The sequence below is a fragment of the Lactuca sativa genome, chromosome 8, assembly GCF_002870075.4.
Source record: "Lactuca sativa cultivar Salinas chromosome 8, Lsat_Salinas_v11, whole genome shotgun sequence".
In the NCBI taxonomy this organism is placed as follows: Eukaryota; Viridiplantae; Streptophyta; class Magnoliopsida; order Asterales; family Asteraceae; genus Lactuca; species Lactuca sativa.
The window spans coordinates 68,211,663-68,283,751 of NC_056630.2; the positions used below are offsets into that span (position 1 = coordinate 68,211,663).

Sequence of the window (72,089 nt, forward strand, 5' to 3'; positions counted from 1 at the left end):
TGCTACCATTACACCTTCATGAAACCTACCACCTTGTTTCGTAGAGTCTTCGTCTTTGTAAGGCTCCAAATTTAGGATCTTAATCAGTGATCAAACAATATTGTAACCAATTCAGAGTGTAAAATGAGTAGAAGAATAATTAAACCAAGCATGCACACATTTATATCACATAAACGTCAAATACACCTTTGGAAACACACACATACGTCACCTACCACTGACACAGACTCCTACAATTTATATCACCCCAGCAGCACACGGGTGTACAGCCACACATGCATAAGCGGCCACACACAGGGTGTACAGCCGCACGCACGAGTACGACTGCACACAGGAATACAACAACCATTACTAACACCAAAACTCTAACAAGACCAATTATAAGATAGATGCCTAGGCCAAACCACTATATTATGACCTATCAGTTTTCCTATCGAGGATCGCAACCGATCTCTCTATATAGTTCAGGCGTTCGTCCACCTTAATATCCTCCAAAGGTACCACTGCAGAGTCATCAACCAAAAAATTTCGTAGCTGAGAGATGTGAAAAGTGTTGTGAATCCGGTTGAGCTCCATGGGTAGATCCAAAAGATGTGCAACCCTTCCCACCCAAGCAATAAACCTGAAAGGACCAATATATCTGAGGCCCAGATTGCCCCGCTTCCTGAACCATATGACACCTTTCGGAGGTGACACCTTCAGGAGTAAAATATACCCAACCTGGAACTCCAAATCCGATCAGTGTCTATCAGTATAACTTTTCTATGGGCTATGTGAGGTCTGAATCCTACCACGTACCAATTGTATTAACTATGTAGTCATAAGGACAACCTTTGTACTCCATATGAATCATTGACCGACTTCACCCCAAAAATCAGGCTTAACACTTCCTCTTATAGAGCATCTTAAAGGGAGGTCGATCAATATTGTTATGGTAGATGTTGTTGTATGAGAACTCATCCAATGGGAGATACGTATCCCAGCTCCCACCAAAATCCAACACACATGCCAGAAGCATATCCCCTAGTGTCTAGATAGTCCGCTCACTCTATCAATTAGTATGTGGGTGAAAGTTCGTGTTGAAGTGTAGTTGAGTACCCAACTCCTCGTGGAATCTCTTCCAGAATCTGGAAATAAAGCATACATCCTCGAGACCACGGATACCGGAATGCCATTTCGTTCCACAACCTCACAGATATAAACATCTGCCAATTTCTATGTAAAGATGCTCTCCTGAATGGGCATAAAATGCACACTCTTTGTTAATCGATCCACGATGATCCAAATCGAATCCATCCCTCGCGCTGTCCGTGGTAACTTTGTGATGAAATCCATAGTGATCCATTCCCATTTCCAAACAGGACCCCCAATGGCTCCAACTTGTCGTGCGGTCGCTGATGCTCTCTATTGACTTCCTGCAAGTCAAGCACATTTCCACATAACAAGCCACATCCCGCTTCATGTAGGGCCACCAATAATCGAATCGGAGGTCTCTGTACATTTTTATCGTACCCAAATAAATAGAGAACTTCGAATTGTGCGTCTCCACCATCAGAATCTGATGAATACCTCCCAAATATGGAACCTAAACTCTCCGGTGTAGGGTCAAATATCCCCGGTTATCATAATCAAAAGAGGACACCTAACCCACTCTGCGCTCACTCTTCCCGTGCTCTTTTTTCATAGCCTCAATCTGATCCTCGCAAATCTGCTCCAAGAGTGGGGTAATCATTTTCATCCTCAAACACAAATCTCTAATAGGAGTACTAGCCGTATTGTGGCTAAGAGTATCAACCATTACATTGGCCTTTCCAAGGTGATAAAGGATCTCACAATCGTAACCCTTCACCACATCGATTCACTTGTGCTGCCACATGTTCAAATTTGGATGATCCATCAGATATCTCAAACTCTTATGGTCCGTGTAAATGATACAATGAACCTCATACAAGTAGTGACGTCAAATATTTAGGGAAAAAACCACAGCCCCAGCTCCAAATCATGAGTAGCATAATTCATCTCATGAGGCTTCAACTGCCTCGAAACATAAGCAATCACATGGCCCCTCTGCATAAGCACTGCACCCAACCCGATTATTTGAATAGTATACTGTTTAAACTGGTACTGTGTAACAACCCGAAGTTGTTCATCACCGATAACCCGTTCTACCCATAAAGATTTGCCGTTTGTCAATCGTTCCGTTTTCGTTTTGGGTTGAATAATTTAAATTTATATGTTATTATAAATCCAATGAGTGCCCAAATCCTTTAGAAACTCATGAATCTAGCCCAAAAATGTTTATTTCAAAAAGTTAGAAACGTCACCGCCGGGTGACGGAAACTTAATCGGGTGCGACCTAAAGCCCCGTTTAAAGCCGGTATCGGGTAGAATTCCACCGTGTTCAAGTTTTAGGACCTATATAAACGTGTTTAAACATTCATTTGAAGCTTTTTCTTCCTCTCTTTACTCTCTCTCTAACCTCCCTCCTAAAATCCAAGTTTAAGGGTCCAAAACTCAATTTTAAGGCCTCAAATCTCTAAGGTACCTTTCTAAACTCATTGTATAGCATATTTGGCCTTCAAATTAGAGATTAAAACATGAATTAAGACCTTGTAGATGAGTTTACGGCCCTGAAAGGAGCTTGGGCCGTAAACACATAATTAGTGGGTTTTTATGCCTTTAAACCCCTCCTAAACTATTTTGGGACTTAGATATGGCTAGATGGATTTATGGAATGGACCTAGAATTCCTTAAACTATAATTTGGAGACTTGTATAGGAGTTTACAGCCAAGGATGGTGTTTAGGCCGTAAACTCATAATTATAGGGTTTTTAAGCCCTTAAACCATTCCTAAACCTCAACAAGACATGGTTATGACTTCTAGAATAATTACTTTAGCCTTGGAACACTTTAAACATAAATTTTGGGGGATTTATATGAGTTTACGGCCAAGGCATGTGCTTGGGCCTTAAACTCCTCAACCTTGGGTGTAAACTCAATTTAAGGTGTTAGAAAGCCACTTTAACACCCCTAAAGCCTTAGAATAATTTTTAGAAGTGTTTTCAAACAAGTTTTTGGCCTTAAAACAGAATGAATCCCTCTCTAGGAGAGTTTATGGCCATGAGGGGGGTCTCATAGGTCGTAAACTCCAAAAACACCTCAAAAGTCTCATAGAAATTCATGTAAGGCCTTGAAATAATTTTAGCAATCACATGTGATTTGTTTGGAGTCATTTACACAATTTTTCATGGGTTTATAGGAGTTTACGGCCATGAGTCCTATGCTAGGCCGTAAACTCCCTTAAATATGTCCATTTGGTGTTTAACAATTATTCCAAGCCCTTAAACCAAACCTAGAAATTATTCCCTAAGTGTTTGAAGCCAAATTGCACCATAAACTACCCCACCATGATTTTACGGCCGTAAACTCATGGGGAGGGGTCATTAGGGACGTAAACTCCCTAAGGAGTTTACTCTTGAGGTCCCAAGTCATTATCCTAGCTAAATGTGTCCCCAAATGCCACCCGGGTCCCTCCAAACACTAGTATCGGGGTGTTTTCGCGATTAGAAGTAATTGTCCCTAACAAATAATCAATCTAAGTCCTAATTAGATACAAATGAGTATCTTTACATTATACTTAGGAACCTCGTGCGTTTGCAAGCCCCGGACCAACGTTTAACATTCGAAATCGTCACATTTCTCGTTCGGTGAGTTCATACCCCTACGCTTTTTCCGTGTTTTACAATGTTTTCAGGGGGGGAATACAAGCAAACTATAACTGTTTAAAAAAAACATAACGTTGATGTGTTTCAAATAATATCTGGCAAATTTATAAACACTTTTACTCCTTATGTATTATGCTGAGCATAAGGGATGATTTATCAATTACAACTAAATGGATTTTAGTTAAGAAAATAACCAAACTAATCAAATTATTATGGGAATAATTTGGGGTCTTTAGCGTTCATTTTATAATGTACTGATATGTGTATAAAGTTATTAGATAAACTATGTCTGATTCAGTTTATCTTCGTATCGTTTGATTGTATTGCCAGATAGTCTCATTGTATGTACCTATATTCAATGTATTATGTTTCATAATCTTTTGTATGTTTGATATCGTATGAAAACCTTGTGAATAGTTTAGTACTAGCTTGTGAGTTTGTCACTACCCTTTATGGATGATCAGTAAATCCTCCCCGGAAGTGTAACCAGAGTCTCCTGGAGGGAGAGCGAGGAATTTGTGAATAGATCTATTCGGGACTGACAATCCCATACCTTAACTGCTAGCTATAATTAGGCGGGCACGCCTGGGGTGACAAATTCTGGATATCGTCCGACGTTTGACAAACGTCAAGGGGGTCTCATTGTCGTATCAGCATGGTTACCCGACTCACAATATGTATTAATATAAGTTTATTCACAGCTTCGATTTTAGAATTTATATCTAGTCCGGGATGGTAGTCCCATGGCTTTCAGTCTATCGAATTTGTATCTAGTGCGGGATGTTATTCCCATGGTTTCAGTATGTATATATCTTATATCTAGTACGAGATGATAGTCCCATGATTTCAATCTATATCTTGTACGGGATGGTAATCCCATGGTTTTGAAACGATATCTAGTACGTGATGGTAATCCCATGACTTTATCCAACAATCTTATATCTAGTTCGGGATAGTAGTCCCATGGTTTTTAATCTAAAATTTCAAGTATATGAAACTATCTTGTAACTAGTTCGGGATGATAGTCCCAAGATTTTCAAACTACTTTCTATCTACAGTTCGTGTATATCAAAGTATTTCATATCTAATTCGGGATAGAAATCCCATGCTTCTCAATATATAGTTTTATGTATTAAACTATACTCTGTGTTATTCAATCAATCTTGCATTTAGGAAAATATGGGATTTTCCTGGGGTTAACATATATCGCATAATTGAACTGTAACGAAAAGATAACCAAACTAACTTTACAAAAAAATATGGGATTTTCTTGGATAACAAACCTTTTCGGAAAACTAAAGGAAACCGATACATTTTCATAAAACAAAACCGCTTATAAACTCACCAGCTTTATGCTAATTTTCAAACTGCTTGTATTCTCAGGTCCACATTAGACAGGTACCCGACGATATCTTTTGGAGAAAACGGAGTGCTCAGAAGACTCGTCTCAACTTTTTTTCATATGATATATGTATAACACTTGTATAATTTACTTTTGAAACAAATGTAAACTTTCAAATATATGTAATGTAATGGTTGTTTACTGTGATTACTATGTACATTGGATTTGATACTCAACGTGGAGTCAACCCCGGAAATGTTTCCGCCTATGGTTTTCGGGGTGTGACATACTGAAACTCATTATTAAGCTCTAACAATTTTGTTTTACTAAATTGTTTAGTAATAAACTCTTTGAATTAGACCTTACTTTTTACTGAATTAACTAAACAAACTCTTAATTAATTGAGAAAAGTAGCATTAGACACAGTGTTAAATTCCCAGTAAACTTGTCTGATCAGTTTATATTAGAGTTAATTCCTAAACACAGAACCAATCTAATACTTGTTACCTTTACTGATTTATTAAGATAATTACAGATCTAAACAATTAGATAATTGGAATGACTCAATAGCAATTAAAGTTGTCAACATAAACTGAATCAAAATCAAACATCCAGTTAAACATAAAACTGATCAAACTAAACAGTAATCACAATAAAAAAATCATGCCTAATGATTACTTGCACGAAAAGTCGAGTCTTTTGCGAAACTGAAATCTAGGGTTTTTAGCCTGACATGGGTAAAAACTTATTACAAAAGACTAAAATAAGTTCTGAATGATTAATCTTACTAAACAAATGATACATATCGAAGCGTGTTCTTCAGATCTTCGTTTTGCACTTGGAATCTTCAAAAAAACACATCCCTATCGTTTGGAATCTAAAGTTACAGTAGCTGAAGAGTTATGAGGATCTATTAATATGCTCAGCAGGAATTTGACACTTTTCGCGATCATATTTTTGATAACCACGATCGCATTTTTGTCAAAACACATCTCGGGCCATTTAAATGAAGTACGTTGTTATTTCTGAACTTTTTGAGAAAGCAATGGAAAAATGCGATCGCATTTTCTTGGGATCCACGATCGCATTTTTGGGGGAAATTCTTCAGTTTTATTTTTGGGTCCAACAATCCTCCAAGCACTAATGGAATCGTATTTTTCCTTTTTCGTGAAGATCGATCGTAATTTTTCCAAGTCTGGCATCTTAAATCCATAGATCACGCTTACATATTGTCAAAATCGGTCTAAAAGAAAACAAAGAGAAAACAGTCTTGAAACTAATGAAAAATTGACCTAACGGTAGTTGGGTGGTTATTCATCCAACAAAAGGACGAATTCGGAATGATAATTATAGACAAACTTCCCTAATCCCTATCACTAGACACGCTTCAAAATACCTCATCACCCCTATTCCGTAACAAAATAAACATCTATTCGTTTCCATTTAAATTAAACCAAGAATTGCATAAATTAAGAAAAAAAAAAGGTTATAAAAATCTAATTCTGTCAATTTTCAAAGAACTATATTTTAATTTTAATGTTCTGATTTTCTTTTTTTACAAAAAAAACTATGATTAGCCTCATAATTATATTGGTTGAATGAATATGAACGAAAATCTATTAGTTTTAATAAAAATATTTGTATAAAATAATCATGAACCATTAGTTTAAACAAAATTAAAACATTGATAAAAATATATAACATAAATGGTTGTTTTTAACAGAATATATCGTTTTTATGGCTTTTCCATAATTTAAATATGTTAAACAAGTTCTTTTCTAGTTTTATATTGGTCATAATTACACACATGATTTCTGATACGTTAAAAAGCTTAAAATGCATAAAAATTGACATAAAATCAGAAATTTCCCATTATTTTAATCATTCAAGAAGTCGCCGTGTCACTCTCTCTCTCTCTCTCTCTCTCTCTCTCTCTCTCTCTCTCTCTCTCTCTCTCTCTCTCTCTCTCTCTCTCTCTCTCTAACTTTCTCTCTCTATAGAATCCCATATATATATACAGCATTAGAGTTAATATCTTCACAAACAAAAACACATACAAATAAAGAGAGATAGTTGAGAGGTGAAAAGGGTGTGAGTGTTTTGCTTTTCTTCAATATTCATGAAGCAAAGGTCGGAATCCATGGACACCGCCACAACCAACCACCGTCAGATGCAGGAGGACGACGTCGAGTATACGACGGTGGCAATTCATAGCCAAGTTCTGAAAATCAAGCAGGAATTGGAGAAGACGATGCAACCGGAGCTGAGATCGGTTTTACGAGAATTCTCACGGCAGCCGAAGCGTTCACGCTCGCCCTTGGGAATCACAAACCGGCGTATCTCCGTCGGCAACGCCTAGAAAATCTACAGAAATCGACATCGATCGCTCTGTGTTTTTTTTTTTTTTTTTTCTTTTTTCATGATTTCATGGCCATGATCTTCTGGTTTTGGTTGTTTTGATCTTTAGATGTAAATATTTTGATGATAAATACAGTTATGAGTTTCATGGTTGAAAATATCTCCGATCACCACGTTTCGTTTTATGCTTTTAATACTTGTACATTATGCATCATATGTTGCTCCTAAAATGAGAAGGATATTCAAACTATCTTGAATATTCAAAGTATTAATTGGTTGTTACGTGTGCATCATGAGTTGTACTATTTTAGATACGTTTTCAATTCAAAGAAATGATTGTAACTTGTGCTTCGTGATTTGTACAATAGTTGTTAGATTTTCACCAAACGAAAAGTGAGAACACCCACCCACCAATTTCCTAAAGTAACCCTGATTCAGATACTAAAAAGCAACCTCTATTGAAAATTCAAATTTGAATTATTTCTAGATATTTTGGTCAAATCATTTTAGAATGAACTTGTGATATTTTGACCAAAGTCTTCAATCTTGAAGCTAGAAAAAAGAAAAATGGAATTCAAATTTCAAACTGCCTAATTATAATTTTTTAATATAGTTATTACTTTTTGCCAGGGTTGAATACATTAAAATAAATCGATTTCAAAAGTAAAAGCAATTTGTTAAAAAAGCAATAGAAGTTGAAACATAAAACACTATCTAGAGGGTCTTTGTTATTTTTATTTATTTTTATATTTTTATTTAAGGGGTTTAAATAAGGTGGTTGCCGTTTGATTTTGTTGATAAATGTTTTTAAATGTTTGAAATTAAAAAAAAAAAAAATGTTTAGTAACTAAATAAGCAACCTTTGATAAATTGTTTCTTTCTAATTATCTTCCACTAAATTTACTAATTTATCTTCCACTAATGTCATTTTTTTTTGTTATTCTACATATATAAATATAATTTGCTAATCATCAAAAGCGAATATTAGCTTATTATATTTTAGTATCCCCTAAGTTTAATACAAATACTTTTCTTAAAATTAAAATTTGATGCCACATAAAGTAATAATCACTTCTACCAGAAAAATGTTTGTAAAATAAGCAATTCCAAAAACCCCTTTAGATATAAAACCAAAAGAAATAGTTGGTATGCCTAAAATGCAATTATATTCCTTCAAAGTTCACCAACAATCATCATTACTTAAATCTAAATGATCCTCAATTTTATCAAGCCTAAAAAAGGCATATGACATCTATGTTCCTTTTCTATACAATGCGTGTTAAGAGATAGACAACAAAACAAAAGTCCATTTATTTATTCTAGATAAAAGAAAAAAAAAACTGTCATTTATCATCATTTAAACAATTCAATCACCCAAAAAGAAAAACAAATTTGTTCATACAACACATCACATCATCTAACTTTGAGAAACGAGAGATTCTTTAGAAGAAAGTAACTTGACCCTTTTAGCAAGATCTCTCATGACATCTATAATCACCGATTTCTTTTGAATCCTGAATTTTAAAGCCAATTCCGTTGAGGTCAAAACACCCTTTTCAAGAATCGATTCATCTTCCATTATTTTTGTGGGAAAGTGATTAAGTGCAATCACACATAATGCAATAAGTGTCCGAAGAGCAGCTGTTTCATTTCCTAATCCAAGTGGGGCCTCAACAGACAATGATTTAAGCGTATTTAAATCACATGTCTGAACCGATTCAGCATCATTTGTTAAGAGTGCTCTTAATGCAGCCAATAATCGCCCTTCTACTACTTCGGGCCCTCCTAGTGTTACCTAAGGAAAACAAAAAAAGATGTAAAAATAAATCAATAAAGAAAAGTACTTTCACCTTTTGAAAAACCATTTTTCTTGGTTATCGAGTTTTGATATTCAAGTTTACTTTTTTTTTTTTTTTTGAAAAAAAAGGGATAATGATATAATACCTTAAGAATAGCGTGTTCTCCCTCGAGATTTAATTTAGATAAAAATTCTTTTTGCCACGAAGAAGGTGAAGAGAAATTAGGGTTTGAAACCCCAGCTGCCATGCTAGCAGCATCGAAAAGACCTCCATCATATTTTAATTCAATACAATCATAAGGATTTGATGCCACCACAAATCCATAATCTAGAAGGAAAAAATCGTTGCTCAAGCAACCATAATTAAGTGTCATATGATCACGCTCTTTGATATTCATCCCTGCAACAACCTGAAGAAGAAGAAAAAAACGGGGCATTGAATCTATAATTGATTTCGTATGTTTACACAAAAGGATTTGATAACTTCAAATTAAAAAAAAAAAACGAAAAAAAACGATTACCTTGACTAGCATCTTCGGATCCCCTGAACCTTGTTCTTGAACAATTTCCGCATTAGGGGTAAAACTATGATTACACATATCAATAAGAGGAAGCATCATTGGAATATTATCACTATGATTTCCAGTTTTTGCCCCATGTAATCGGAAAGCTCTAGAAGAAACAGCCGACATAGCCCACCCTAGAGAAGACGCGTCTACCTCTCGCCCTCCAAAAGGGTGATTTTGTAATTTCACATCTTCAACTTCACGTCTCACTTCTTTCTCAAAATCAAGAAGAAAACGGCATCTCTTATTCACCTATATATGTAACATTGCAACATATAATAAAGAAAAAGCCAAAAGGTAAATAAGTAAATTGTAATTGACCATTTTACCCCTGGAGGAGGTACCTGGTAAAGAAGAGGGGCGTATTGCAGGTTCTTTATATCTTCTCCAGGAAAGAAAATGGGAAGAGTGAAAGATTCGGGAAGATTGCTGATGTAAGGCCACCAAAAGGAACCGGTTTTAGCTCTCTCTTGAAGAAGTTTTAAACCCAATTTCATAGCCCATAATTCCTCTGCCAAACGCTCCAAATTCCAGTTTTACACCATTTCAGAACTCAATTTTAGCCTACTTAATAATGCAAAATAGGGTTACTAACCTATAATGGAATGTGTAAAACAAACCTATTGAAAAACATGAGAAAATTGAGAGAATATTTTAGCATGTGAACCTCCTAAGTCACTATTGGTTTATGATTTTTAGAAGAGTTAATGTTTGTTTTCTCACATAACATGTGGATTTCATAAAAAATTGAACCATGTGTGAGAATGAATTATCAACGATGTGTGTATTTTAGAGGTTGGTTTGAATGCTAAAGAAAAAACTAACATAAAATGGTGTTTTTTCTAAAATAAAAACAATCACATGAACCCTAATTTAAGTTGAAACCAGTCCATGACCTAGTGGATTCAACTAATGAACAGTTTGGTTAATTACGTCAAGAAAGTTGATGGTTGAGGATGAAAGTTTGTGTTGTCTTATCTTCTTTTCTATCTGAAACTTGTTCTTCAAAGAGATTGTTTTTTCTTCAATGGTGTTGTATTTTGTATCAGAATTTGCATTCAGATGTTTATTTTGCAAAATGGGGTATTCAAATTGCTAGTAACTCTAAGCACCAGATTGAAAATTATCTAAAAAATTATTGAAATATCACATACCAGGAACGTAACGAGTAAGATTGACCAAATTGGAGTAAGATTCATCTCCACCATCGGAATCATTTACCGGAAACCGCAACGGGATGTGCTCCGGGAGGGCAATTAGTTCAGACCCTTTAGGGATTTCTTCAGACGCGATTAATCCAAGCCCATATGGACCGGATTCTGCAATTCTCACAGAAGGGTGGACGAAACCACCTTCTCTTCTTACCCATTTGATTAGGTCAGGTGGGTTTGGAACTAACCTCGGCGTTGCGGCGGCAGAGCAGGTTAAACGACGGTTGAAAGTTAGAACCCTGGTCGTGCTTGGGTTTATCGTCAAACAGTAGTCTCTTGTAGCCATTAACATTATCTTGCTCGTTGTCGAGCTCATCAAATTCGACATTTTGAGAAATTTTGGCACAGTAGATAGATTCCAAGTATTCGTGATTTGGAGCTTCAAACTCAAATTATCAGCGTTTTGGGCATTTTGACACACGCGATAGAAAAACACCCTTAGGTTTTCTATTCTACATGTTTAGTCCTTAATTATAATACATAACTTTAGAGTAACTTTTATAGTATTACACTTTTACGGTCCTTGATGTTTAATACATAACTTTAGAGTAACTTTTACATGTATCCGGACACTAGTCGGAGACACCAACCCGTCCCCGGTTGAAATCAGGTTTCATCACGGCTCGACTCTGGTTTGTATCTCTTTGTTTTAATTCTAGATCAAATGTCTCATGATATTCAGGGGGAAGAGCCTTGGTGTATGTTTTTTACTGATGTCATTGTGTTGGTGGCCGAGTTTAGCGTTGGGTTGACTACTCGTTTGGACACACAGAGGGTGATATTATAAGAAAATGGCTATGCCTTAGTATTGACCTTCGGTACAATTTCAATGGGGAGGCGAATAATGAAAGAGTATATGTAAGTTTAGGGGAGCATGCTCTTACCCCGAAGGAAAGCTTTAAGTATTTGGTTTCCATGATCCATAAAAAAAGGGGGGTAGGGGTTGTAGATGTAGATGTCACCCATCGTATTAAGGCAAGTTGGTTAAAGTGGAGGTCAGCCTCAAGATTTATGTATGACAAGAAGGTCCTACAAAAACTAAAGGGGAGATTTTATATGGTAGCTATAACAATTAGTTATTTTGGATCAATAAAAGTCAAGCAAGTCAAACCAAGGTCAAACGAGTTAAATATAAGTCAAATAATTAAATAGTTTAAATTCAGTAAGGAAAATTAATATTGCTTTTAAGGTTTTCGGTTTTTGGAATCAAAAACCACGTAGACCAAAATCTCATCCATTGAACCGAGAACCCTTTGAACCAAAATCAACCTAGACTAAGAACCCTCTTATTACCAAGAACCACTCCACCGAGAACTCCTTTGGACCGAAGACCTTGATCTCGGTTGAACTTTTAGACCGAAATCAAGGGATTTCGGTGAAGATAAGGCCGAAATCTCACTTTTAAACGGTGACACACCTTCCAAAGAGATAAATTACACATCCCAATGCATCTATCACACCAATTTTATCCCTATATATATATATATATATATATATATATATATATATATATATATATATATACTAGCTGTTATCTGCGTCAAGCGATAGGTGCGAATAATTTCTTTTGGTAATTATTTCAATTCGAAAATACGTATGATTGGACATCCAACATTGACAGGAAGGCAACGAAAAGGTAAACCCCTAACATGAAATATAATTTGCTTTGGAAGATGGTAACTTATAACTTGGAAACTAATCCATGTTCTTTAAGTCAAGATAAAAAGGCATAAAAAATATCCTGTCTTTACAGGATTGTTATTAAATAAATAAATAAATAAATAAATAAATAAATATATATATATATATATATATATATATATATATAGAGAGAGAGAGAGAGAGAGAGAGGTTCTAGTGTTAAAAGTATTTATTGTTTTATTGTATGCATAAATGTGAGCCAATCAAAATTTAATAGAAAAAACAATAAATCAATAAAGGTAACTAGGTAATTTGATAAATAACTTCCACAAATACTCCCTATAATTTTGCTAGTTACGTTGATTTTAACCTAATCCCCACATTTTATATACGACTGATTTTAACCTAATCCCCAAGTAATTAGAAACACCTCCATTGCTTCTTGACCAATTCGAAGAAGTAAGGTGAAGAATGAAGGCGAAATCGAGGGGCATCGGTGGTGGCAGATCAATCGCAAAGAGGTGGGGGAAAAGCTGTCAATCTCAGTGGGGCAGCGATAGACTACTTAAGTAGCTTTCCAGCGGTATCTCTTATGATCCGGCAGTTAAATGTGAAGAGAAAGGAGAAGGTTGGCCCGAGAGAATCAAGGCGAGCAGCAACAACGCATGTTTAGGGATTTGCGACGGAGGCTGCTGTCCTCCTGACCACCGACTAACTCCACCACCGGTGGAGGTTTTCTTAACCGAAGCCGAAGAAGAGGGAAGGAGGGGAGAAACAAATTTGTGCACTGATTTTGGAATATACAATTGGAGGATCTGCAGTTGCTCGTGGCATTTCTCCTAATTTGGTATGTATATGAAAGTAATAGGCAATGATGCTACTTTCTGGACTTAATTGGTATGCTGAAATCAAATCTTTTCAGGCATTGCTCTTTGGGGGTTCAGATAGTCTAACATTTTTTCTAGCATGCCATTTTATTCCTTCACTTGGTATTGTGGTCGACCCTTGTGCAGCTTTCTTGGTGTTTATTGTTACAGGGATATTATGTGTTGGAATCAAAGAGGTATTCCTTCATTTTCTTCCAAGGATCTTTTTTTTCTTCACTAAGTTGTGTTGGAACTGTTGTTAAACATGTTTGTTTTATGAAATTTGAATGTTACAGAGCACCTTCGTGTGCAAACATTTGTGCTATGATCTTTATTATTTTAGCGGGTGGATATCTAGGGTTCAAAAGTGGATGGACTAATGTTTCTTGGATATCAATGGGACACAAATTGGCTTAATTTCACAAGTTATCCTAGTAGATGCACAGAAGTTTACCAGTGAGCCAGTTGCAATTATTACCTTGCCATATCAAGTGCCTGATGGTTTTCATGGAGCTTTCATGCCGATAATCTCCTAAATATATCCCATCAATTCTATTGGAATGGAATCATGAATTCCAATTCTGTTGGAATGGAATCACGAATTCCAATACTGTTGGAATCATAGAAGTTGATGCTTGAAGAACGGACAACAAAATAGAAAGTGATTATAAGCAACATTATTCTTTTAGAATGCATTATTGTCGTTGTTAGATTTTGATGTTTTCTTTCCCGTTTTGAAAGTTTTTTTTAGTTTTATTCTTTAACAATTGTTACCTGTATTCTATAAGAAATAATGTATTTTTTTGTATTTATTCTTCAATTGATTGGTCAAGAATTTGTTATTCTACAAGAAGTTTTTAAAGTCATGATCAAGAAATAGGTTCAAGAATATTTTTATTATTTATGGTTCAATAATATATATATATATATATATATATATATATATATATATATGTATATAATATACCCATAAACATATTTCTGTTAGAATGTCCGAATTAAAAGAATTATAATTCGTTAAATCGGATTTTTAAAATTAATAGAATCTATGATCCCTTAAAAATGCAATTTTCCTTTATTAAATCTATATTAAGTGACTAAAATGCCCTTGCAATTAATTAAAATGATATTGTTCAATTATATTTAATTCAATAATATATATTAATCACTTTCTTAAAATAAGTAAATTTGATTGGCCCACATTTATGCATACAATAACACAATAATTACTTTGAATAGAATAACCTAAGCCTATATATATATATATATATATATATATATATATATATATATATATATATATATATATATATATATACCTAAAATGAAGTACAAAACTTAAAATACATGTTGGGAAAGATATTGTGTTGATGTAACTTCAAACGAATGATTTATGCCATTTTAATATAATTCACAGATTATGTCTATTAAACTTTCAGTCCAAGACTGATTGTTACGCGGAACAGTTAAATACACGAAACCAGTATTTTAGCTTAGTAGAAACCGATAACGATACATAAAAACTTGTTTTTATTTTGGGTTAAAATATATGGTGGGTTAATAATTGAAGTATGCTTTGTTTTAGATTAAAAATAGAAGATATAAAAATAGACACATGTTTATCACGATACTATAGATCTTTGTTGCCAACAAAATAAAAAAAGTAACTTAATTATAATTTAAACACATTTTTTATACATTCATGTGTATATTATAGTACTTTACTTTCATTTTTTTAACGATGTATTTTTCGTTTTTTTTTCAAATAGTTTGCTTCGTTGATAATTTTTCTTTCATTCATATGTTGTATTCCGAAGACCAAACAAACAAACAATATATATATATATATATATATAGGTGGTTCAATTGACAAAATAAAAAAGATTGAGAATGGGGGAATCATTCTCAGCCACTCATTTAATCTAAGCATAAAAGACACGGTGGCAAACTCGTAAATATCGTAATAACCTTCAATCTCAAATATGTAACTTTAGAGAATTCGATAACTGTGCGTTCATCATCAAAATTTTTCCTCCAACCTTCAATAATCATCCAGATTTCTTCAACTAAACCGGAATTTCTTCGCTGTTCATGAAATTGGAATCGGAGTTTTGGACTCGCAGTCACAATCGACATTGAGGGACTTAGAATCGGTAATCACAGGTTCCCAATCGGATTTTCGGAAATCAAAATCAAATTGAGAAATCGATTAGAGATAGGATGTCGCATCTGAAGTCGAAATCGGAAGTATATGATGATTTGGAATTGATAACTTAATGTTTTTAACATTTTTAAAATAGTTAACTTATTTGCACTCCAACTGTTTAATGAAATGCATAAACTAAATTATCACGTTATATTCACATATGAATATGTTTTCTCACCTGAATCAGTATATGATTATTAAAAACACAAAACAAATATGCAAGTCTGTATGTTATTCATATGTGAATAACATATAAAAATTATATATATTTGTCAAAATACCTTCAATATTCATAAGTGAATATACCTTGTAATATTCATATGTGAATATACTGTGTAATATTCATAAGTGAATATATCATCTAATATTCACAAGTGAATATACTCCGTAATATTCACATGTGATATACCATGTAATATTATGTAATATTCACATATAAAATATTATTTAATACTCATAAGTAAATATATCATCTAATATTCACAAGTAAATATAATATGTTAATATTCACAAGTGAATTCATCGTCCAATATTAAAATATGAATATACTATGTTTATTATATGCTATATTCATATATGAATGATACTTAAACTATAAAAAAAAAAAAAAATCATACTTTTTATTCATAAGTGAATAACGAATGTATTGTAATAAAACCTGATGCATTGTTATTCATTTATGAATAACGATAACTGAAAATATAAAAAAAAAAAATTATTTTATCTTAAAACTATATCAATATGGCACGCAAAACGATGCAAAACGGGAGAGAGAAGAGAAGAAATTGGCAAAAGACTCGGCTGCCTTCGGATCCTATTTATAGAGGCTGGAGCCTCGGAGTACGCGGGGCGTACTGGACTTCGAAATCGTCACTGCATGCGTCATCCGAAGTGTCGACACTCTTCGGAGTACACGGGGCGTACGTCGGATCGGACTGGTGACTCCCCCTTCGGATAATGCCGGATTTTTCAATTAAAAATAAATACAATTTATTTATCAAACTTCGGAAATTCATATCTTCTTCATACGAACTCCGTTTTCGACGTTCTTTATATCCACGCGAAGGTGAGACTACGTTCTACAACTTTCGTTTAGACTCCGTCGGCTAATTTCGACTTTATTTTTATTTTTTATTTTTAATAGGCCGCGACAGAAACTTTCGTTATAAATTCATAACTTCTTCGTTTGACGTCCGTTCTCGCCTAACTTTTTATCGCTTCGATATTAACAACGAGATCTTCGTTTCTCGTTTAGAATGCTTCGGATAAAAACCGCTCAATCTCAAATCGAGTATTTCAGGCTGCATACCGCTAAGTCGAAACTTCGATAAATCATAACTTCCTCATACGAAGTCAGATTTGGGCGTTCTATATATATTCGGAAACCTCGTTTCAACTACTACAACATCAACCAAAGATATTAAGTTCATTTTACACTTAAATTTTGACGCTTATTTTTATTCTTAATTAATTAAACCACATAATTAAGCAATTAAGCACAAAACACATAATACTCAAATAATACATTCTTATTATTTCAAAACGGGTTACAAAGGTTAACCTAGACTATTACATTGCTAAAAATGGCAAGCCCGGAAACACAGGCGTTACAATTCTCTCCACCTTAGAATGATTCCGTCCCCGGAATCACGCATCAACAAACAAATGCGGATAGCGACCCATCATGTCACTCTCCGTCTCCCAGGTGAGATTCGGCCCATTCGTGTGTTTCCATCGGACAAGCACTAACCCAACCATCTTGCGTCGCAATTTCTCAGTCTTTCGGTCAACGATTGCCTCTGGTTCCTCAATCAACCTTTTGTTCTCATCAATTCTCAATTCAGAAATCGGAATTATGTCGGGAACTTCTCCCGTGAACTTCCTCAAATAACACACATGAAAAGTGTTATGAATTCCATTCAGTTCTTCTGGTAGTTCGAGCTTGTAAGCTTGGTTCCCAATCCTCTGAAGAACTTTAAACGGTCCAATAAACATTGGACTCAACTTTCCCCTTTTACCAAATCTTATAAGTCCCTTCCACGGCGAGACTTTAAGCAAAACCGAATCCCCAACCTCAAAAGTCATCGGTCTTCGCTTCTTGTCAGCATAGCTCTTTTGACGATCCTGAGCTGCTAACATTCTTTCCCTAATTATTTTCAACTTTTCAGCAGTTTGATGAACCAACTCCGGTCCCATAAACTGCTTTTCCCCAGCCTCAAGCCAACAAGACGGCGTACGACACTTCTGTCCATACAATGCTTGATAAGGTGCCATCTTAATGCTCGATTGGAAACTATTATTATAGGAAAATTCTACCAATGGTAAATGTTCATCCCAATTACCTAGGAATTCCAAGGTACATGCTCTCAGCATATCTTCAAGTGTTTGTATCGTTCTTTCACTCTGACCATCAGTCTGCGGATGGTAAGTTGTACTTAAACATAACTTGGTACCCAATTCCTCTTGTAGACTTTTCCAAAATCTCGAGGTGAAACGGCTATCACGATCCGATACAATCGTTAACGGAACACCGTGAAGCCTCACAATCTCCTTCACATAAGAATTTGCAAGCTTTTCCATCGACCATTTCTCATTGGCCGCTATGAAATGCGCACTCTTAGTGAATCGATCAACGACCACCCAAATCATGTCGTGACCATTCTTTGTTCTGGGCAGTTTAGTGACAAAATCCATAGCAATGTCTTCCTACTTACCCATTGGCACAGGCAAAGGTTCTAAACTCCCGTACGGTTTCTGATGTTGTGTCTTTACTCTCGCACAAGTCACACACTCAGCCACATACTTTGCAACATCAAGCTTCATCGTCGGCCACCAATAGTAGGGTTTCAGGTCCCTATACATTTTAGTGCTACCCGGATGAATCGAGTACATGGTTTTGTGAGCTTCTTCCATCAGAAGATCTCTGACTTCTCCTGTCTTAGGTATCCAAATCCGATCTTGGAACACCTTTAGTCCGTGACTGTTTACACCGAACACCAACGTTTTGCCCAAACGTTCCTCCTTTCGGTCATTCTTCTCAAAAGCTTCGCTTTGAGCTTTCTTTATACTTTCCAAAATAGTCGAGACAACTTCAATTCTCAACGCTCTTGGCCTTTTCCTTTCAAGATTGACTTTCCGACTGAGAGCATCAGCAACAACATTAGCTTTACCGGGGTGGTAAAGTATCTCACAGTCATAGTCTTTAAGTAATTCCAGCCAGCGTCGTTGCCTCATATTCAATTCCTTCTGATTAAAGAGATATTGGAGACTCTTATGATCAGTGAAAAGTTTGCACTTCATGCCATAGAGGTAATGCCTCCATATTTTCAGAGCGAAAACTACCGCTGCCAACTCCAAATCATGAGTCGGGTAATTCTTTTCATGCTCTTTCAGCTGTCGAGACGCATATGCTATCACCTTTTCTCTTTAGGTCAAAACACAACCCAATCCAACCCCAGACGCATCGCTATAAACGGCAAAGTCTTCAACTCCATCGGGTAGAGAAAGTATCGGTGCCTCGCATAGCTTCTTCTTTAGTTTCTCGAATGCATCATTATGCTTATCACTCCAAGCATAAGTAGCTCATTTGTGGGTCAAAGCTGACAACGGACTAGCGATCGAAGAAAAGCGTTGGATAAACCTTCGGTAATATCCAGCTAATCCCAAAAAGCTTCGAATCTCCGTGGGACTTTTTGGTTGCTCCCACTTTGTCACAGCTTCAATCTTTGCTGGATCAACCATTATCCCTTCTTGGTTGACCACGTGACCCAAGAATTGGACTTCACGAATCCAAAAATCACATTTGGAGAACTTAGCATACAGCTTCTCCTTCTTCAAGACTTCTAACACTTCTCGTAAGTGTCTGCCAAGCTCCTCTTGGCTTTTTGAGTAAATCAGAATGTCGTCTATGAACACTATCACGGATTTATCAAGGAAAGGATTACAAACCCTATTCATTAAATCCATGAATGCTGCAGGAGCATTGGTTAGTCCAAACGACATAACCAAGAACTCATAGTGTCCATATCTAGTTCTGAATGCAGTCTTCTCTATATCCTGCTCTCTTACTTTCAGCTGATGATATCCTGACCTTAGGTCGATCTTCGAGAAATAGTTCGAACCTTGCAATTGATCAAATAGGTCATCAATCCTCGGCAACGGATATCTATTCTTTATTGTTGCCTTATTCAGCTCTCTGTAATCAATGCACATTCTCATACTTCCATCCTTCTTCTTTACAAATAACACCGGAGCTCCCCAGGGTGATGAACTAGGTCTAATGAAACCTTTGTCCAATAACTCCTGAAGTTGCATCATTAGCTCCTTCATCTCCGTCGGTGCTAATCGATAAGGTGCTTTCGCAATTGACGTTGTTCCTGGCAACAAGTCAATACGAAATTCCACTTGTCGATCAGGCGGTAATCCAGGAAGATCTTCGGGAAATACTTCCGGATAATCACACACAACTGGAATATTCTGCATCACCTTCTTTTCCTTCTTAGCATCAATCACGAATGCTAGATATGATGTACATCCCTTGGTCAAACATTTTCTGGCTTTCATCAATGAAATGATTCCAGAATTCACTCTGCGTTTGTCCCCATACACCATAAACGAATCTTTCCCAGGCGGGTTCACTTTGACTATTTTCTTCTTGAATAAAATTTCGGCGTCGTTGGCGCTAAGCCAATCCATTCCCAAAACGATGTCGAAACCGTTTAGTTCTATAGGCAATAATTCCTCGTGGAACTTATTCCCATTCAGATCAATTAAGATGTTTTTCATACGATAGCTAACAGGTACAAAATTGCCGCTAGCAACTTCGACTAATAAGGCATTATCTAGTCTAACAACAGGCAAAGCTAGCTTTCTACGAAATTCATGCGATATAAAAGAGTAGTTGGCTCCAGAATCAAATAAAATTTGGGCAGGCAATTCGTTAATGAGAAAGGTACCTGAAGCGATATCGCTTCATCTTTAGCAGCTTCCAGCGTCATCTGGAATGCTCTCGCCTTTGGCTTTGGTGGAATGTTGGGTCTAGCTGCCTCCTTCTTCTTCGGGCAGTCCCTCGACATGTGTCCCTCCTCACCACAACCATAACAAACTTTCTTAGTGAGGGTACATTCATTGGCATAGTGCCCTGGTTTTCCACACTTGTAGCATGTGTTTGCCACCTCACATCTTCCATGATGCTTCTTCTTACATTTTTCGCACCACTTTGCTTCACCTCCACTTCCCCTCGAACCAGACTTCGAGAACTTGTTTTTCTTGTTGGACCCTGAAGTTCCATCGAACTTCCTCTTTTCTCCAACATCTATCCTTTCCAGACCCTTTTCCTTCTGCTGGGCCTCCACATTCTTAGCTGCACGAACAGTCATTTTCAGAGTAGTTGCCATCTTGACTGTCGGACCAAAGTCGGCAGGCAGTCCGTTAGCAAACCTCTCTATCTTGGAGACTTCCGTTGGAACAAGGTACGGAAACAAGTTCATTTTCTCAGTAAATGCAGTAGCATAGTCGTCTATGCTCATCTTTCCCTTCTTCAAGTTTTGGAACTCATTGTTCAGATCAATCAGATCTATCTCTGAACAATACTGCACCCTTAGTTGTTCCAAGAACTCCTCCCATGACATTTTCAGGGCTTCTCCTCGTGGCATAGTATCTGCCAACAACTTCCACCAACTCAAGACTCCAGTCTTCAGTTGTCTAACCGCAAAGACGGTCTTCTGTTTGTTGCTACAGTCGCAACTTTCAAATACCATCTCCATTTCGGAGATCCAATCCATTATCTCAATAGGCTTTGGGCTTCCAGAAAGACTTGGCGGCTTGGCGCCCAAGAAGTTCTTGTACATTTGCCCATCCTTGTTGTTTCTCCTTTCCGGATCGTTCCTTCGTTCTCCTTGAGTCCCAACTTGACTTATAATGCGACTATTGTTCCCTTCCTCCGATTGCTCAGGGATCAATTCGGGTTCCTCAATAGGTATGATAGGTTCATCCCTATTATCATGCAACATCTGTCGCATCTCCTCCCTTTGTTCGGCTAGCATAGCCCGAATCATGGCTTGCACCGCAGCCATTGTTATTGGTTCTGGTGCTGCTGCTACAACGGGTATTTGCTCAATCACTGGCGGCTGATTCCTGTTTTCATCCGCGTTTCCAACGCCACTCCTTGTTCTCACCATTTTTGATCTATACACCGAATAAGGTGAAATTTAGATCTTCATTCACGATAGATATTCAAATCATCCTTATTACTCCGAAACATTTACATGCTAGTTCTAATACCGTAAACATACGCTTAGAATCCTACACACATAAGGTTTCTAGATCCGGTCGGCAACAGACCGTAGATCCAAACAATTAATATCATATATGGCAACATATAACATTTAGCACATAAAAGCATTTTAGGCAACTTTCCTAAAATAAACTAGTGCTCGTGTCTAAAATTTATCAGACACACATCTCACAATCTCCACTTAGCATTCTAAGTTTAAGTCTAGAAATACCAACAAATTCCTAGTTCGCTTAAACTAATGCTCTGATACCAACTGTGACATCCCCAAAATGACGGCCAGAAAAGACCGATTTTCATTTATGCTTTTAAATAATTTCAGAGTAAATCCTTTTGATTTGAAAGAGTTGCGGAATTTGTTCCCAAAACAAAACATGATAAAATAATATTTATCAAAGCATTTCATCAAGAGATGCATTTTCATTATATAATCAAAACTCGGGATGTCATGTTCCGATACAGACCATAAAGCATAAACGATAACATTACAAGTCATTCAACAAATATATACATATACAGACTTGTAAACAAAACAACTTGATGATTCAACCATCTTATGCCCTTGCGCCACTACCTGTAATACAAATAAAACTGAGTGGGTCAGGCTTGGGAGCCTGGTGAGCATATCGGGTTTTCAACCCACAACAAATAAGTTATATTTAATTTCACCAACCAATCACTATCCCGATTACCCATTCCCGTTATCCTCACTTTACGTCCCTAAAATAACATCTATCTCAAGGGACCTAATCTAGGATTTTCATCGGGACAGACATCACTCCGAAGGGGTTTCCTCAACAATAGATATCCTAAAGGCAACCATGAGGGGGATAGAGTACACCGGTGAACACATCGTTCACAACACCTACAGGTTATGAACCTGCTAGCGTTCCACTGGATTGTCTAGAAAGAGTTCGTGGTCGTTATCCATACTCCGCTGAATAACTAGATCAACAACAACAACAACATCGAGGCCTCTCATCTGTTTATTACACACCAACTATCTACCCATGTTCTACCCAACATATTAGTAGATAAAATATATACTTTCATACATAGTTTAAAACCTGTATATCATTTTCATTCAATATATATTCCACATAACAGATGAGGCATACCCACGTAACACGTATTTCATAGAAAGAAATTCAGATCTATGAGATGGAATAAAGTGAATATCCATTCACGTATACAATCACAAAATATACACATAACAAGTATATCGCATAAAATACTTCATAGTTACTTGTTAGAAGAAAGTAACTGCACCCTCACACATATAAACCACAATTTACTTAATACACTCAAACCGCACTTGTATTATTATCGTGTTTATGAAAGGTAGTATACACTCACTTGATCAGAAGACGATCGGACAGCACTACGACTTGCAGAAGTAGTAATCCTCAGCAGATCTGGAAGATCTTCACAAAAATCGAACTTCTCGCGGGCAGAGCTTCGACTCGGGAACCGCACTTCTCGGGATCTTCGGGATCTCGGGACTTGCCTCGGGGCTCGAGACTAATGCCGGGGCTTCGGGGTATTTCTGGCACGCAAAACGATGCAAAACGGGAGAGAGAAGAGAAGAAATTGGCAAAAGACTCGGCTGCCTTCAGATCCTATTTATAGAGGTTGGAGCCTCGGAGTACGCGGGGCGTACTGGACTCCGAAATCGTCACTACATGCGTCATTCGAAGTGTCGACACTCTTCGGAGTACGCGGGGCGTACGTCGGATCGGACTGGTGACTCCCCCTTCGGATAATGCCGGATTTTTCAATTAAAAATAAATACAATTTATTTATCAAACTTCGGAAATTCATATCTTCTTCATACGAACTCCGTTTTCGACGTTCTTTATATCCACGCGAAGGTGAGACTACGCTCTACAACTTTCGTTTAGACTCCGTCGGCTAATTTCGACTTTATTTTTATTTTTTATTTTTAATAGGCCGCGACAGAAACTTTCGTTATAAATTCATAACTTCTTCGTTTGACGTCCGTTCTCGCCTAACTTTTTATCGCTTCGATATTAACAACGAGATCTTCGTTTCTCGTTTAGAATGCTTCAGATAAAAACCGCTCGATCTCAAATCGAGTATTTCAGGCTGCATACCGCTAAGTCGAAACTTCGATAAATCATAACTTCCTCATACGAAGTCAGATTTGGGCGTTCTATATATATTCGGAAACCTCGTTTCAACTACTACAACATCAACCAAAGATATTAAGTTCATTTTACACTTAAATTTTGACGCTTATTTTTATTCTTAATTAATTAAACCACATAATTAAGCAATTAAGCACAAAACACATAATACTCAAATAATACATTCTTATTATTTCAAAACGGGTTACAAAGGTTAACCTAGACTATTACATTGCTAAAAATGGCAAGCCCGGAAACACAGGCGTTACAATTCTCTCCACCTTAGAATGATTCCGTCCCCAGAATCACACATCAACAAACAAATGCGGATAGCGACCCATCATGTCACTCTCCGTCTCCCAGGTGAGATTCGGCCCATTCGTGTGTTTCCATCGGACAAGCACTAACCCAACCATCTTGCGTCGCAATTTCTTAGTCTTTCGGTCAACGATTGCCTCTGGTTCCTCAATCAACCTTTTGTTCTCATCAATTCTCAATTCAGAAATCGGAATTATGTCGGGAACTTCTCCCGTGAACTTCCTCAAATAACACACATGAAAAGTGTTATGAATTCCATTCAGTTCTTCTGGTAGTTCGAGCTTGTAAGCTTGGTTCCCAATCCTCTGAAGAACTTTAAACGGTCTAATAAACATTGGACTCAACTTTCCCCTTTTACCAAATCTTATAAGTCCCTTCCACGGCGAGACTTTAAGCAAAACCGAATCCCCAACCTCAAAAGTCATCGGTCTTCGCTTCTTGTCAGCATAGCTCTTTTGACGATCCTGAGCTGCTAACATTCTTTCCCTAATTATTTTCAACTTTTCAGCAGTTTGATGAACCAACTCCGGTCCCATAAACTGCTTTTCCCCAGCCTCAAGCCAACAAGACGGTGTACGACACTTCTGTCCATACAATGCTTGATAAGGTGCCATCTTAATGCTCGAGTGGAAACTATTATTATAGGAAAATTCTACCAATGGTAAATGTTCATCCCAATTACCTAGGAATTCCAAGGTACATGCTCTCAGCATATCTTCAAGTGTTTGTATCGTTCTTTCACTCTGACCATCAGTCTGCGGATGGTAAGCTGTACTTAAACATAACTTGGTACCCAATTCCTCTTGTAGACTTTTCCAAAGTAATTATCACAAATACAATTATCTACCAATTACTCCTGTCGGTGGGTCGAAATTGTGGCCTTAGACCCGCCCCTACTGGAAGGTAACTCACCTCACACTGCTGAAGTCCCGTAGACACAAACCCACACTGTTGATGTCCCGCTGACTCAACCCCAACTGCTGGATGACAGATTCCCGAACTGTCAACACTAAAATAAGACCCAATTAATAATTGGGTTCCACTACAAAACCATAAGTACATACTTTGGGTAATTACTACATTACCCCCTTGCTTGGCTTTATTCAAGCCTAAGGCCCAAACCATAGGTCCAAAGTCAAACTAGGAATCAAGGCCCAACATATGGCCCAATTTTCCAAATTAGACCCAACCTTTAAAAGGTCTTACCCTAAGGCCCAACCATTAATTCCAGTCCAAATAATTGGCATTTCAATGGCCCAATGTCTCATAATCATCTAGGCCCAACTATGGCCCAACTTTCCAAATTGGGCCCAACCCCTCATATGGGCCTTACCCTAAAGCCTATTAATTAATCTAGTCCATTTGCTTGATCTTGGATTGCCCATTTAATAGCCTAATAAAAAGGCCCAAGTTAAATTAGGGTTTCTTATAACATAATGATTAGGGTTAAGTATCCTACTTAACCTATTAAGGACTTAATCCATTAAGTCCAATATTGCTTAGATTAGTTTTTGCCAATAGTTGTTATTTAATATCTCCAGTTATTAAATAATTCCCGCGTGTCCCGATTCATTCCCCAAATTAAGATTTTATTGGCATTATGGTTTTTCCAACCCAAATACTCGCACATTTATCAATTTGTTGGGCTTTAGGTCAATTAGGCTTTATTGGGCCTATTAGGCCCACTAGAATATCATTAAGCCCATTAGGGTTTTATTGGGTCAATTAGGATCCATTAAGCTTCATTGGGCCCATTAGGGCTTACAAGGCCCACTAGGGTTTCAAGCACCCCAAACGAATCGATCACAATGAGGCAAAACACACCGCCACCCGACACGGCGGCCGGTGACGGCAGCCACCACCCTACGGTGGTGGTTTTAGTTTTCTTTTCATTAATCCACTTTAAAATTACATTTTACAAGGCTTTAATCCCAAAATATACACACACTAAAAAAATAAACACACACATGTACACATACACAGTCACCTTGTGGTGGCCGGTGGTGGTAAATGGTGGCAGCCACCACCTCATGGTGGTGGTGATGCCTTTTCCGAGAATTCCTGCCGGAAACAGTAGCTACGACACCACAGGGTGCTCCTCCGACTGCCTACTGTCGCAACTCCACACGCCAACTCGCCTTTGACGATGGTGAAACCAGTAGGGGAATAGAAGTCGCCTCCACCGAAAAACGGCAGCATCAACCTCCGATCTTGAACTCCCAACTTTTCTGACATTGCACCATTGATCCCTGACTTCTCCGGCAAGGGAAGAGACCACCGATCACGCAATGGCATGGAGGTGGCGGCTGAGAGAACTCCGAATAGGTGATGACGGCTGAAAGACGAGATTAGGGTTAGGGTTATCGGGGGTGACGGGTTTATATATCACGATCCCCCAAACTTGCTTCCATAATAACAAGTCCAGTCCCTCCCTCCATACATTATTTCGAAATAAACCCCCACAATTACCATTTAAACCTAAACCTCGAAAATCCCTTTCAAATTAAGTTCCAATAATTACCATGGAGCCCCCACCTTCATAAATATTACAAATAAGTCTCGAGTTTATACTTTAACCCACGAATAATCCCAATAATAATTTTTGATTCCCAAAACCAACACCTGGCTATATAATTATTGAATTTAGGGCTACGATTTATTTGTTAATTTATTTGTTATCATATAAATAAACGGGGTGTTCATTACTTTTTGCAATTGCCCTCAACCCTATACTCTCTGATATAAAGGAATAAGTTTTCATCAAATCTTTATCTCATTATTTGAATCCAGTTACACTCTTTTAGAAATTAAGAACTCAAATTCTCAGTTCCCTCATCTATGTAACTCAGTTTCTGTTTGATAATTGATACAATTGATAGTTTGTTTGATTGGTTGATAATGATACACCATCGATGGTATTAATTATTTTCCCATGTCTTGGCTTCAAACTTCAATGTAAGCATGAATAATCTTAGGGGTTTTAAACTTGGTTTGAATCCGAATTGGATTGAAATATTTGTTTAGTGGGCAGTAGGCAAGTTGTCTTTCAATTAGAACTGATAAGAAAGGGTTTCAATTAATATATTAGACTTAGACTTTTAATTTTGAGTTGTTTGACTATATTTCATTTTTAGTTATGTTTGAATTAGAACTATACAAGTCTAGAACGATTAGTAAAATACATAGATGCTTTGATGCTTCTTTCATTTGGAATTAATTTGTTTATGTAGATGATTCAATGAATGATATTGGTGAGATTCCAATTCTATTGGAATGGAATTACGAATTCTAATTCTGTTGGAATTGAATCATGAATTCTAATTCTGTTAATGGAGTATGTATATTTTCTCACTGATTTATGCATGTTCTACAATTCTTGTTTATTGGTTTTGGTGCAATTCACAAGTCCACATCTTTTTCCAAAGGAATTTAGTTTTTTATTTTTTATTTGCTAATATATTATTGGAATCTAAACTACAATTTTGTTTTGTTTTCACAGAAGTTGATGCTTGAAGAATGGACCACAAAATTGAAAGTGATTCTAAGCAACATTATTCTTTTAGAATGTATTAGTGTCGTTGTTAGATTTTGATGTTTTCTTTCCTTTTTTGAAAGTTTTTTAGTTTTATTCTTTAACAATAAATGTAATTCTTAACAATTGTTACCCGTATTCTATAAGAAATAATGTATTTTTTGTTTTTATTCGTCAATTGATTGTTCAAGAATTTGTTATTCTACAAGAAGTTTTTAAAGTCACGATCAAGAAATAGGTTTAAAAATATTTTTATTATTTATGGTTCAAGAATATTTTTATTTTTGAATATACTCATAAACATATTCTGTCAGAATGTCCGAATTAAAAGAATTATAATTCGTAAAATCGGATTTTTAAAATTAATAGAATCTATGATCCCTAAAAAAATGCAATTTTCCTTTATTAAATCTATATTCTTTGAATAAATTACCCTTGTAATTAATTAAGATGATATTTTTCAATTATATTTAATTTAATAATATATATTAATCACTTTCTTAAAATAAGTAAATTTGATTGGCCCACATTTATACATACAATAACACAATAATTACTTTGAATAGAATAACCTAAGCCTATATATATATATATATATATATATATATATATATATATGTTGTATTAGGAATTGATTTAAGCAGAGTTGTTTAGAGAAGGAGTACATTTTATCCACTTTAGTGGTTTTATTATGTGTTTGTTGCTTTTGGTGAGTTTTCTCATTATACTATTTGTTACAGTATATGTCCCTTATATGCTAGGATGTAGTTAAACTGTGGTATGTTGGTTAGGTAAGTAGGATAGCTTAATCTTTGCCCATTGATTGTTTGATTTTTAGATATTATGATTTGTTAATATGTTATGTTTGGAGAGTTAACGGTGGATCTAAACGAGAACATAGAGCCTAGATTACTCTCTTTCAAGGTTAGATATGCACGAGAGCCATTAACAGATAGGATGACTAGACATGCACTAGAGCTATTAGTCATGACTAGACATGCATGAGAGTCGTTAATTGTGGTCAGTCGGATCAATACGAGAGCCGAGATACATGTTTGTATGCGGATCGACACCAGAGCCTTTGTTTGTATGCAATTGTATGTGTATTGTGGTATGTAGTATTTTGGGGAACTTATTAAGCTTTGGCTTATAGTTGTGGATTGAATGTTTTCATGTAGTTCATCAGATCGTAAGAATGGAAATGTTTGACTGTACATACACATCGACATTATGTTTTGAGACTTCTGCATGACTATGTTATTTACTCTGATTTTGGATATTTAGGTTTTCATGTTTATTAAATTATGGGTTTCCTTATCTATGGATGAATGTTTTTGGAATGAATTATTATCTTCTAAAAATGAAAATTTTGATTTGAAAAATGGAACATTACAAATATAGACATCATTCATTTGTTTTTCTTCAAATTGGAAATACAAATTTATTTCACTTAGTCATGTCTGTAAATTATCACCTTTGTACATAAAACCCCAATTCTCTTGAACTCGCCCTAGCTCTTGATTGTCTTGAAACAAATTTAAGAATGTTAAATTTATAGTGATTCAAGTAGACCCGAAAAACGAATTACTTAGTAATGTTTGACATAATCACAACTTCATTTTTGTTCATGTTGTGTGAGTTTTCCGAACACGACATTGAAATTTATGACCACGACTTCGACTTGGACCGATGAGTTCTTTGACTACGATATCTAACTCCATCTGGTGGGTTCATAGCTCAAAAGTAGGACTCGAGGGTTTGGGTTTTCGATGGCAACAAAGAAGGTCATCAAATTAGGAAAGGACTTAGTGTGCCTTATTTAAGTTATAGTTTGGTCTAAGGGTGTAATGGTGTTTTTGCATCAACTTAATAGAAAAATCTAACAGAGTTAGAGGGGTGGACTGACATTGCAAAAATTAGAAACCATAGGGACAAAATTGATACAATCAAAAACATGGACTAAATTACGATCTTCGCCAAACCACATGGACTATTTCTGAAATTTAGTCTTTCTGATTGGAATTTCCATATTACCCCTTTAATTTCTCCTTTGTATTTCTGGTTTTAGAATGTTTTTGTTGTTATCTTTTCTTTTTATTCCATATCTACCCTAAAATCTATTTCTTTGTTTCCTTGATTAAATTTTTTGTATTATTGCCTCAACTTTCTTAATTTCTCATTTATTTTATTGAAATAAATTATAAATATTTTCCATGCAAACTTGGTGGTTTATAACGATTACAACGTTGTAGTTATTAGTTTTAAATTGAGAAAATATCTAAGTTATGTGGTTTAATGAAAATGACATAACTTATTGAATCCATATGAGTTTCTAGTATCTGTTAAATCTCATATTTTAGCAATATGAAATACATAAACTATAACACTATAAAAAGAAACGGTCTTTGAGATAAAAATAATAATAATAATAATATGTTATGTATGATATATGTCTAACTGAAACGAATTCATATCATAACTTTGTTTTATTTTTCAAAAAAAAATTAATATTTTGGTTTACAAATTTTATATATCTTCTTTTAACAAAAAAAAAAAGTTAAATGAAATTAATAATATGTTATGTATGATATATGTCTAACTGAAACGAATTCATATCATAACTTTGTTTTATTTTTCAAAAAAAAAATTAATATTTTGGTTTACAAATTTTATATATCTTCTTTTAACAAAAAAAAAAAGTTAAATGAAATAAATTTTCAATTTTATATACATGTTTAGCCTTGCTTTTAATTTTTTTTATATATTCTCCCACCAAGCATAAAATCTGGTCCACTCACTGACTTTTCATCTGTATAATTTTAGTCTATTTTTTAATGTTTATAAACCTAGTTTTCTATAATTTTGTCAAAGTTTTAGTTCATTTTACGAATTTTTTCCAGATATTTTCTATTTTTTAACAACTTTGTTTTTATATGCTTAGAAGTTAGTTATTTTAATATTATTTTATTTTCAACTTATTTCTACAACCTAGTTTACAATTTAGATTTGTAGGAATTCAATTATATTTTTTTTTTACATATTTGTATCTATGCATGTTTTTGAAGAGTTTCCCATTTTTACAAATTATTTTATAAATTCGTTTTCTCATAGTTTATATTCTTTAGATTATGCTTTTCAAACAAATATACTGTCTCTCGTACAACGAAGAGACACACAAATCATAATTGGTACAATATAAAAATTTTAAAACACAAAATTAAAGGTTCAAGCAACAAAAACAAACAAAATAACCTAACTAAAAAAAAAGAAATTAAATATTATCCTACATTTTTAACCTAACTAAAAAAAAAGAAATTAAATATTATCCTATATTTTCTTTCTATTATCCTCCTATCGATATTAAATTATAACAAATAAATTAAAATATTATCAATTTTATTAAATATATCCTTAAATACGACATATTCAATCTTTCATATGATAAAAAGATAAATTATAATAAAATATAAAAAGATATTTAATTTCTCTTAAAAAAAATTGTGTATTATAAAAGGAAGAAAGACAACAATAATCATTCATAATTGACTTACTATTTAACACAATCATGATGCAATGATATGCATAAATAATTATTTAGAATCTAATTTTTCCCAAAACTATAAAGCAACAAATCCTTTTTTTTTTTATTTTTTTATTTTTTATTTTTTATGTTAGTCTTGATTAATGAATGACTTTGATAGGTAGATATCAATTGATTTTTTTTAAATATTTAAAAGATAGATTTTTTATTTTCATTTATCAAATAGTACCTATTTTAACATCTTGAACGAACTCAATCACACAAAATTTAATTTAACGTAGATGGTTTGGTGTGGTTCAATTTAATACCTAAATTAATAACCACCACGAACGATTATTGAGAATTTCTTGAACATGAACAGAATCAAACATGTATCAATTGAGAAAAGGAGAATTAGGTTTATAATCTTATGATAGTTCTTTGCATAAACGATAAAGATTGAAGAAAAACCCAAAATTAATGCAAGAACATGAAGAATATAGAGATATATAGATGAAAGATGAGTGATTTCTTTTCAAATTAAGGAAATCTTTTTTGTTTCGCAATTGATTTATGATCACTACCCACAGTAAATTCTCAACTCGATATTGATTCAATCTCACCGAATCGTGATCCCATCATCATCATTACCTTGAATTCATCAAAGCTGATCTTCCCGTCCCCATCTTGGTCGACGCCGGCAATCATCTTCCGGCACTCTCCGATGGTACACTCCTCCCCCAAACTACCCAAAACGTTCTGCAACTCATCCGCCGTGATCGCCCCGTTTTTATCAATATCAAAAACCGAAAACGCGTTTTTCAGATTCTCCAACAACTCCGAGGAATCGATCCCCTTCGTGTTCAACTCGATGAACTCTCCCAAATCAATAAACCCATCGCCGTCGGCGTCCACCTCCACGATCATTCGATCCAATTCCTCATCCGACGGCCGGTGACCAAGGCTTCCCATGATCGACCCCAGCTCCGACGACGAGATCTTCCCGTCGCCATTTACATCGAATTTCTTGAACACATGCTCTAATTCCTCCTCGATCCGCAAACGAGAGTCAAACGAATTGACAGGAGATACCACCGGCGTTGTTTTCGAGGGGTTTGTTTCTTCAACGATGGACTTATCTTTACCGTTGTTCTTCTTCCGATTGAATAGATTCGTCAAACCCATGAGCGGCGATTACGGAAAAAGGGTAGATGGATCGATAGTCGGGGATGAGCAGGATGATCGATCGATTGATGATGGAAGAGAGATTCGAGAGAAAAAAACCGATGAATCAATCGATCTCTCTCCTCTTCTCTCTTGAAACAATCATGATTCTTGTATATATCTATACAATTCACGTGAGTTTTGTGTGTGTAAAAATCGATGGGTGTGGATCGTTTCACATCCGTACGACCCGGAAATTTGAAACAAACTCTCATTATACATGTATGATTGTATGGTATCTAATATAAATCCACTTATTATCAATAATTTATTAGATGATAATAATAATAATAATAATAATAATAATAATAATAATAATAATAATAATAATAATAATAGTGTCATGATGCATACACTTCCTATTAATAAATATTTTATTCTGTCCTAGTCTTTAATTATACTTACTATTCGTTTTTTATTAATATGTTTATAGTGTTTCCTAGTGCCCAAAATCTAACGGCACCCATTGTATTGAATTTGGAGGTTGATACTTGATATGCTATTGTTGGAATATTTTTTTGATTTGCTTTTGACTTTTTATATGTTTGTGGATGCTACATGCTTATATGTTAAAACATTGTTTTCATTATGCTAATTGTTGTGTTAGGGTTAGGGTTTTCGGTTGGTGGTTTATTCACTTGTTAGACATTAGGTCTAAACAGTGGTGTATCTATATAGAGCCAAGGGAATGCATTCACCCCACTATGTTATGGTAAATAGTTAATAACTTATATTATTGATCTCATTTAAGAGAAGAAGAATGTTTACCACCATTAAAGTAGGATGCCATTTTTTTTGTTAATGTTTTGGATCAACCACTCATTAGCGTTATGGATCCGAGATCCACTGGTTCTAAGTACTATTTCGTTTGGGTTGTTTTCACATATCATATGCATGTTAGATAACATGGTCAATAATAATGGAGATTATGATTCTTTGATCGTGTCTCCGTTTTTTAGATGTAAATTTTGTTAAAAAGTTATGAATTTTGTATTGGTTTTTAATATGGTAATTGGTGAACATTAACTATGGTTTGACCTAAGATCTATGGAAATGTTATTGAAAAAACACTTTTATGAATATGTACATACAAATTATATGAATGCGTTGTAGCCCTTATGAACGTTGCGTGTTCCAAAATAAAAGTATTATACTGTGTCCGGTTAAACAATAGTGTTTTCATATTTTATGAGTCTTTCTTTGCAAATAATATATTTGTAAAAATGTAATTATTCACCGAGCTCATACCATTTCTTGAGTATAATGTAAGATATAAATCACACATACAACAACCCGCTAAATGAATTATCAAGCCTCGAGCTTTAAGAGTCGGGGCGAACCATATCATTTGGTAAGACATGAGTTAATACGACAATTTAGTATATAATTAATAAGTCTAGGTATATTTTCCATTATTATTCATTTTCATATACACATATGACTTAAAGCGACGTTTCTTAAGGTGTGACATCAGGTACAAACTTTGGACCATGATGAACTTTTTAGAACTATGATCATGTATAAAGAGTCCACTCCCCTAATATAATTGACTATGTATATTGAGTAACATTTTGTATTTATCTTATATTTATCTGATTATTTAACCTTCATATTTATTTATTATCTCTTCCTTGGTATACGAAAGCTTGTTGTACTCGGATTATGTATAGCGTTAGTTAATGAATAATATATATTTGATCACTAAATTTCTATATGGTATCAAGCAGGTCGAATAAACCTAGGTAAAATCATGTTCACTGGTATGGAAACATCCAAAGAAGGATCAACCAACAAAGATGATGTTGAACCACGATTCCAATTCACCATATTACATCCATCCACTTGATTATCCAAGACAGATGCATGTGAATGATGTTTTCATGGATAGTAACTATAGAGATTGGAATTAGAAGATGAAGAATTTCTTGTTCATAAAGAATAAGACTGGGTTCGTCAATGGAATAATTAAGACGTCAGAGGATAATTCCACTGGTGTAACATTCGTTTTTCGATTCCCAATGTGTAATTCCATTAAGACCTAATTTTTATTTTTATTTCGTTGGATTCACGGTATGACCTTGGTGTGGTCATGATGTCATTTCTTAAGTGAATGTCACGACGTGACATTCCTTACGTACAATGCAAATTTATTGATGAGAGAATCCTTATTTCTCGGCCTTTGGTCCCTATTTAAAGGCTATAACCTCTAGGGTTTGCCTCATTTTGTAGCCTTCACCTCGGAAATCGATCCTTGCCCTAACTCTAACCCTCTTGGTGCCTTGTGATCTTATTTTGTGTCGTTTGGTTTTATCTTGAAGAAGATGGTGATTCTTGGTGCAAGAAGGAGATGTTTCCAGCCAAGTATCTTCAGTCTTTTCATCTCTTGTATCTTATAGAGGTATAAAGAAAGTATCAACCTTTATGCTTTTATTTCACTAGATTTAATTTGTGGGTGACTTTATGGTCATTTTGGTCCAAAACCCTTATGTTCTTGGAATTTGATGAACACCAAAACTTCTTAGTGTTATATTTGGTTTCTAGATCTTTCATGTTGGAGAAAAGAGGCTTGCATATGCTTGCCTCAAGTCCATTCACAAGATATGACCTTTTTGATAGGTTATTAGATTTAGGGTTTAAGATATTGTACTATAGAGTTGTCTAAATGGATAAAGTTGGAAACTTTATCTATTAAGTCCCCTGAGAGACTCATATATGAAGTTGTGAGCCTTGACCTGTAAGGATTAAGCACTTGATGGAAAGTGGGACAGTAGCCGAAAATCAAGGCGCAACATAGAGTATTTTGTGGAGTGATTTAGGAAACTTATTCGCAACTATTTTGTCACGTAGTAGTGCACGGCTCGACTAGTCTTTGGTCTCGGCGCCACCGTTGAATTTTTGACCTCAAACTTGATGTTTTGAGTTATAGGTTGAGATTTGACCTCTGTTTTGTTTAGGTGATGCATGTAGCTAATCCTGAGAGACTTCGGGTATTGTTGTTTTAGCTTTGTGATTTAGGTAAGTTTTCTCATGGTATTTCTTATGAAATAGTTGTAATAACATGATTGTATGCTTATCTAGACTTGTAGGATATTGGTTATCGACTTGTATGCTATGTTGGTTGAAACAGACTTGTCCATTGAAACATACTTGTTGGTTGAAACATACTTATCGGTTGAAACAGAGCCATCGGTTGAAGTAGATTTGTCAATTGAAATAGACATGTTGGTTAAAATAGTTTTGTTGGGTTGAAATACACATGTTTATATTATGTATAGTTATCTGCGTTGTATCTGGTACAATTGCAGATTAAATGTTTTTCAAGTACTTCATCGGATTGTGGGAAGGGTTTGGCTTGACAGTACACACGCGTTGGCTTCATGATTTGAGATTTCTACATGTTTATTTCATATACTCTAATTCAGGTTTTTGGAACTTAATTTATTAAGCATGGTTTTATTTATCTTGAATGAATGATTAATTGAAATGTTATCTTTTAAAAATTGAATATTTTTGTTGGAAAATGAGACGTTGCGACTGGTTACATTTATAAAAGACTAAATGAATTAAGGGAGAATGAGAGGTCGTATGAGTTCTTAACGGGAGTCGATGATATGCTCTCAACAATTAGAACTTATATTCTTACGTTAAAACCGATGCCCACATTAGGATCTACACATCACCTTGTTGTAGAAGATAGAAAACAGAGGCTATACCAGCCACCAGGAGGCCAGTTAATGAGTTTTTTCCTTTCAAAGCTACATACAAAATTGGCATGAGGGGCCGCATGACCAAGCCACTTCACAAAACAAAGGAACAGTGATCTACAAAGTTAGAGAAGTGATGAAATTGCATAATGTAATTTTGAGGAAAACCAACCACAACAAGGAAGGGTGTTTGAAGAAGGGAAGATACCCATAAATGTGGTCTAGAAAGAGAAAAGAAAGAAATGGGAATTACCAGGCATCTTGGATTGAAGTTGCATCAAGCTACGTGTACTAGTTGACTAACGAGCAATATAAGAAACTGCTTAAGCATTTTTTGAAAGGCAAAAAAGGAACAAACGACAACACAAATTAAATTACAAACATGGATGGTAAGAAAGGCCGAAATAGACCCTTTTTCGTTGACATAGGTGCAATTGAAAACATAACTCGTGATCACAATTTACTTGAAAATAAAGTAGATTGTGACCATGAGGTTGCAGTCACCATATCCAACGGTGAATTTATTCGTGTTGAAACAAAAATGAGTTGCAATTTACCTAATGGAATAAGGATCGAGAAAGTCCTGTACATTATGAAATTTAAATGTAATATGTTCTTTGTTAGTCGCTTGACCAAATAGATTAACTTTTTAGTAACATTCTTCCTTGATTTTTGTATTATACATGATTTACATGCGAGGAACTTGATTGGCATCGGTAAATACAATCAAGGACTCGATCAAATGGACTCAGTGGGAGGACATATGATGGTAAACACTTTAAATAGGTTGTACAAGGTAAATAGTGAGGGAAAACATAAGGCCCTTTTTTGTCCATTACCTTAAATAGTGAGGGAAAACACTTTAAATAGGTTGTACAAGGTAACAAATGGAAAAAAAGAAAATAAAACATGCAAAAGGATATAAAGACACTCGAAGAAAATGGAACGTGGATACTTGTAAACTTACCTAAATGTAAGAGGGATATTTATTTAAAGTAGGTTTATAAAATAAAGTATAAACCACACTGTAAGATTGATAGGTACAAGGCACATTTAGTGGCAAAAAGGTTCATTCAAATGAAGGGGGTTGATTTTCACGAGACTTTTGCACTAATAGCCAAACTAGTTAAGTACATAATTTATTTAAAGTCGCCACAAAAAGGATTTGATTATTCACCAACTCAATGTTAACAATGCTTTCTTGCATTGTGATCTTAGTGAAGAAGTTTAAATGAAGATTTTGGAAAGATTTGCAGCAAAAGAAAAAACTAGAGTTTGTATATTGAGAAAGTCACTTTATAGGCTTTAACAAGCATCTCGTAATTGGTACGAAAAGTTCAGAATGCCATTAACAAATCTCAGTTTTGAACAACTACATGTAGATGCCTTGTTGTTCATATACAAAAAGGGAATGTTTTTGCTACAAACGTAATTTATGTGGATGATGTGATAGTTGTTTGGAATGACATGACAAAAATAATCGAAACAAAATCTAGCTTGATAAGAGGTTAAGCATTAAAAACCTAAGGTGGTTGAAGTATTTCCCAGACATCGAGGTGCTATGAATTCCTCATGGGCTAGTCCCAAGTCAATGGAAGTATACCCTTGACATTCTATACGATAGTGGGATGCAATGGTGTAGACCCAACCATTTTCCAATGGAGCAAATCTTGAAATTAAATCAGTGTGATGAAAGCCCACAAATTGAAGCATATCAATATCCTCGTCTTGTAGGGATGTTACTTTATCTTCAGGCTATCAGGCCTGATATTGCATATGTGATAAACATGTTAAGTCAAGTTGTGTCAGATCCCCGAGTGGTGCATATAGATGATGTTGTAACAATGTTATGTTATCTCAATACAACTCCAAGTCAAGGAATCTTCATATTGAAAGAGGGCAGATTAAGTTTGGTTGCATATTGTGAGGCAGACTAGCGAGGTTGTGCATATACAAGGCGTTCACGAATAGGATATTTACTTTTGTTAGGAGGAATACCAATGTGCTTCGGGTGGAGTGGGGTGTGTGGCGAAATATCGCTCAATGAAAACTACTCTTAGTGAATTTTTGTGGGCTACTCTTAATGAAATATTATGGGTATACGTTGGTTACTGAATACATTGCAGGAAACTCCACTTGGACCTACACCACTTTGTTATGATAATGAGGCACCTAGGCAGCTAAACACATTGCCAATAACCCAGTTTTTCACGAACAAACTAAAAATGTGGAAGTTGAATGTTATCATGTTCAAGAAAGGATTGAGTCTCAAGAAATTCAACGTATATATGTTTATACAATTATACGAAGTTTCAAGTGGCATACATGTTTACAAAAACATTAGGCAGGTGAAGATTACAAAGTTTACTTTTCAAGTTGGGCATTCGAGATTTATACGCTCCAACTTGAGCAGTAGAAGATTTTGTATTTATCCTTCGTATTTGTGGTTTATCTTTTCCCTAGCATACGGAAGCTTGTTGTACTTAGATTATTTATACCATGGGTTGGTTAATGAAGAATAACTCTTTTTTGATGAGTTGATCACTAAATTTCTATATATTGCGGCCGCTAAAACGCAAATCTTAAACGATTTCTACAAATGCACACCTAGAAACCAACTATCTTTACTCATTTCAAATATTTTCTTTTGTTTTGTTTTGTTCAAACATAAAGATACACCTTTCCCACCAAACCGTCTCGGTTTAAAAAAGTTCTTAAGCTTATGAGACTTTAAAAACATTAGTATTCAGTACAATAATAATTTATCAATGTACATATCATAATATTTTATTGGCATATTAATGTATTATATTATTAGAGACATGACCTACCCATGTGGAGAAATAACATACACAACTTTTTATATATATTTCATGTTTCACTTTTGAATTTAGGACCCCTAACTTGACTTCAGTTTCTGACATGTGTTTTAATTGTATGCTTTATATGTTTCCAATTAAATGACATTTAACATTTTATGTTTGTCTAAAATTAATAAATTTTCTTTATATTATATAGGAATATAGAAAAGGTAAAATACAAAAGCATAACCTATTTTTTTCCACTTTGTTAAGATAATTGTTCAACTTTTTCGGTCTAAACATTTGTATCTTCGTGACTTATTTCGGCGAGTTTATACTATTTAAACTTTTAAAAGGCTTAAGGTTTAAATATTTATATTTTACTTGCTTTTTTAAAATTAAAATCATTTTTTTATAATGACTTAAAAGGGTAGTATATTTTTTGATTTGTACATATTTGGTAACTGAATTTTTTTCGTCAAGATTTACCCCTTCAATTTGTTAAACTATATACATTCAGTCTTTATGACCGGTTACTCCATGTTAGCCGAGAAAAATGACTTAATAGGCTAATATACTTCTCATTTTATACACATTTAGTCCTTATTATTTTTATACACATTTAGTTCTTAATATTTTTTGTTTCAAAATGAGTCATTTTTTGTTTTTGTACTCATTCAGTACTTATGAATGATTTCATTAGATTTTTCTCATGACATCTTACGTGGGACTATTCATGATGATGTGTTTGGCGATGTTAATGCTTATATGTATCGTGATCTCGACTGTTTGGTAGCGTAGGTCTTATGGATTGACGTAGGTCTTGTCTTATGAATGTTGTAAATTCTTCATACGATATTAGATTTTAGCAATCTTTATATCCATATTTTCGTTTTTTGAGTCTACTACAACTTTCATTAAGATTACTCCCGTTAAAATGTAACATATTTTTACTTATGATTTTATAAAAAAAAATATACATACATGCATTCATAAAAAACGTATGGATATAAATATCGTAAGTAAAAATATATTACTTTTTAATGGAAGTAATCTAAACGAAAGTTGTAATACACTAAAATAAAAACGTATGGATATAAAGATCCTTAAAATTTGAGATTGTATGAAGTTATGGCGTTCAAAACACATGACCTAAGCAACCAAGTAGTTGAGATCACGATGTACATAAGCATCAAAAACCCTAAACACCTCATTAATGATTGTCTCAGGTAAGATGTCGTGAGAAAAAACTTTGCGAAATCATTCATAAGTATTGAATGAGTCCAAAAGCAAAAATAACTTATTTTGAAAAAAAAATGACTAAATGTGTAAAAGTGAGAAACATATTATCCTATTAAATCATTTTTATCGGTTAACCTAGAGTAGTCAGTCATACGGACTGAATGTGTACAGTTTAACAAGTCGAATGAGTAAATATGGATGAAAAAACCCAGTGATCAAATGTGTATAAATAAAAAATATATTACTCTTTCAAGTAATTATCTTTTTTTTCTTTATGACTTATTGTTGGTTCAAGAAATTATCACGACATGATGCTATTTTTTTTTTCTCAAAAGTCATCTAACTTTAACATATTTTCATCGCTACAATAATTTTTTGTATTATTTTTATTTTTGTTAAAACTGGTATTATTTTGTTAATTTTTTTTAAATACGATATTTTGTTATATTTTTTTGGAACTAACGAAAATATACTGAACAACTACATATGAAGCAATGAGGCAGAGCAAAAAACAAACTACAAAGTTTTACAAGACATTACAAAACACTAAAAAGAGAACAAACCCAATCTGTCCATTTACAATCCTCTTTTCTTTCTCTATGCTTAACCAAATTAAACTTTACCGTAATAATATTATATGTTAGTTTTGAAGCATTAGTTTTCACATTGTTGAAATCCTTATCATTTCTCGCCTTCCAAGTGCACCAAATATATTCATAAAGAATAGCCCATAGGATTTTCGGTTTTTAGGTCAATTAACCGAAGCAACAACGAACTTTAAAAGATCCCCTACCTTTTGAAATTGAGGCGACGTGATGTTGCACTAATTCAAAATCCAACTCTAGGACTCACGAACAAGGGGACAACTAACAAGAAAATGGTCGGTTTCATCCTACCCGACATCGCAGAAATGGCAAGAAGAGATAGGGACCGAAATACCCCTCCTCAAAAGATCATTAACAGATGGAGTTATGCCAATGTAGGCATGTGACACCAACCCTTTAACTTTTATTGGGACTAGATTAAGCCAAACTGCTAAGTTGTTCACCTGTTTTTTCACCTTTAATTCAATTAAGGCCCTTAAATCACTTACATAAAGAGAACCAACAATGGACAACTTCAAGTTCCAAGTATCAGGGGAATTGTTAACAGAAATCGAGCTTATATGCCTAAATAATTGCACCAACTTAGGTGTTGTTTGTTTTTTCGAAGCGAAAATGCCTGAAGTATGCGAACCACCTCTACAACCCTCTGTAGAAGAAGAGGTGGACCAAACGGTTGCAACATGTAATAAAAAGTATGTTTCTTTTTTCACGTCTGCAGACTGCTGCAATAAGTTAAAGTAAGGTGTGAAGAGGTTTGAAGCAGATGGTCTAGTGTTGCGCTACGCAACACACGCGCATCAGTTTTTAAGTTTGAATTCTTATGAAAAACAAACATCTGCGAATGGCCAAGTGTTGCACGGTGCAACAATAAGTTGTCAGAAATGGGTTTTTAGAAAAAAGAAACAACACCATAGTGACCTCCAAGTTTTCATTGGGCCCTTTTTCCATCTCCCTTACAATTCATCATGAGAAATCCACTCATTAATATAAAAAAATTCTTTTATGAAGTTCGAAAATAAGAGGAAAATGAGAGGCCAAAGAACCAAGACCGGTTCAAAGGAGAACACACTTAGTGGGGCGTCAAGGGTAGCAACCTAGATTTAGGTGTGTGTATCCTATCTGGATATTTGTGAGGGCCTTATAGGTTGAAACACACCTAAAGGGCAAAGAGCTTAAGCCAATAGCGACGCAGAATGTTTTTTCTAGAACACCATTTACGACATGGTTCATGGACACTAAGGTGTTCGAGGACTGGACTGATATTGGTGTAGTGACGACGCTGGATCAAATTTCACGTTCGAGTGGGAAGTTTATAGTGATAGGAAACAATGACAAGTACCACTCTCGAACGACAACGTGCATACTTGTATGTGCAATGTCAAATTAGCGAACGCAGCGAACCGGGAGCAATGTTACTAGTGAAATTCGCACCTCACTTAGTACATTGGGTTGAGCCGGTTACGTTAGTAGTGAATGAGGTTTTTACCTCTTGGGTTAGTGATGGACCCATTGGGGTAAGGTTGGGCTAGTCCCTTAGTAGTGAATGGTTTTTGCCTTCAGGTTAGTGATGGACCCTGTATATGGGGTATTTATCTTACGAGTTAGTGATTGACTCATGTATGGGGTGTATATCGTATGAGTTAGTGATGGACTCATGTGTGGACGCATGGCTAGATTAGGAATAATTAATATTTATCTAATATAAAAAGATAAATAACAACGGTAGACCCTAATGATACTCTAGTGATGAACATGCGATTTTTGTGATGTATATGATGCATGCGATGTATGTGATGCATGTGGTGTATGTGATGTTATGCTATGTGTGTAACACCCCGACTCCCAGGTATAAGTTTTAAATCATTATGTACATGTTTATGGACCTACTCGACGAGTTGGTTTCCCCAACTCGTCGTGTAGATGTGGGTTAACCCGCACAGATTATTGGACCTACTCGACGAGTCGGAGTGCCCTGACTCGACGAGTAGGAGCTCCTTATGAAAACCTTAATTTTTAGGGTTTGCATGCTATTTAAAGAACCTTGACTCCTCTCCCCAGCCTCCCTTACCAACCTATCCTCTAGAAACAAACCCTAGCAAGCTAACTCTCCATATTTAAGTGTGTGAGGCTAAAAGAGTGTGTTTTGGTGCATTTATTGAAGAGATTTGAAGACTTAGAAGCTTGGAACGAGAAGGAGCATGTAGATCCAGCATCTACTTCATTTTGGCATTCATTTGAAGGTAAAAAGTCTTTACCTTGGCTTTCCATTTCTTAGATCTTCTCTCATGCATGAATATAGTCATTATGGGGCAAAATGGGGTCATTCTTGGATTTGAACTTGTCCAGAAGATATGGTCTCAAATCTGGACTCCTCTAGGTCTCAAATTCATAAAGTAATTAACTTTATCTAGTATTAACCCCTCACCATGACCTAAACCTCTTTCTAGACTTGCTTTTGGTATTCTAAGCCTTTAAGAACTTGCATGCACGTAAAATTTGCAATTTTATGTGAAATCTGTGCCTTAGGAAGCAAGATCTACAAGTTGGAGCTTTGGAGCAGCTTAAAAACGTCTGAATGGGAAATGGACTGAAGGGACCCGACGAGTTGCATGGTCAACTCGACGAGTCCGATTAAGATTGATCGTTTTTGGTTTATGCATGGACTCGGCGAGTCAGTGAGACGACTCAATGAGTCAGTTAGGGTTTTCCCGAATTTTGGAAACGCATAGGCTCGACGAGTTACCTGGAAACTCGGTGACTCAACTAGGGTTTTCACGACTTCTCGAGTTCTGGAAGGACTCGACGAGTCAGTGAGCTGCACTCAACGAGTTGGGTCAACATGGACTGTTGACCTTGACCGTTGACTTTAACTTTGACCAAGGGTTGACCAGTTTGATTTCTGGGAGGTATTTTAGTGAATCGAGAATTTATGGAAGTGGTTTTATGGTGAATATAGGTGGTGGAGTTCGTGGTTGTGATTCGAGAGTTTCACCTTATAGCTACAGTTCAACATTTGTGAGGTGAGTTATCCTCACTATACTAAGGGGTCTAAGGCACCAAGGTCGGCCCATTGGATTGATATCATAGTAGTTATTGATATGTTGGGTATGTGTTAGATATGCATGTTAGTTCGATATGCTAGTTTGGTAGATCTGTAGGAATACTTGTGACACTGTATGATTATTTGTACGTATATTATCCATTACACGTCGACATGTTATGTGGGTAGGGTCAATGTTGCAAAACTCGGCTGATTTCTTGGAATTGGCCCTCCACCGAGGTAAGTAATTTGAACTCGGCAAAAAAACTCGGATTAAGTCAAACTCGGTCAAAAATCGGTGAAAATTGGTCAAAAATCGGTCAAAATCTCTCTATTTCGGGCCAACTCGGTATTACTTGGTCTTACTAGGACCTACTCGGGCCTACTCGGTCAAAGTCGGCCAACTCGGTCAAAATCGGTCAAACTCGGTCAAAGGGTCAAAATTGTCATAAAAAGAGAAAAAAATCAAGAATTTCAAGATTAATATATATAATACACTTAATGATTTATTATTTAACACACACATGTGATTATTACTACATATATATCTTAAATTTTTCAGTAATTATTTATGAACTGAGACATTTGTGTGTATTTCAGTTTTTATGTATTCCCATGTATCGAATTTTGTTATATATTTCAATCAAATTATGATTTTACCTTATGATTTTGACATATATAATTTTCCTAAAAATATTTCTACATGAATTACCGAATCCGAGTACTCCCCGAGTACTCCCGAGTACTTGCTACTCCCCAGTCGCCCGAGTAGGTACCAAGTAGCGAGTTCTACAACCTTGGGTAGGTTTGAGGTTGCACTGCTCCGTGCGGTGACCAACAAATCTTGGAGTATGCCAGATGTGAGCTGAGAGCTAGGAAGGGCATGCTAGACTCATACTGAGGACTCCTAAGCATTACAAATGCGAGCTGAGGATTAGGAGAGCGTACCAGACTGACACCGAGGGATAATCATTTCATTATAGTCCTAGGACTGAGGGAGCAAGCCAGAAATGAGTTGTGGGCCTATAAGGAAAGCCAGAATTATACTGTGCGCTCAGGGGTAATCCAGTCTGTAGAGTTGTGGACCCATTACATGCTGTTATTATGTGTACTATTTGTTATGTATTGGTATTTTAGGGGAACTCACTAAGCTTCGGGCTTACAGTTTCAGTTTTGGTTTCAGGTACCTTGGATGACCGCGAGAAGGAGAAAGCGTGATCGTACAGCTCCTTAAATTTTATGATTTTGATTTATGGGATATTCTAACATGAAACTATTTTGAAAACACATTGTAATAATTAATGGTTTTTAATTGGTTGGAAAAGTTTTAAATTGGCTTGATTTTTATGGGTGTTACAATGTGTTTTCCAATCATTGTACTTATGGTTGACTCACTTAGTATTTTCCGAAATTTTTTTGTGCTTGTTGATGCTTTGCATTGGTACATGTAGCATAGTTTTTTTTGGCTCGGTGAGGATGGGACTTTCGGGTAGTTAGATTCCAGTTTACGTGTTAGTATTGATATCATTTGGACATGTCATTGAGTTTTCTTAACACTTGTTTTTGAGAACTTGTTTTGATTTGGTTTACGAACTTTATTTTGATGAATGATGCTTTTGGTAATAAAAGTAACATTGGCGATGTTTTCATAAAATTCAAAATAAGACTTCTACTAACATATTATTTGAAATAAATGTTTTAAAAATAAAAAAAAATGGGTGAAAAATCACGATGTTACAAGAGTGTTGGAACCAGAACCAACATTTACAAATATAAAGGAAGACAAACTGATACCAATTTTTTGCAGCCCTATTATAATATGAACGATGTTAAACCACGTTGTAACACCCGTTTCTCAGAATAGATCAGTGGATGGTATAAAAGGAGTCAAAGGCATGGGTTTTGAGGAAAACCATATGCCACGACGTAACATTATGGGTGTCACGATGTGGGATCCCAAATGAAGAACATGTAGGCAAATTGTCACACCCCAAAACCGGAACGGCAGAAACGTTCAGGGGTGGAGGACGTTATGTTTAGTATCACAAGATATGTATATGGTAAACAAGTAATGAACAACCATTTCATTTCGAAAGAAAGTGTTTACAATGTGTGTGTTCACAAAACATATAATTCATACACAAATAACAAAACAAGATTTGAAGCTATAATGCTTCATCTTCTGAATCCCCAGCACGAGCACCTGTCTAATAGTCTCCTGAGAATACAAGTTATTTGAAAGAGTTGATCAGCAATTAAGCTGGTGAGTTCATAAGATTTTAGTGATGTGAGTAAGCTGTAAAATGTTGTTGAAAATGTCTATGTAAAAGCGGTGTAAGCTATAAGTTCTGTTTTGAAAAGTTCGCCTGTTCCTCTAGAAAATCCTATATTTCCTACTTGAATGAAGGTTAAGTAAAATGACACTACAAGCCTTTCTATGGGTACTAAGTGGGTACAAGTTATATAAGGCTCAGAGTAAACAACCAATCGATTGTGCACATTTGCCCTAAGCTCACAACCCAACGAGGAATAGAAAGTAAGGCAGATAGCACACATCCCATTGGTTGTTAGATCGTTGTCGTATATAACCATGGTGTATTCACTTTTTATTAATGGAGTTAATTGTAATGGTTCCTTTATATCTAATGAAAAGTTCTTTAAGAAAACTTATATTTCTTATACTAAAATAATGACCACAGTGACTACTTTTATAATAGCTTAGTTTATACTGCTATATATAATCTGATATCGGATAGAAGGTTAATTGAGTAATTCTGCCCTAATCCCACAACCCAACGAGGAACAGGAAGTAAGGAAGAAAACACACATTTAACTACCTATTGGATATTAGTTTTATATATAAACATGGTGTATAAACTAAGGTATTATAGAACTACTCACCTAAAGTCTTTAAAAATTGTACCGGTTTAATAAAATGTATTAAACCCTTTACTGGGAAATTTCTAGTTTTGTATGCCAAAAGTACTGACTTTGGAAAGTATGTTTTGTACTAGAAAAATTGTGCTTTGACTCTATGTCCTATAACCTGACCCATACCTGTTACCCTTATGATGTCTTAATGTATACTAAGCATACATGTATATAGAATCGGGTAGATAATAGATTGGGTGAATCTGTTCGAAGCCCACAACCCAACGAGGAACAGGAAATGAAGCAGAGAGCACACATCCTATTAGCTACCGGAACCTATTGGTATATATGTATCCTGTGATGTATACATTAAGGAATCATAAGAGTAGCATTATGGTCCTAACTTTTAATCGTAGCCTTCTACCAAGGCATCTTCTGATATGTTCTAGACTCGACTGTTTTGAAAGTAGCCTTCTACCAAGACCCGACTATACGACTATTATTATTATTCTAATCTACCTCATCGATCATGTGAATATGCCACATTGTAAAGGTATTAATAATATATTATCTGGAGTTTTATATCCTTTTGTAATTGTCGTAAGTACTGTAGTATTTGTAATAAGTGACTACTTCGTACTAATTTGCCTTAATTGAGGGTTAAGGCATAATGTGATGGCTAGATCCCATGCTAAACGCTCCCTGTCAAGAGATTATGGGAACCAAACGCGATCCCTGCAATGATTGCAAGCCGCGAACATCCACATTACTATGATCACGTATGCCCAATATAACTATAAAAGAGTTTTGAAATGTTTTGACAGCTTATAAATAATATAAGTAACATTTTGAAAGATGTTTGCAACAAACAATTACACAATTATCATTGTGTTCAACTTGTATTCCCCCCTTAAAATAGTTAAAACAGTTAAAAGATTCATTACGGGGTATGAACTCACATGATGTGGGTGATTCAAACGGGTATGCGCGTAAGGATGAGAAGTTCCACGAATGAAGTCCCGAGACACAATAAGTCCTAAATGACATATAAGGACACATATTGACATGAATATAGTGTTCATAAACATTTATATGAAAGGAAACACCTTCCGGGACTAAGAAACACCTTGGTCAAGTGTTGGAATCACATGTGATTCATCAAAGGGAAGTGAAATGGCACTAAAAGGTGTTTACAGTTTTGTAACCATTACCTTTGGAGTTTACGGTCGTAAAACCATGAGTTTACGGCCGTAAACTCATGTTTTCTTGACCATTTTGGGTTTTGAAGTCTTACAAGTTGAAGATCAAGAAGGAAAATTCGGATGCTACTTGAGAGGATTTGAGTTTGGATCTTGAAATTGTGAAAAAGTGATAAAAATAACCAAGTCTTACTTATATAGTCATTAGGGTTTACGGCTCTAATACCATTTGGGACGTAAACTCCAAAATCTTGGGGTTTTTGGAACCTAATTGATGTACAATAAACACTAGGGCATCCTCTCTCCAGTTATCTCTTGAAGTACTAACTTTAAATCACTCAAACTTATTCCAAAAAGCTTGAAAGTTAGCAGAAACAGTTTTGACTTCAATTGAAGTGGATGGTTGTACAGAATAGAAATTTTTGGGTTGTCACACAAATCCAATTTAGACTTCAGCTAGTTACGAGAAACATCATATGATCGGTCGAACTAGCCCTTAAAGAGAAAGTGCGACAGGTAGTTCGACTTTCGATTTTGACCTCAAGGTCCAAGAGAGTTACAACACGAGTATGCGAAGATTGTTAGTTTCTATTTCGTTGTGAGAGAAATAGAAGAAAGAAGTCTTCTGTTAGAATACTCATAAGGTAAGAGTTTCTTGGAATACTTCTCAAGGAAAGGTTGGTATTTCCTCCCGAGCTACGGATCAGATTTAGGAAATTTCCGAATTCCCAAGTACAACTCAAATAGTTAAGAGAACCATCTAGGTTCGTACCTTCATGGATGAAGGATATATTCTTGCAGTAGGGGATTAGGAACACAATAGGCAACATGGTTTTCCATAGATAGGGTTGAGTACTCAAGACATACACCATACTTAGGGATTTGATTTCATCCATAGTAAAAAAAATTAGTTAACACATGCCAAATGATTTTATTCGTAGGATCAACGTCAAGGGAGAGAATGTTTTCGTAAGTACAATTAGAAACCCATAGGAGGAGACCATTCGAAAAGGACTATGCCCATTAAGCATATGGTAATACTTCAGTCTTACTTTAGGCATCAGGAAAGAGTACGTGTTTAGTTTAGTTATTCATTTAGTCGATAAGTATAAGAATTAATAGAAAACTAGGATCGAATTCTATGTTCATATGGTAATACTTTAGTGTCATCAGTGTATTAATGTGTCGTCTCTGATTTAAGTATACTTTTCAGAGTTAGATTTTGCAAGATCAAGACGCAAATAATCAAACATATCGACCTTTTCATTAGAGGAGTAATTAACAAATTTATTAACCTAATATATGTAAGAGGAGTTCCAATCGTGTATCTTTGAATCCCTTGTAGCTTAAGAGAGATCAACATTGAATGTGCTGGAGTTGCTATCAAATTCTTCAGTGTGAGAATCATTGATGCGAACCATTAAACACTTTTTTATCCCTTCATCTTTAGATGACTTTTCTCCATCATAAGCTACTATTAGTGTGTTCATCATCTCTTGAGCAGATTCCTAGTTTTGAACTAGACGATAAATGTGTTAGGGAAGAGAATTTCGAATGGCATCCCTCGCTTTCACATCTAGACTAATAAGTCTTTTATCTTCTTCATCATAGCTTGCCTTAGGATTCTGCTTCAATCCAACAGTGGGAGCCTTATTAATCATGGATAGGTACATAGGACTGTGTGGACCATTATTGACGATGTCGAGCATGTCACAGTCGATAGTTTCAAGAACAACCAAAGCTTTGGTCTTCCACATGGAAAAATTATTACCATCGAACAATGGAATTTTGTTTGTTGCTGAGGATTTAGGATGGTATTGGGATGAAGAAAACATGATATTTTGAATGTATCAGAAAACCTGCTCTGATCCCACGTGTTGGTTTGTTGATCGGATATAAACAACAAAGTTATCACAAAGATGTTTTCAATTTTCACTAAGAAATGATTCTCATAAAGAGAATCAGCACAAAGAGGATATTAGGGATACCAACAACTACTATTACTATAGTTACAAAATACAAAGTAAATACACTAGAACTAGTGATCACACGCTGAGGCTGGTATCGATGATGTGTGATGGCGTTGGCGTTGGGAACTGGCGGTCAGCGTGTCTTAGTACTTGACTCATTAGATTATAAGGTTCGACCTTACATCGTTTTTAATGTACTTTAGTTTTAAATATACTTGTTTATTTAAGGGTGAAATCATGTAATGTTTATCCTTCTTTAAGGTGAAATCATGTAATGTTGATCATTCTTTTGAATTTTTTGTTTATAAGGTTACCAAGTTGAAAAATTTTCAAATTATAATTTATTTTCAACGGAGGTGGTGATGTACACAGACCATTTTTAAATTTATAACCTAACGAAACTTATCTACTAATGCACTTATAGGCAGTGTACCTAGCCAATTTATAATATAGAAAAGTAAGTCGGATGTCGATCTCAAGAAAAGATATTTAGTTTAATAAAATAAATACTAAAATTAATCTAAGAAAAACAACTAGGGGGGGGGGGGGTATCTGATTTTGAAAGTTTAGATTAACTTAATTTACTCAAATAACTAAACAACTAACTAAATACGATCGTAATAAAGAAAATAAAGACATTTCCATTTAGTTTTGAATCCCCCTTTTTCCTATGGTTAGTTTAATGACATGGATTAACTTTAATTGGTTATCAATATAAAAGTTATTAGAAGTCTTGTTTTGATCTCCTAACATTTTCATCAATTTATGAACTACTATGCAATGGTCTTACACAAGCGGACACTTAATTGATGATTCAAGATTAGTGGGCTAAGTAAGATATATCTAAGATTAATTATCTTTCATCTAGACAAATAACCAAACACAATTTTGATCCAATTATGTTCTCTAGCACATTTAAAGTTATTATCTTTATTAACTGTTCTAAGATTTTGTCCATCACTAGCTCTAAAGATTGAAGGTTCATAAAAAAAATAGGTGAACAATTTTATGCAATTAAAGTGATCATTAAACTATACTAAACTTGAAATCTAAGCAAAAAAGATTAAAAATTTAACATACTAGGATTTTATATATCAAACACAAGCTAAACCAACTTTATAAATCCATGAAAAGTATAAATTAACACATAGTATTAGGGTTCATCATTACTAAACGAAAGCCTAATGATTTAGCTCATAATCGCAAAAAAGGAACATATAAACACATAGAAAATTAAGCTAGACATGATCAAATCTAAGAAAACTAAATGAATGATGTGAAATCTTGCTACAATCTCTTAATCTCTTGATCTCCAGCCCTCTCCTTCCTTCCAAGGGTCTTAAAACCGGTCTTCTAAATCTCTAGTATTATCCTCCGAGTCGATATAATAATCGATATAAATAGTTTCCTTAAAATCGGTCTTCACGTCGTGACCATAAGGGTGTCACAACGTGAACTCAATGTATATCCTGTATGTGCCAAGAAAACTATACTTCTCCGAGTACGAATCTTCTAGGACATGTGGTCACGGCGTGAAGAGTATAGTGACACGTCATGAACTTTATCTTTACGAATGACATCGAGATTCTTCTAATTGCCATGTCGTGGGAATCATTACTCTACGTCGTGGGAAATGTGTATATCTCGAATTTTTTTTCCTTTAAACTCCTAGCTTTAACTCAAGTCCTTCAAGTATCCAACTTTTGTCGATGTAAGCCCTTTTTCTTCAAGAATGTCATTTTTTTCTACAAAATATAATTTAACTTAATAAGTACCAAATATCTTTGCATTTTACCAAAATATAGATTTAAATGTATTAAAATGATGCCTAAAAATGTATATAAATATGGAAACATCACAATACCCCACAATTTTCTTTTGCTTGCCCTCAAGCAAATATTATTTTTAATAGATCACATAGAACCATGCCTACCAACATCAAACAAAACAAGTCTAATTGAACTCACTAATTACACATCACCTCAATGCATGCATTTTTATCTAAATCCTAATTACTTGCCAAACCCTAGATACTAACGATCATCATAAATGCTTCCATTTATTTTAAAGGAAATTCAATTTATGCATCCCTCCGAATCCATCCGTAGAAAACTTTCTTAACCTCAATGTAATTTTTAGTTAAGCTCTCAAGCATACATATGGTAAAATAACCTAGAACGAAAATTTATAATAAATAATAAGCCTTTGTCTTTGGCAAGTTTGCCTTATTCTTCAATGTCTTCAACTTGAACCTTCAATATTTGGAACTTTTGAACTTTTCTTCATAATTCTTAATCTTAATAATTTTTAAGCTCTTATTTACTCAATAAACTTGACAACTCTTTTTTTCTACTTTCTTTTTTTCTAAAGCTCACTTTTCTCACTCAAAACTAAATATACTAAAAAGAAAAACATATGCTTAACCAAGGGAACTTAACTTCAACCCTTATTGGTTCAAGGTATTAGTGTAGAGTGCAATTACTACATAAGCTCTCCTAAATACATTTCAGGTACACGATGCTAAACATTTTATGTCCTCCAACTACACAAGGTTGTATTTTTGTCTCACGATTTCACTAAGACTAGGAAGCCACACATACACTATAACATATTCACTCAACTAAATCTTAGAGTTCGCATCAAATCATCCTACATAACACTAGAAAACTAGCTGAATTGCAATAATATCAAATAATTTAAAAAATGACTAGATTTATTAGACTATTTTTGCAAGCCAATTAATTTTTTAATTTTTTAAATTTCTAGTATTTTTCTTAATTAATTTTATGCTTGAAATAATTTTTCGACCCCCTACCCACACTTATTTTATACAAGGCCCTCATTGTCTGCATAAACAATTAAAGTACATAAAAAGCAATACAAGGGAGAAAAAGGAACAAACTCCCCCGGGTAGTGGTGCCAAGACCAAATTTGATTGTGTTGGGAAAGCTTGAACATCTTTAATATTTTTCTTGAACTGGACTTCTGATGCTATTCGTAAATGTGTCGGATAAAAATGAACCAAAGTGTCACACCCCCGACCGAGGCAGCGGGACATGCCGGGTCGTGCGACTTAGTTCATGGATCACATTAAACTAAATATGTAACATAACTACAACAATAAACAAACAATAATTGTATTCCATCTTGAAGTTTGAATACAAGGTTATTACAAATGATAATGTATTACATGAATTGCCTTAAATAGGTAGGCAGATATAACAAAAACTAGAAAACCAGGTTGCCTAAAATCCATGACTATTTCGTCGTATAAAACGCTTGTTTAGTGATTCCATGAGAATACATGTAGTTTTGAGGGTCAACGCAAGATTGGTGAGAGATATCGGGTTTCTACTAGTGTAGTAATGATACTTTTAAAATGTCTAAAAAGCATTTGTCCTTGTAAGTAAAACCATACGTCAAAAAGTTTTGTAATAAGAGAAACCATAAGTAAATCCTTACTTAAAACGTTTTATATAGAGAGAAACGAAGTCATGGTTTGTAGAGAGAGAGAGAGATCCAGTTAATGTTTATAGTGAGTCCTATAATGGAGCTATGTGATTGAAGTACCCCTACAATGCTTCATTGGACGTTGTAGACTTACTGTAGATAGTAATCACTCGCTTTGACTTGACTATCGTGATTGTAGCTAGCATCTGCAAATGGTGATGTCAACCCCGTATTAATATATGCATACGTATCTTGCTCCTAGAATTAACTGTTATAGTAGAGTAAGTATGCTAAGTGTTTAAACTTAGGTAATGAATAATATCTCACTATAAAATCCATTAACTAATGTATATGTATAACCCGCCCTATCATATGTGTCGATAAGTATCCAGACATAATGTTTGAGAGTGGATAGCCCTAACTTATACATGGATAAGTCACAAGGCAAAATGATTTAAATTGAATAAGGTATAAGTCGAGTATGTTCGATAAGTATATACATGAAAGTGTGTGATACTCGCTTAAAGTAAATGGTAAATCTCATAAATACATGTATAAATTTCAAGTTATTATATTTATAACTAATATATATATATATATATATATATATATATATATATATATATATATATATTCATGCATGGCATAAGTTTTTGATCTTTGAAATACTACAAAGGTGATATCTTTTCATGACATAATATTTATAACATACATTTACCACATAAAACCATAACATTTTGTAGTAATTAGCATATGTTCTTATGACTAGTTGTTTCATTTTAAACAACATAACATATTTATATATCAATTGTGAAATATAGTTTAAGTGTACATAACATGTTACTTGTCAAAATGACATTTTATAAACTAGTTTTTATGCATTTTCACATAAAATGATAACATTGTTGTAGTAAGCTTTGTATAAACATAATACATAAGCACAGGCATTCCCCTCCGGAATGTATAAAAACTTTAAAATGGGGCCTTAAGTACTCACCATCGAAGCGTGAACTTGATTTAGATTCAAGAATATAATCGAGCTCGGGAGACACCGTAAGATAGCACCAAAATAGCAACATAATATAACCCGAGTTTGGACTTGAAATCGACTTACAAGTAAACAATAAACCTGGGATTTAAACTTGGAGACTACCATAGAAAATAATGGGACATGTGGGTTGTAGTGGTCGAAGGAGGGTGCCACCAGTGATGGTAGATACTGCCAACGACATCAGCAGTGGTGAGGGGTGGCAAGGGATGCTACGGCAGCTTCGCTGCTTCTGTTTTTCTTCTTTCTAATGGTAGTAAATGATGAAGGATGGAGGGGGAAGGTGGTAGTAGGTGGGCAAGAGGTGTTGGGTGGTGGATAATCGTCAAATCAAGGGTGGAGGGCTAGTGGTTTTCGGTGGTGGAACGGGCTGCTCTACTAGGGTGTGTCTACCCAAGAGGGAGAGCAAGAGAGGGAGAGAGAGGTTTAGAGAATGTTTGCTTGTGAATTGTGATGGAAATGAGAGGCTAAATCATCCTTTATAGTGTCTATCAAGCCTTATGCACTATGTAATCCCATGCTCTTTAGGTTAGCTATACAGTTAAGAACAACCATGCTTTGTACTATTGGAAGAAGAGTGTACACAAGAAGGTAAGGTGAATGAATAACAGATGGGATAACACAAGTGGGCAAGGGGTGGGTGAGTCAATGGCTGGGTTTTTTTATCATTCAAGCAAGTACATGATGATGTCATCTTCTCAAACATGCCCGAAAACCTTCCTAGATTTTCATGCCAAAATCCTGACACCCAATATTTTTTTGAAAGTAGCGAATGATAGAGCCGAGTTCAAAGATTCCAAAAACCCAAACATATTATTTTTTCGAGTTGTAGAACTCCCGAAAATCACGTTTAAAGATTTGCACATAATTGGCCCGAAACGTCCGATTTTTTCGACTTTTACAAATATTTTTGCTATAAATATTTCGAGTATGGAATTAAATAATAGACCATAACCTGAGTTCAAAAACGTTCTCAAAATTTCCATTTGAGGTGTGCAAGTGCTTCAATGGATCGAAACAGTTTATGTAGCTTTAAGAAAATCAGTGTTATACTGGTTTGTTTTCTTATAATGGTCATATATTTTGCATACGATCACCGTTTTGGATGTTCTTTATATTTCCAAAACTAGGTGAAGTATTTGTACTACGAGACTAGACTGTTTGCTTTGCTCACAGCTACTTAATATGAAATTTTAGTTTTTCAGACGTATTGACTAAGGTTGCAATTTATGCTTTGTGATTCGTTTGAGATTTTTCACAATTGGAATTAAGATTTCATCTTATATCTTATTTTAACTTAAATGACACTATTTATTTTTCAAAATATGCATTAAAGCTTAATAGGTCAAGTTACAAATAAATTCGCAGTGAATTGACTGTTTACAATTTTAGACCTAAATTTCGGGATATCACATAAATAATTTAACTTAGAAGAAAAATGTGGTGCGAAAAACTTCAAGATAATGCATTGTACTTAAGTCATGACGTGAAAGAGTGAGCATCACGTCGTGAATTCGAATACAAAGCATGAGAATCGTGATCATCGGGTGAGCACACAACTTGACAGTGTAGTCACCACACCATGAGAATGGATTCTTCATATCAGGATTCATGACATAAAGGTAGTGGTGGTGACGTCATGAAGATTAGGCATCACATGATGCAGTTATGCAAAAACTGCTCTTTGTGGTAAACATTCATTTTAGTTCTTAATGGCTTAAGACCCATTTAAAGACCTCTTATTTCTATGAAAGTTTTGTCTAACTCTCTTCCTCATTCAAATGGAACCCCAAACTTATCAAATGTTGTGGTCTTCGATTTTAAACTCGAAACTCTCACAACTTTTTCTCTCGATAATTCAATAAATCTACGATCAACAAAAATAAACCAAAGAAATCGTAGAGGTGAAATGAGAAAACAAACATCACCCATTTGGTTACAAGTATAAAATAAAAACAAACCAAACATAAATAAAACACACCAAAATGAAAAGCCTAATGTGGCAAGGATTAGGGTTACACCCATGTAAACCCTAATGTGCATGACCTTTCATCTTACTTAGGATCCATGGGTTAAACCTCCATGGACTACCATATTGGTTTAGCCCATCCTAAATAACCATAGGCCCACACTATAAGAATCATTGATTTACCAAATCAATCCCCTTACATTTAATTAGTCTCTTTTGATCACTAAATTAATTCCAAATTAATTTTTGATCAATACTAATTAAATAATATGATTTCATATTAATATATTAGAACTTATAATATATTAATAAATCATATATAACCTCTTCTCAAAAGTCCATCCTTACAAATTATTCTGGTGAAATGCAACCCAAATGGACCATGCTACCTTCGGGTCAAGTACATACCAAATATAGTTATGGACTTAGATACCTTATCCAATAGATACTTGTAGAGAACTCTTGTTTAGAGTTTCATGTCACACTTCATCAACTTCCAACCTCCCATGAGGATCAAATTCTTCAAAGGTTGTTATGCTTTCCCTTTTATAGATGTTTTAATATTCCTAACTCTTGCAAAATGATCCTTGGTGGGTAAAATACTTTTAAAGCATCCGTTGTCAATTTTACCGGTTGTGAAACTAGATTTTTGAATGAAAACCCAACAGTTGAAGAATGTGCAGTTGTAGTGAAATCATCTGGAAAAAAGAAAGAATGTAAGGTTAAGATTAAATTTATCTTTTAAATATTATGTTACAAATGTGGTTGTGTTATTTGTGTCCAATCCAACACATGTGTCCATCAATATTGCTCAAACAATCACTCTCGAAATCATAATTTCTATGTAAGTTCGATCTAATGAATTTTATATTCATATTTTTTGTTTTTTAAATTGATTTGCCTTTAAATTTGTTAAAAAATTCAGGTGGTTTATGCCTGTTATTATTATTACATTCATAATTGGAGCAGCACGTGGATGGCAGCTTTTTATCCTTACAAAACTACCTCCACAGCTAAAAGGCCTCATCTTAGGCGTCTGTTCAGCATGTAAATTACCTAAAATACCCCTCTATAAGTTAACAAAATTTTGAAATTCTAATTGTGAATTACAGGAAATTTAGGAAACTAGCCTTTGATTATAGTCCGAGCTGTTTGCAAACAGAAAGGAAGTCACTTTGGTGATCCTATTGTTTGCCATGGTTTATGCTTTATTATTCATGATAAAATGTACTTTTTGTATAATTATTTGTTTGAACATGTTTAATTAATGCGATATTTATTTATTGTTTTAACGTCTAACAACATGTAATTACATGGGAATGTTATTTGTATGGACTTTCATGTAATACCTACTAAGGGTATTCTGAGAAGATTCTAGTAACAATATTGTCAAAGAAACAATAACCATGAAAGACGAATTGACTGAAAGCTTGCTTCGATCATCTACATCTAATGTTAACAAGATGGGAAAACCGAAGGTTTTTTTTGTTTTGTTTTTTTTCTAGATTTCATATTTCAAATGTTAATAAATTCAACCATGTAATTTTACTCATAAGTTTGACTTTAACCTTAGTGGATGTTAGGTACAGTGAGGCAACATTTCGGGAACTTTTCAAGACCTATTAACTTAAAGGTCGTGTTGTCACCAACAACTACTAAAGCTGTATAACCTTTTTCCAACTTTTAAATGAATATTATTTAACCTGAAATATATTAAATGTGAATTTACTTATAGAAAATTTCTTCTTTTATCATAAATCTTGTAGGCCTCATAGTTTGAATGATTTCCCTAATTTACAGGAAACTGTTGGATTAGTGTCTAAGTCAATAACTTATTGGTATGTACTTGACTCGATTGGCATGGTCCATTTGGGTTGCATGGCATCGCAACAATTTGGATAGACTTTTGTGAGAAAAGGATAATTATGATTTATTAATATATTATAAGTTCTAATATACTAATATGAAATCATATTATTTAATGAGTATTGATCAAGAATTAATTTGGAATTAATATTGTGATAAAAAGGAGACTCATTAAATATATGTGGATTGATTATGTAAATCATTCATTCTTATATATGTGGGCTTATGATCCATAGTTCTTCATGTTGGGCTAAACCCATGGAGTAACCCATGGATACTCCATTGAGGTTTTAACCCATGGAGCATGAAGAATATGGAAAGACATGAGTTACATGGTGTAACCTTAATAGCCACCATATATAAGGACCCCATGGCTCAAGAAATTGGCACTAGTGTACACATGAGGGCTAGCCGATTTGAGCATAGGAACCTTTTCTTTCAAGTTATTCCAAGTTGTTGGTGATGTTGTGTGAACCATTTGAGGTGTCACACTTGAGGCACTAGGCTCTTAAGCTCCATGGAATCAAGTTACAACAAAGTGGTATGTAATTCTACTAGAATTTATATTATATGTACTTCAAATTATGCTAGTTAGAACGATACCTTGGAAAATTGATATTTGCATGTATAATAGAGAAAACGTAGATCCAAGGTATTTAGGGTTGCATGTACACCTTAGGAGTGTTAGAATGCTCAAAATCCTTCAGTGGTATCAGAGCCTAGGCTTGTTTTCAATTATACTTGATGCAATTTGCTGAAAAATTCGATTTTATGTTGTTCTCGATTGTGGACTCGCCGAGTCCACTGATGGACTCGCGGAGTACATGAATAAAATCATCTAACTCGTCGATTTGGTTCATATACTCGACGAGTCGGACCCCCAAACAGCATATTTTCGAGGTTTTTGGCTGGAATTTGACTAAGAACATTACACTAAGCTGTTTTTGAACTTGTAAACCTGTTTTGATGTGGTAATGTTCATGATAATCCAATTTCATAGATAATTGTCAACAGATTCATGTTTTGTATTAGTTTAATGGTTAGGCTAATTACATGAAAAGTGTTTGATTTGAATTATCTTGTCCTTATGAGTTGATGTAGATTAATAGAAAAGTTATGTGATAATATGTTTTCAATCCAAATTAATCTAAAAGTTGCTCACAATATGTGTTTTTGTAACTTCTCCTCAAGTTATATTAAAAGTCACATTTATGATTATTAAAACTCATAAGATTTCCATAAGTTATGAAAAATGGAGAGTCACATTTTTAAATGTTTTAAAATCTTCCATAACTTGTCCTCAAGTTATGGAACTTGAAGAGTTTTTCATTAAAACTACTTTAAACACATAAGTTATGGAATTGAAAAGCTTTTGAAAATAGTTCAAAACTTGCCCTCAAGTTTTGGAATTTGTAAAGTTTCCCCTTATGAATACTTTAATTCCAAGTTAAGCCCTTAGAATTTTAAAAATTAAAATTCAACCCTTATACTTTATAGTATTATAAGTTAATAATATATATATATATATATATATATATATATATATATATATATATATATATATGTATGTATAAGAGCAAGTCAGTCTTACCGTTAGGAGGCCTCATTCACGAAGCTGATCTATAACGGAGTATAAGGTTACTGCCTATAAATGACAGTTTAATGGGTGTCCACTCTCACCCACCGCTTCCTTGACTGGTGGAGGTGTTGGATAAGGTGTCTAAGTCCATAACTATTTCTGATATGTACTTGACCCGACCCGACATGGTCCATTTGGGATGCATGACATCATGCAATTGGATAGACTAAATGAGAGAAATAACACTTGTGGTTTATTAATATATTATAACCTCTAATATATTAACAATATTATTTAATTAGTTTGATCACAGAATTAATTTTGAATTAATTAAGTGATTAAAAGATAACTAATTAAATATATGGGTTGATTATGTAAATCATCCGTAACTTGTATAGTGGGCTAAGAGGCTCCATGGATAATCAAGTTGGGTTAAACCCATTGGATGCTCCATGGAGGCTCCATGGGAGTTACAAACCCATGGGTCATGGAAATGAAGAGTCATGACACATTAGGGTTTACATGGTGTAACCCTAGATGTGCCAACACTATATAAAGCTCATGTTTCTCCCAAAATCGGCTAGACATGCATGCTTGAGGGCTAGAGCCGATTTTTAGAGTGTTATACTTTGTCTCCAAGTTTACTCCATATCATTTGGTTTTGTGTGAAACATTTTAGGCATCACACTTGGGGTGCTAGGTTCACAAGGTTTTAAGGATCAAAATCAACAACAAGATATGTAGTTTTATCTTTCATTCAAGTTAAAATTGTTCCCCATGTATGCTAGATAGGATCATAACCTTGGAAATCAACTTTGCATGATAATTAGACAAACATAGATCCAAGGTTATTAGGGTTGCATGCACACTTAGGAAGTGTTAGAATGCTCAAAACCCATCAGGAGGGTCGTTAGCCGAACAGGTAGGACAAGGACTATAATTTTCCCTCATTTATAAGTATAATGATAAAGTAACTAAACCTTTTATAAATTCCCAATCTTAGTTACTTTAGGAAAATGTGAATGTGGTGCTAACCCATGAAATTACACTTTGCACTTTGCTTAAGTCGGTAAGTGGAGCGTGTGTGGTTAACCGGAACACTAGCTTGATTTAACAAGGTAGGAAAAGGGTAACTTAATGTTTATCATAGTATCGTTGGAGCACGTGTGGTTAACCGGAACATCGATTGAGGGGTAAATATTAAGGTTACCAAGTATATTTGCATGGTTATTCACACCTTGTTTTGTGATCCTCGGCATCCCAGTCACAAAACTTGAGAGGGCATAATCGAGATTGAAGCATGCCATTGAAAAGTTCAATGAATCTCAAAAGATCTAGGAGTTTCAAATCCAATTAAAACCTAATAAATTATCTCGTTTTTCATGGTTGAAATTGGTGAATCGTCATTCGCCTACCTTCAAATATTCTATAGCTTGGATTACGACATCACTCTTTCAAGTTAAAAAATATTGTGTTGGGTCCTAGCCTTAATATTTTATATTGGGTGTTATATTAAGGACTTTAAATCAACTATCTTGAATATATCCCAAAAGATGTTTGGTTTAGACATCTATGATCCCAAAAACTCTTGGAACAAGATTTCCTAATGAAGATGATGTCCCATGGTTGGATCATAGAAATCATACTTCAATTCCTCCACCTCCTCCAATTAGTAATTATTCTCCCTAACCTACAAGTTCTTGAATAGTTCAAGGTCACTCAAGCCCTATTGGCAAGCAAGGTCTATGTGTGCTCACATCTTGGAGATGAAGTCACATATTGACAAGCCGGGAGAGTTGGGTGTCAAAGTCTTGAGAAAGTTGGTTGTTCAATCACTTTCTAAGTCTCATAGTGAGTGTTCTTTGGGACTACTATGTATAAGACTATGACATGACCCTTAATGATCTTATCTATTTGCATGGTGCTGCTGAATCAACAATGATTTGGAGCACTGGTAGAGCAAATTTGATTAAGAAGATCAACTTCCCAGACTTCCATGGACATTGACAATGGTAACATTGAATATCCAAAAAAGTTTTCTCTTCCCAACGGAAAGGGATCGGCCATAGTCAACTCGGTTGACCAAATGGTAAAGAGAATGGCTAAGTCTGAGATAGTCCCATGAACCATTAAAAAAGAGTCCATATGTTTCTATTGCCAAAAGGAAAGCGCATTGGTTGTGAAGCTGCCCTAACTACCTGAAAGATTTGAGAGAAGGTCTAGTCAAAAAGCTTGACCTCTGCTTCAAGTAAGTCCATTATCTAACTCAATTAAGTTCCCATTTGGAGAGTCTTAATACATTTTGATGTACGGCCGGATCAAACAAAGGGAAGGAAACTTAAAGAAAGAGTATGCTGAATCTGATCTGATTGCGAAGATGGATTTCAATCGCATGGTTCGAAGATCGGATTCTTGAGCTACTACTTAGGAATTATGATAGATTGCTAGAAAATATGTAATAGCATAGTTTTTCATTTAAAGTTGCATTGTAAGGAAAAAATTTTCTGCAGGTTATAAATAAATAAAAATTTGATTTTATTTTAGTTTATATCTCCTTGCAGTGGCTTTTATTGAAAATTGATATTTGTATCTAGCAGTAATGGAAATATGAATTTGATTCTTTCATTTGTGGTAGTGTCTAAATTTACCAAATAAGGAAAGATTATCATCAACCAAGTTCTCAATTGAACCGAAACTTGGAATCATGCAAGTTGTATTGTATGATGAATCAAAATATTCATCTTTGGAAAATTAAGACTAATTCCTTGGTCACATGTATATGTGAGTCAAGTAAAGGACTAAGGGATTGAGTACACATTCTTGTGCATTGATCAAGTCCACAACAAAAGATCAATAAGACTATTCGTCATGATTTACTAAAGTTTAGTAAATATGGTCATAATTACATGTTTAAGTATAATTCCAAAACATTGGAAAAAATTTCGATGTATGATAGAACGAATGGGAAGAATCAAATTAGGCAGAAAGATAAAAGTTTCTCAAATCTGAAAAGATGGGAGAGTACTTTAGTATCATGTTTTGTGATCATCTTAAGGATTAAGAAACAATATCACAAGTGGTTCTCTAAGGACATCTTAGTACATTCTTAAGACTACGAAGAGGAATCGTGAAGTGTTGAAATGGTTAAATCAAGAAGATGAGTCATACTTCGTTCAAAACAAGTCTTAGAGTCATACTCCAAGATTGTAATTTGAGTGACATATCTTAAAAAGGGGTTTATTAACACTAGTCAAATGTAAGAGTAAAATCTATCCTACTCTTGTACATTTGAAATTGGTAAGTTGTGATGTTTTGGATAAAACAAAGACCAACTAAGGCCAATTGTGTGAAGTGTTTGTCTTGATAAAGAATCCGCATTATCTCTTGAATATTTGGAAAGTGAGTCCTATATGTCAAGAGGACAGTGGGAGTCTTAAAGATCCTGAAAGAATTTCAAGATCTAATCAAGAGTTAACCCTGTAGTTTCTCACTAGCTCACGACTTGAGGTTTATAACCAATCATGCTGACATATTCCTATTTATGTGCCCATTCCAGTTAAAGTTGGCTTTGCATATGAGTTCTGAGAGTTCTCAATTGGTTGCATAACAACTTGGAAGCAATGGCAGGCCCTTGTGTTGCCAGGTGGCAAGAAGTTAAGACTGCACAAGTTCAATCCATATGAGTTTGGATTTGTCACTAACCTTGTCTTGAGATTATGGTTTTGAGAAATTCAGATGGATAGGAACATATACACCATAAAATGTAAGTGTCATAAGGTTTCTCTCCGATTCATGAAAATGATGATGAGGAAACACTTTCACTAAGTAGATTTTAAGGAGATAGAAATTGTGATATTTGCATCCTCAAAGTCGTTATTGGAGCGTGTGTGGTTAACCGGCACACTAACATGGACTTGTGAGGAATGGCAAAGGTCGAAACAATTAACACTATGATTACGTCATCGCTTTTAATAGTTCTGAAATTGTTTAGACTCAGATGTGTGCTATCTAAGGAAAGGTGTACGATTTTGATAAAGTTTTTTTTTTATCAAAGCATCTCGTATCAGAAATTTGAACTTTGGTAAGAAAGTCAATAAAGTATTGGGTTCTAGAAGTCCAACTGATTTCTGAGTACATGTCAAAGCTAGTGTGAGCATAAGTGTTATGCTAATAATCATCATGTTAGTGGGAGAATGATAATTATGATAAGTGTTGCAAGTTAGCAATATTAATTATAGAAAACAAAAGGTTTCAATTGGGAAAAAGTTGTTTTGCTATAATTAAGGGAGAGGAAATTATACTTCATTTCAAATCTAAAAGCTTAGATCGTGAAATTTAATCAAGTTTAGTCAAGTATATATTTGAATGTTATGTTGGAATGGTTCAACATAAGGAAATTCTACATATAGGAACATTATTTGCATTCTAAAATTCGATTATGATTACGAAATCCCATTTCATAATCTGAATTATGAGAACTTGACAAATAGAAATAGAAATATTATAGAAAAAAGACTGGTCTAGTATCATGTCTTTATGTGAGACATCATGAATCGTGTCCCATATGCTTCAGATATAGGGTCGATTGCATGTGCTATAATATTCATTTGTTCTAAATTTTTCCAAATGCCTAGAGCATTAAGAGGGAAAAGTACTAGAACTAGATATGCCTAATTTGATTAAGCAATTGTCGAGGACAATCTAAGGTTTACCAAAGATTGGTTGCTTAGGGACAGTTGGAAGTATGGTGTAAATTTTTTGGAGAGGACCATATTGACATATTCTGAATAGAGGCAACTCTTGTTCAGAAGTGATAGTCAAAATGAGAATATGGAAATATTCCCATAGGTGGAAGTTATTCATTAAATTTGTGTAAGATTAGGAAACTTAATGCAAGAAGGATGATCAAAGCAATGTACTTTGAATTTGAGACTTCGTTTCCATGGAATGATCTCCATTGGAATACATTGTAATGTTTGTTGACAAGTCTTTGTGACTTTGTGCATAATTATTACAAGAGGATCATTGCATATAAGTTTAGAATCTAATAGATTTAGGTAAATGGCGGGAATTTGAAATTCTTGCATTTACGGTAAGGATTTAGGATTGTGAAATGAGAATCATTGGAATTATGTTCAATCGAGCTATTTCACAAAGTAAAGATCATAGATAAACTTAGTGTGCATACTTGGCGTATGGTGTAATTAATATTTGGAAAAACATAGTGTGCATACTTGGTGTATGGCATGTCTAGTGTTTAGAAAACATAGTGTACATGCTCGGAGCATGGGACAACTATTGTTTTAATTCAAGTATAAAGCTGATAGTTTGAAACGGTATGCAATGAATAAGGTGCAATCAATATGGTGATAAATAAAAGGTGTTCTATTTATATTCATAAGTTCTGAGATCATATTGGATTCGATTATTCTTGTGTTTCACTTTGCATGTTTTGACTTCTAGAATAACTAGGTCGTTCTTCCTGAAAGACTAAGTTATTCAAACCATCCACAGTTGGTCATATGTTGGAAGTAGATATGAATCAAGACTGTCATGAAGCTGGTTTTAAGATGTCCAAGGTAGTGGACATAACATAAGTTGTTGCAATATTCATGAGTGTTCATAAGTTCTGAGTATTGGATTAAACCCACGCTCATTTGACTCACTTCATGGATCTTATCATGAGTGATCATGAGATGATAATATCTTATATTCTTCAAACTTAGAGATATGAGTTGTTGCCTATGAGTTTGTTATACATTGATTGTACGAAAACGCATTGGTAACTCGATGTTATAAAATGTGCCTTTGTGTATGATTCAACAAGTAGTAGAACAAGCATATGAGTAAAAGTTTGTCCATTTCTTTTACTCTTGAAGGGATAAAAGCGATATCTGTGGGTCCCCTCTATGATTTAGTGATGACACCCCGAAGTGCTTGGCCAAGCTAGGACTGATTTGATTTGTTCAATTAGTCGGTTATCATAAATCGGAAATCGGGAAACAAAAATGGATAGATAGAATGATTATAATCCATGTCTCAGTCCATATGATATCTAGAATGGAGGAATATATGATCCCTTATCTGATGGACGCGTCATTGATTTGTTCAGAGTTCGACGACAACAACTTTTAAGAGCTACGATTGCTAGTCGGGTTTTGAAGTCATACACAATAATGGTTTTAGACTTATCCAAGTGGGAGACTGTTGGATTAGTGTCTAAGTCCATAACTATATTTGGTATGTACTTGACCCGATTGGCATGGTCCATTTGGGTTGCATGGCATCGCAACAATTTGGATAGACTTTTGTTAGAAAAGGATAATTATGATTTGTTAATATATTATAAGTTCTAATATATTAATATGAAATCATATTATTTAACTAGTATTGATCAAGAATTAATTTGGAATTAATATTGTGATAAAAAGGAGACTCATTAAATATATGGGGATTGATTGTGTAAATCATTCATTCTTATATATGTGGGCTTATGATCCATAGTTCTTCATGTTGGGCTAAACCCATAGAGTAACCCATGGATACTCCATGGAGGTTTTAACCCATGGAGCATGAAGAATATGGAAAGACATGAGTTACATGGTGTAACCCTAATAACCACCATATATAAGGACCCCATGGCTCAAGAAATTGGCACTAGTGTATACATGAAGGCTAGCCGATTTGAGCATAGGAACCTTTTCTCTCAAGTTATTACAAGTTGTTGGTGATGTTGTGTGAACCATTTGAGGTGTCACACTTGAGGCACTAGGCTCTTAAGCTCCATGGAATCAAGTTACAACAAAGAGGTATGTAATTCTACTAGAATTTATATTATATGTACTTCAAATTATGCTAGCTAGAACGATACCTTGGAAAATTGATATTTGCATGTATAATAGAGAAAACATAGATCCAATGTATTTAGGGTTGCATGTACACCTTAGGAGTGTTAGAATGCTCAAAACCCTTCAGAAACAAGTAGGCACTGAAACTCCTCTACACGTGATTCAAGATTTTGAATCCTTGTTTGGGTATGATCTTTTTAACCTTTTTGTAGGTCCCATTGTGGAACGGGACCCACAATGAGTCTGACACTAATGAATCGTGTTCACCATTGTCTTAAGGATGAAGTGATCCCAACTATGACCTGGATTACGGGTGTTAATCTCTTAAGATGTAATTAAACTTTGATTATAAATAGAGTTATTGTGTATTAAGTTGATTGATATTGATTAACAGGACATGATTTTAAGTCTGAAAGGATCATCTGGTGTTTCGTTACCAGTTGTGTTTGGAATCTTAGCAACTCGGTTAGTTTTGTTGCCAATTATTGGCATTTTTATCGTGAAAGGAGTGCTTTACCTTAGCTTCGTACATACAAATCCTCTTTATGTTTATGTTCTTTTACTATAATTTGCGCTTCCACCTTCCATGAACATTGGGATGAAAGTACAAGTTGTGAAATTTGTTGTAAATGTTTTTCTTAGACTTTTCATTTTTGATGACAAGTTGTGAAATTTGTTGATATTGTAATTGTAGGTATGATAACATAATTATTTGGAGCTGGTGAGAATGAATGTTCAATGATTATGATGTGGTCATATGGTTTGGCATCAGTGACACTCGCCCTTTGGTTGATGTTCTTCATGTGACTCGTGGCTTAATTTGTCTAATTGTCAAACATAAGAGATTAAAGGGCCCCAAAACCTATGCAATTGCATTTCTTACACCAAATCCAGTCAAAATTAATCCATTTATATTTGTTTGGTGGTGAAGAAACAAGTGGGACTTAAGCTTAATTACAAGGCTCAAACTCGAATTTTTGTTGAGTTTCAATTGTTTATTTATATTTCTTATATTGATGATTTGAGATTCAAAGGGTAATAGAAACATAGAATGAGAAACATTCATGCATGTAACATGAAATTGAGTCTTTTTGTGTTTTCAACTATTGATGCTCCTATTGGATTTCTTTTCCGATAATCTTTATGAAATCTATTATAACACAATACGAAAAAAAAAAAAAAAGATTGACCGAGGGTGAAGCCCAATTTTTTACTAGTTATCATGGTAACCTATTGAACCAAAATTATGGATCGCTATCGCCGCAATTTAATTTTTTTCAAAATTGAATGACTTTAATAAAACAAATAAAATATAAATATTTGAACAATCAAATTAGTAAGATTTATGAAATTTATTTTCTTTGCCCTTTTATCTAATAGTTTACAATGTTTTTGTGTGAGGTTGGCAATCATGTCGTGTTCAGGTTGACGAGTCAAAAAACATGAACCAAACACGACTTATATAATAAATATCATGTATAATTCAACATTAACATGTATATGTCAAATATGAACACAACCCACCTAACACGTTTACTTATATGGGTTCTAATGTCATAATCATGTTCACCGGTCACAATCGAGTTCACAATCATAATGAAGTCATTTGAAAGTTTTGTATTGATTGTGATAATTTTACTTTGACCTAGTTTGGCCTACATTTGGCAAAGTTTGTTATTGTTAAATTGTTAATTGGTTTTTTGCTCACTAGCTAAGTAGCTATTATCAACATCTTCCCCCGTACTTATTTTCCTAGTGTTATGTTGTCGGGCCTCCCATAACTTGGGTCGGGCTTGATTACAAATTTCGAGGTAAAGAACAAAACAAAGATGAAATTTTTATCCAATATATGACTTTTAAACGTAGTGGTTATTTTAGAATAGTAGATACTAGATAGTGGAATTAAAAAGAACCAAACCTAAATAGAGAATGTGCATATATTCCCATTCCCCTAAAAGAATCTTAGTATATAGAATAAGAATAATTTGTCGGGTATAATTCTCCCTATTAGTGTTATTTGAAATTAATTCGTGTGTTTACAATAATTGTTGTTAAAAAATATAACATTTTATTTTTAATAGGTTTACTATTATTAATTTTAATTTGTTAGTAATAATGATTTAAATTCAATAATTTTGTTTGTTAAATGTCGTAGGGTTATTCCGTAACACTATAACAACTATTAGTTCTTAGGTCTTATTTGACCACCCCAATGCAATTTTTTTATCCTTTAATATAGCCGACACAATTTGTTTTTTAAATTCTAGTGTTTTAGTATACCTATGATTCTCGTTATAATTTCACGTGGATCCAATTTTGTCTTCATTTAACTGATTTTTGGAGGGTAGGAAATGCCTTAATTAACAGTTACTGATGGCTTTATCTTTGACCACGATTGTTTGCTTACCTTATTTAGAAATTATCACATGTAAATTGTAACTAAACTTATTTCGCATACTCGTCATTGTAAACAACGAACACATATTTGCTTACTTGCACTTTGGGGTGGTTGTTTTTTTTGGGTGGTTTGTACTATGTAAACAAACTTATTACTATTTGACAAGACTATTAAAACACTTTATACATTAGTTTATAAATTGTGTTGTGTTTAACGAATTAGCTAAAAAAATTAGTTTTTATTATTATTATTATTATTTTTTTAATAAACTAGCTCTTAAAATAATTTTGGTTGTCAAAACTAGCTTATAGGCTATATTATATATATAAAATATAAAATGATATATATATATATATATATATATATATATATATATATATATATATATATATATATATATATATATATATATCCAGTAAGAATTTTTTTTTGTAGGAAGACAAAAGGTTTTTTTTAACGAATAAAACAAATGAATCACTAGATTCATCAAAAATAACATGATCCACAAAAAAAAATTCTCAAAAAAAACATCTCAATGATTCATTTATATAATGATTTTGTTGTTATTCACTAAAATTGTCAAAAAAGTAAATATTTTCTTAATTTACTTAAAAATGAATGATGAAGATGTTTTTTTTGAGAATTTATTCTTGTGAATCATCTAATGATTCATTTTGTTTATTCGCTAAAAAATATGTAGAAAAAAAAACTTCTTACCTTCCTACAAAAATTTTCCTTCTTATTTGATCTTGACTTTCTCTCCCTCTCTCTCTCTCTCTCTCTCTCTCTCTCTATATATATATATATATATATATATATATATATATATATATATATATATATATATATATATATAACACTTAATGGTATATTAGGAAAACTTATGGAAAAAGCTTTATGAGTATAAACTATCTCAAATAGGTTATAAAAAACTAGTTTCTAAGGTGTTTTAACAGTCCAACTAAGTACTACATTCCAATAAGAGTATCTCCATTTGTTAAGCTATGTTATGATTAAAAAAATTATTAATTCATCATTTCATTAATTCTAATTTCTAACTAAATAATATCTTTAATGGTTAACATTTTCAATAATTTTTAAAAAATTCTAAACTAATTTTTTTCTTCTAAAATATTCTATAAAACCTCTTTATTTAATTAGTTGTTTTTAAACATATAGTCCCTAATAAATAAGGAACTTTTTGTCACATGTCACACTCTCATTGATTTGGCCACATGTCATTTTGTGGTTATTTTCAATTAATTTTTTTTCATATGGCATTTTGTGGTTTTTTTTTCATTTTATTAGTTTCTACATAATATTTAAATATAATAATTGCAATAAATGTAATAATAAATGCATATTAATTTCATTAATTGACTTCTTTAAATTTCAAATTTTCTAAATTAAAATTTCATTAGTTTTCTTTGTTTATTTATCTAAATTATTTGTTTAATTTAAAAGAAAAACAAACAATTTAATTTTAATAATTCAATATTTTTCTATTTTTTTCTTATAAATTCACACTTCTCAAATGTTTAGAATTTCATATTTTTTTTAAATGAACGCATATAATACATGGGTCTTACACCTAGTTATATCTAATATTTCACAAACAAACAAAAAATATAAATAAATATATCGATCTTTATTTTATATACATAAAATACAAAAACAATCACTAGGCCATAGTTATAAACATAAAAATATATTGAAAATATTATATAATCAATATAAATTTTATATTTTATAAATAAATTGTCGTTAAATATTTAATAGAAATATCTAATTAGTAAAGAAATAACTAATATATAAACCTAAAATACAATTAGAAAAATAAAATGAAATATGATTAAAAAATAAAAGTTAGACATAATAAACATAAAAGTTATATTGATTATTTAATATATATTGAATGATCAGTAAAAATAAATAAATAAAATATATGTTCTAATCATTTTAATAGTTAATAAAAATAAATATACAGTAATAAAATATAAAAATGCTCTTAGTTGATATGTTATGAGCTTACAACCTTAGTGTAACATCGTGTAAGATTTTTAATTGGGAAAATGACTTATGAGTGTAACCAACTATTCATTTTGTTCACATTTGGTCACTTTTTTTTTGTACTTCATTTACCATTTAACTTGTTGTATGTGTTCACAAAAACCATTGCAACATGCTATTGAAGGTTTTTGGCGACTTGTTATCTCCAACGACTCTTCGGTCGTCTTCTCTCGCGAGCCTCAGGCCTACATGAGTTTTCTGGCGATTCACCACCTCGAACCATCACCATTTAACCACCTGAAGTTGAACACCACCCTTTACACCTTCTTCACCTTCTCTGGATATTTTTTTTCATCTTAAACACATGAATTTCCAGTGAAATCTGGAACACGTGAACTCAAAACAAATCAGATTTTTTCAGGTTTTGATTTGTAACATGACTAAGATTTCGATTTTGAAGAACAGTAGCAATGAAGCCCCATCTTTTAGGTTTCGATATGTAATGTGTTCTTCGTGTGTTTTCTTAAGATCCGGAAATAATATCTAGAAAATGCTCTTCATTTTTCGATTTCAATTTTGGATTTGAAGCATGGTTTTAGATCTTCGATTTTGAAACTCGATTTTGGGTATGGAATATGTTCTTTAGATCTAGAAAATTGTGGTTTTGGATGGGGTTTTCTTGCTGATTATGTACAAGTAAAATGCAAGGGAAGATGGTGGCATAAGAGAAGATGGCAGTGGGT

The 72,089-nt window shown here is 34.2% G+C and overlaps 2 protein-coding genes across 2 annotated transcripts; both read right to left on the minus strand.

Annotated features, from left to right (window-relative positions):
* Positions 1 to 8,714: 8,714 nt before the first annotated feature.
* LOC111882773 (fructose-bisphosphate aldolase-lysine N-methyltransferase, chloroplastic) lies at positions 8,715 to 11,401 on the minus strand. Its single transcript, XM_023879141.3, has 5 exons — positions 10,944 to 11,401; positions 10,134 to 10,300; positions 9,745 to 10,041; positions 9,370 to 9,633; positions 8,715 to 9,220 (listed from the first exon to the last, which is right to left on the minus strand). Exons 1-5 carry the CDS (start codon positions 11,326 to 11,328, stop codon positions 8,843 to 8,845), a joined length of 1,491 nt encoding a protein of 496 aa, XP_023734909.1. The 5' UTR covers positions 11,329 to 11,401; the 3' UTR covers positions 8,715 to 8,842.
* Positions 11,402 to 32,013: 20,612 nt separating this feature from the next.
* On the minus strand, positions 32,014 to 32,961 carry LOC111882774 (probable calcium-binding protein CML25). The gene has a single exon (XM_023879142.3). It carries the CDS (start codon positions 32,705 to 32,707, stop codon positions 32,120 to 32,122), a length of 588 nt encoding a protein of 195 aa, XP_023734910.1. The 5' UTR covers positions 32,708 to 32,961; the 3' UTR covers positions 32,014 to 32,119.
* Positions 32,962 to 72,089: the final 39,128 nt, after the last annotated feature.

Excerpts from the sequence above, each read along its gene's own strand:
- LOC111882773 (XM_023879141.3), bottom strand. The coding sequence starts at position 11,328 with ATGTCGAATTTGATGAGCTCGACAACGAGCAAGATAATGTTAATGGCT. Across the intron at positions 10,301-10,943 it reads TCTTACTCGTTACGTTCCTG|AGGAATTATGGGCTATGAAA; the intron begins GTATGTGATATT and ends AGCGTTTGGCAG. Across the intron at positions 9,634-9,744 it reads ATCCGAAGATGCTAGTCAAG|GTTGTTGCAGGGATGAATAT; the intron begins GTAATCGTTTTT and ends CTTCTTCTTCAG.
- LOC111882774 (XM_023879142.3), bottom strand. The coding sequence starts at position 32,707 with ATGGGTTTGACGAATCTATTCAATCGGAAGAAGAACAACGGTAAAGAT.